Below are 64606 nucleotides of genomic sequence, written 5' to 3' on the forward strand. Positions count from 1 at the left end.
GTGTTTCGAAACAATACCATATACATAGATAATAAGTAAAAGGAATTTTGTGAAAAACTCTAAAATGCCCCTAGAGTTTTATTTATTTCCTCAAATGCCCTTTGAGCAAGAATTATACGTGGAATTATGTAGTCAAATCATCTCCATCCCTTCAAGGAAAACTCTGGGGTGGGCCCGTGGGGTATTTTTCCAGGGTGAAGAAAATCTCAGGGGCATTTTCCAGCAATCGAAAAACGATTCACGGCTATTTCAGTATAATAAAGATAGAAAAATGCAGCGGCATTTCCGGCGTTTTTCCCAAACAGTCTTCTGAAAGAGATATGTTTTGCCCATGTTCCAATCAGAAGGCATCGTTGAAGAGTAGGAAGAAAAGGAAGAAAATGTGGGTCGGGTAATCTATACCTTGATATGAAGAGATTCTCGTGGCATGGAGAAATGCTGCAAAGAAGAAGACCCATATCCCTTTTGAATCTTTCGGATTCAGAGGCTATTAAGCTTGATTTAGAGGTGTATCGAAACCTTCTACATGACTGTATCAATAGAAAATCTATTGAAGATGGTAAAATGGTACATACCCACATCATAAAACATGTGGTTCCATTGGATGTCATGGTTGAAAGCACACTTGTCAACATGTATATTAAATGTGGTAGCTTTGAAGATGCATGCCGAGTGTTTGAATGTATGGATTCAAGAGATTCCGTGTCTTGGAACATGATGATTGGTGGATATTCAAATCACAAACGTCCGAACGATGCAATCAATATGTTTTGGGCAATGGTGAAAGATGGATTTAAGCCCACAAAGATCACATATGTTCATGTTTTAAAGTCCTGCACTGACTCTGGTTTACTAGAGCAAGGTAAGAAGTTTCATGAACTCATTAAGAAAGAGGGGATTTCTGATGTCTTCGTGGGAAGTGCCCTTATGGGTATGTATGCGAAATGTGGTTGCATAGATGATGCACGGTTGGTTTTTGAGGAAATGAAGGAACACGATGTGGTTTCGTGGAATGTTATAATTGGTGTATATGCTGAAAGTGGGAACAGTTTGGAGGCTCTGAATCTTTTCAATAGAATGCAGGAAAATGTGCCTCCTAATGGGATTACTTTTGCAAACACACTGAAGGCATGTGTGAATTCAGTAGATGTCGATCGTGGCCGAGAAATTTATTCCCTTATGGTCAAGTGTGGAATAGAGATGGATATCATCTTTGGAAGTTGTCTTTTAGATATGTATGCCAAATGTGGGAACATTGCTGATGCATGTCATGTTTTTGATTGTCTGGAAAAAAAAGATGTTGTAACATATAATGTCATGATTTCTGGTTATGCGCAATTTGGGCTTGGGAATGAGGCTTTTAAGCTTCTGCGTCAGATGTGCGATGATCGAATGAAACCAGATAGGGTCACGTTTTTAAGCTTATTGAAGGCATGTGTGGGGCTTTCATCCCTCACATTAGGAAAGAGGGTGCATGTGCATATCATACTTTATGGTTATGGCACCGACATTAAGATCGGAAACACTGTGATTGATATGTATGCCAAATGTGGGAGTATGGTGCATGCACAACAACTTTTTGATCAATTGCCCACAAAAGATGCCATCACATGGACGGCGATGGTAGCAGGTTATGTACAACATAGGCAGTTTAATGAAGCTTTCAACCTCTTTTGGGCAATGCAAAATGAGTTTATAGAGCCAACTGAAGCAACATATGTGAGCATTCTTAAGGGGTGTGGTGAAATAGGTTCCTTGGAGCAAGGGCATCAAATCCATGCGCTTATACTAAGGAGTGGTTTCCAGACAACCATTCCAATTGAGAGCACACTTATAGACATGTATTGCAAGTGTGGGAGTGTGAAACGAGCCCGTGAAGTTTTTGATCAAATGCGAAAGCATGACGTTATCTCTTGGACAGCCATGATAATTGGTTATGCTCAGCATGGGTATGGAAAAGAGGCTCTGATAATAACAAAAGAGATGCTTGCAAAGGGTGTGATTCCTGACCACATCACGTTTATGGGCATTCTATCTGCATGCAATCACATGGGATTAGTGGAGGATGCTCTCTCTTACTTCCATTCAATGAGTGAAGACTATGGTATAATGCCAGGACCTGAACACTATGGATGCTTAATTGATTTGCTCGGGCGGGCGGGTCATTTGGATAAGGTAGATAATCTTATGAAGAAAATGCCACGTCAACCGAATGCTATGGTTTGGACATCTTCATTGGGTGCTTGTGGAATCCATGGAAATATGAAGTTGGCAACACATTCCTCACAGTGTCTTCATAGTGTAGAACCAGGAAATACTGCAGCTTTTGTTCTGCTTTCTAACATGTATGCAAAATCTAGTGATATAGAAAATGTTCCAAATGATGGAAGAACAACAAGAATAAGAAGTACAGAGATTGGAAGCATGGAAAATGAGGCAGTGTATAATTATATTGAGGTGAATAACAAGGTAAATGTTTTCAGTTTTGAGTATTCTGAACATCCAGATATGCATGTGGCCAATGACGAACTAGAAAGATTATCGGAAAATTTGATGACATAGGGTTAGGTCAAAGGTTAACTCAATAAATCAGCAAAGAAGACCAGGGTTTCTTGTTTTCATGCAACAATAACGATAAGCTCACCATTGCATTTGCATTATTCAAAACTTTCTGTATATTACCTATTTGTATATTCAGCAACCGATCTACTTGATGTATAGCCACAATGTGACAAATTATAAGCAAAATTTGTGGGCATCAAATAACTTTGAACAAGGGTTTTTTCCTTGTGAATGTAAATTGCACTGAAGTCTAGAAAATACGTCATAAAAAAAAAAATCGATAATAAGCAGCACTCGAAATCAAGAGGAATTTCTGCTAAAATTGATGGAAGGAAATAATGCGTCTATGGGAGTACAACATGTTTAGTCCATAAAATAACAACCCAGTTGGGTTGTTCAGATTCCCTCATTGCTCAATGTGAACTTGATACTGAACAATCCTAAATGTTGAGAGATTTAGAGTTCTCTTATTTCTTTGACAATGTCCTTGACGATTGAATCTTCAATTTTCCTCTTAAACACCTGCCTTCATGTGATTCTCTCTTTGATGGGAGGACCCTTTCTATCTATTAGAGTGCTGCGATGAGCTCATGGCTCATGGCTCATTATCCCATTGTCCCATTGTTTGTTGAAGTGACTACACACTTTTTACTATAGAAGAGTACCTACCAGGTTTGTGGTGAGGCTATTTGGTTCCAAATCATCCACTAGAAGAGCTCCTGAGTCTCTTCTCTCTTTGGAGTCCACCACCTTGAGAAATAGGAGGACCTTGTCTAATTCGAGAAATATCCGGTTGAGAGCTAAGAGACATCCACACCTTCACTACTATTTCTTTATCATCCTTGTGGAGTCACTGGGGGGCAACACTCTCATCAATACTTCATCACCATATAAATGAATGAATGTGTCACATTGCTTGAAGCAAACTAAGAAAGTCCTAGAGAATAACATGTGAATGCATTGGTGTTTATTGTAGGTGTCGACTGTTTGATATGGTGCATTGATGTGGCAGGGGAAGAAAGGACAAGAAGAAGTCTCAAATTAGCCTCGGAATCTAGGCAAGATCAACCAAGTGAAGAAGGGAAGAGGTAAGAAAGAACAAAGGTAGCTCAAATGGTAAGAGCTAACCATTCCTAAGAATAAGGTCTATTGTTTGATACCGCCTCTAAAAATGATCGGAGTTTAGGAAAAGATGAAGTTGCAATGTGTGAAGATGAAAAGAGGGTGAGCAATAAGGTGAACATATTATGTGTACTTTTGGTTGAATCAAGAGTTTAATGCAAAAAGAAAAGACAGAGTGCATATGAAAAGAGAAAAATAAGACCCACTTCCAATTGATAAGATAAGCCATGGTAAGAGCCATAAATGGGAGGGAGATAGTTCATTGTGGGGTCATTGGCTTTTTTTCGAGGCTACACCTAAACTTCAATTTTGAGAGGAATACCAACATGGAGTGAATCATGAGAGTGCACATGGGAGGCCTACAATGATCAAGGTGTTGCGCTTATCAGTTGTAGACTCGCCACATTGACTCAAAGAGTTCCCCTTTTATTCCTTTTATTGTTTTTTTCCCTTTCCATGAATCCTCTCAAGCATTCTTCTAATTCAATTGAACTACTCTTCAAAAATATTTGGCCTTCTTTCAACATGTGTGCTCATTTTATGCAACCTCAACTAGATTTCTACTAAAATTTAAGAATAATTTACTCAATAGTCCACGAGTGTCTTAGGGAAATGATCTTGGGGTGATAGTTTCGAGTCATTCACACATATGACCCCACATGTGTGAGTTTTGGATTGTTAATGCAAGGCAAGCAAATCAACAAACATCCACTTGTGCTTAAAGGGGATTTGGTTCAAGGGTTTAAACCTCGTGGAGCAAGGTTGACTTTGAACAAATAAGATTTCGTTTGTGTGAAGCGACATACACCCATTGAAGCTTATTTCCAAAAAAACCTACCTTCATTTCGTGCATAGCTTCATGTTTTTTGTTCTTGACAACAAAACAAAGCTAGCAAGGGCTGAAGTTTGATAGCAACAAAGCAAGGTAGTATTAAAGCTTGTTCCATATTAAGCAAGCAAGTGATGAAGCTTGTTTCATGGGAAGCAAGGGTAGCAACTATGCATGCTTTGTAGGAAGTGAGGGCGAGCAATCATGTGTGCTTTAAACAATGAAAATGTGTTAGTTCTATGGGAACTTGAAGTGTGGAAAGTGAGCATACATTAGGATGGATACAAACACATGTGCATGGATATAATGATGGAGCACGAATGGATGTATATTTGCAAACACTTTCAACTATAATACCTCTCGACATCAACACCTAGAATTGAAAGCTAAAGTTAACTTAGAAAATGATATATATGTGAGTAAGAAGATTGTAGCTCTGTTTTTCTTCACAATAATTATAAAATGGAAACAACGAGACTTCATATTTTGTTATTTTCTATTTCTATATAGCTTCCTCAAAATGCATAGTCGTTGCTTATACTTTCCTTGCCTTTCCAAAAAGGTGCACTCATGTAACTCCTTATTTTATTTGCTGATTTAGAAATGCAATACGTTGTTCAATATATTATTCATAATCATCGTTCATTTAAAAATTGGATGTGTCTTGCATGCAAGACGATCTCAATAATGCTGAAGCGCAAGGGTGACAACATTTATGTAACAAGATATTGTGTTGATTCATATCCCTCCACTGGCATTACATTCTTCTCATCCATCATGTTCCAATTGCATCGGTTTCCACTTAGATATGTTTCTTTTCATCTTAAATGCAACTTCCCCTCTATCCACACATTCATTTTGCTTGATCGTCACCTTTGATTACAGTTGTTGCAAATAGTAATTAGTTGTTAGTTGATTTCTATGAATATGGGAGTGTGTTAAATATGATATTTGTTGCAAAACAATTATGGACGAATATTTGTTGCTTGTTCCTTGAGTTTAAGGTGAGTAAAAGAGGGCATCCAATGTTCTACCAAATCGCCTATGTGAAGCTAATGACATCACTACACAAAACAATTTCTCTTCGTGAAATACTAATCATTAACTCTTCATTAGCATAAAACAACGAATCTTGTTTACTACAACCCATAGTTCCAAATCAACCACGAGATCCAAGAAGAGGCCAATTAGCTTGTATTTGGATCGAAGTTTTTGATGCATTGGAGGATTGACAAATTGTTTAACCTTCACATATGTTGAGCTTTGAAATTTTATTAGTTGATTTAGCTTGTTTGGACCACTCAGTTATTGATATGCTAGTAAACGTTTTAGTTAATGGTTAGGATTTCACATGTTTCGTGTTCTCTCAAGTTTGCAATCATGTGATTTGGTGGATAAAATTTCCACGAAGTATAATTAAACAAAATTCTCTCAAACTTCAATTAATCCTTTTCACTCCGTGACGTATGTTTTTTTGGGAATCCAATATAAACTTAAGCTAAAAGTGTTGCTTAATCAGTGCATACCCTATAGTCCATAGGGTGATATTGCATTGGGGAATATTTAACAATGGGTGAAAGGAAGCTCCAGCCTCCAATGATATCCTCTAAAGTGCTTTCATGAGTATGCTATTATGGCCATACTTGGAGAAAAATCCTTCAAGTAAATTCATGTCGATAATTATGATAAGAGGTTCACACCATCTATCCATAATGGTTGGATGTGGACCCATTGGAGGTTAATGATGTTGAAAGCTAACAACATCAAGGCCAAAACGGTAGTAGGTTACGTTCGAAATAGAGGAGGGTGGAATTTTAATGAAAAAGGCACAATTCAACACTTTTCTCCATTTTGGCGTGGACTCTATGCATTACTATGCCTCAAATGTTTGCTTTTATATTCTACGTGATCATTTTCTCAACTTGATGTTATAGGTACAACATACTAAAGTCAATTGAAAGTCTTCTATATCATATTGATAGACCTATAACCTACGTTTCAACCTCCATGTTCATTCCAATACGGGTTTTAGGATTCTCACTGTCTAATTTCTATGCTTTATGATGCAATAATCAAAGTGTGACCTTAGGAAACATGTAATCTCCATGCTGGGAACATTGACATGCACAATACAAAGGCTCCCAACTTTGAAGAGTGTTGATTCTTGAGGAGAATTTAAGATGTCACATCTTCCTTTCTCAAATACCACACGGCATATATGCTATTTCCTAGAGACCTAATGACAAGACACAAAGAGTTATCGATTCCTTGTAACCTAAACCTTGATATTGTTGATTTTGCCATCTTTAATCCCTATCTCTAAACCTCATGAATTGTTAACTTTTACTCATTGATCAAATAGTCGAGGAAAATGTGGAAGAGAGAAAGTGTTGATCTCATTTGATGCAACAATTTCTATGATATAGATCATTTAATTAAATTAGAACAAATAATGACCATTCTTCACAAGTTTATAAACATTTTTTATGGCATAGTAGAATCCTAAAGACGAATGCAAGAGACTCTAGAGGATACAATATGAATGAGACATCGAAACACCATCATCATAATTTGCTAACTAAATATTTTGGTCATATATTGTTAACTTGTTTAGGACTGGAAAAGTATGCCAATGAGAGGTGATGAGAGAGATGATATGACATATATCTTAGGAATAATTGTTTAATGTGGTCTTTGAAAAGGTGGTGGATAAGTTTTGGATGAATTTTTTTTGGAAGTACATGTAATAAAATATAACTTTCAAATTGACAGGTAATCTTATATTTTACACATTGAGGTGAAAAACCGGAAATTGGTCGTTGATGTACAACCCCCTTGCTTTGGAATGTACATAATATTTATCCAATTCCGGAATTATTATTTCAGGCTAAGAGAATCAATGAATAGTGTACTTAATTTTGATTATGGAACATTGTCTCGTGGGGCTTCAAAACTTGTTCAAGATTAACCAACACTTTACATTCACAACCTTCAATATTGGACATTGAATATCAACATATACAACATAAGATAAAGAGTTATAATAAATGTTGAAATCTTATCTCACGTGTTTTGAATTCCTAATCAAGACTAATCAACAAAGAATAAAATATTATTCACTGGCTTGACTTTCGATCTCGTAGATGCATATTAAATGCATGTATTTCACGTGGTCTTTCCAATCGGGCAAGGAAAATGTCCTTGTTGACATTTACTTGAAACCATTGTTATTAATATGCGCCCATTGAATGGCAATGGCTACTCATTTTCATAATGTCCATTCATTGAAAAGAAACTACTATTATGCATTTGTATCGGTTTCACAAATTACTATTCGGAAAATGTATAATCATTTGCATGGAACCTTGATGACTTTTGTGCACACATTTTTGTCTTTTGCCTTCTTCACATCAGTGTGGGTTGGCTTTGTGTTCATTTACATTTATATTGTGTAAAGTGAAATTTGTAAATGTAGAATCAAGATATTCAAGAGAGCAAACAATGGCTCATTTGATTGGGTGCCTCACTCTTATTTCAACATAAATGCACCTATTGTAGGAATCACTAGGGAAGATTGCATGCTCCCCTATATGTGTTTTTGGAATCATCATTTTTAAGACGATGTATTTAGATTGATGCTTCATTGGATTAGTAAGTAAATTAAATGTGAGAATTGTGGACTCCCAGGATGAATGGTAAGTATCTTTCATTTGAAGTATTACTCTTGATCCCATATGCTTCTTCCATCATACCATCTTGGGTTCAAATATTAAACAGTGGCACATTTTAGAGTATTTGTTTGACGAGATTATCCTAAATCAAAATTTCCTCTTCAATCAATGTTTGTATGTCATACACTATTCTACTTGATATAGGGTAAACCAAAAATTTGTCCTCCATGCTCTTCAAAAACTTAATCCACGGGTGCCACAAATGCCTTTGAGCATATGCAATCTTTCAATATGGTAGGCTTTCAATCTAAACCAACTGGTAGGCTCGATTCAAACACATGCATGTAGAAAGGAGCACACATACTAGAACATGTAACAAGAGAAGAATATATAATGTTTATTGCAATGCCAACAAAAGTATTATAAGCAAAATAACTAGGTAGAAATATCAGCTCAATTGGTTTCAAATATACACAATTGGTTAGTTGCATTGTTGGGCACCAGGAATGTTTTATTTTACACACATACGCATTCATATTTATATAATCGATTGATGCCCATGTGAAAGTTCGCCTTTTATTGCAAAACCATTAGGCCAAAATCCACAAAAGTTGCTCAATACCGTACTTTCATTTCTTTTTTTCTGTATATGCTTCACCGTGATCCTTTTGTTTCGAAATCATTTCATGTATATAGAATCTCCGTGCTGTAGGTTTTAACCACACAATTGGTCAGATGAGTATTGGTGGTTGGGTTAATTAACCCACCAACAAGGCGTGTTATAAATGTATGTATATGCACATTCATGTTTTATTGTCAATACCCCTACGAAATAAAGCAAAAAGGCTTACATTATGTATTACTTTGTGGAATTCCGTTTTTTTTCCAACCTATGTGGCTCACATTGAAAGGTGCAAAAAAGAGTTGGCCATGGCTAATTGCAAACAAGCGAGAGCAGAAAAGAAAAACATAGGCGACAGGGCTACATGGTTCACAGAGACACCCCCCCCCCCTTTTTTTTTAGCATCACGAGTTAGTTGGCCATAGGGGGGGGGGGACAAAGGAGGTTCGAGATCTCCACCAAAAGGTCATAGTACAATTGGAAAAATGGGTGGTGGGCAAGCGAGAAAGAGAGAGAGAGAGAGAGAGAGGGCCAAAGAGACGGACGATTCGAGCACGACGGCATGCGTGCATAGAAGGGAAAATCCGATGAACTATGTGTATCATATGGTATATGGTATGGTATGGTATGGTGTGGTGTGGTGTGTATAAAACGAGGAAAAAGAAGCACATGAGATACATATGCATTTAAGTTTTTAACGTGTGCTCACGCGAGTAGCAACACACACACACAAATACATTTAATGCAAGAAGCCCATCCACAGAAAGAAAGAAAGAAAGAAAGAGAGAGAAAAGAGAGAGCAGAGAGGGGGGGGTGCACGTGTATATTGTGTGCGCTCCAACCCTCTCTCTGTTTGTGTCCGTATCCGTATCCGTATCCGTATTCGTATCCGTGTCTATGTATATATAAAATAAAAACAAAAACAAATTTTAACTTAATATCCATATACGTATATATATATATATACACACACACACATATACATATATGTACGTATACGTATACGTATCTGTGTGTGTATGTATTTAAATGCTGGAAATGCTGCTTCGCTATGGCCATAACGTGGTGCTGCTTCCCTTCCCTTCACTTCTCTGTCTCTCTCCTCACGCCTTCTCTCTGTTGCTATTGTTAGACGACGGCGATGGCGATGGCTATCGCCTGCCGCTTCTACTCCTGCCTCTGACGAAGAAGAAGAAGAAGAAGAAGAAGAAGAAGAAGAAGGAGATCGATTACCGTAAGAAAGAGACAGAGGAAGAGACAGAGGAAGAGCCGACCGCCTGTCTGCAGATTTCTTCTACCTTCCTGCCATGACCATGCAGCATCAGATGGCTAACTCTGATCATCATCACCATCACCACCACCACCACCATCCCAACCCTTATCCCCACTTGCCTCCTCTCTTCCCCCCTCCCCTCAAGTCCATCTTAGCTCCTTCCAATCCCCTACCCCTCTGTGGCTCCCGTAGCCGTTCCTCCTCCGAGGCTGACCTTCAACAGCTCCATGAGACCTCGCATCTTCAGCTCAAGAATAATGGCTTTCTTCACAGCAATGGCGCTCACCATGAGAACGGTGGCAGGGAACTTGTCCCTCTCCCTAGTAAGTCTTCTGAAACACTTCTCATCATTCTTCTGCGGAGACATCGTGTGTTATAATGTACGAAAAGTTGCAGGAATCAAATATGGCGTAATCCACAGCCTTTTAGTTAGTAGCATTTCCGCCTTCTTTCTTCCGTTCTTCCAGATTTCAGAATGAACCAATGATTTTGCTTCGCATTCCCCCTCAAGTATCTCGTATATATGACCTAGTCTGATCCTTGTTCCGGGCAGAAGCTGTGTGTAATATCTTAGTATTGTGGAACATTCCACACCTATTGGCTGTATGTAACCTAGTACCCTTGAACCTTTCCCCACGTTTGGAGATATATCCTAGTCTGATCTTTCTTCTCTTCAGAAGAAGTTTTGTTGCAATGGGCGGAGTAATCAATTCCACTTCTGTTGTAGCCTTTGTAATGTTGTCTAATCTTTAGTTTGCACCAAGAGGTTGTGTTGAAATGTGGCATATTCCACATCTGCTGTTGCATTTCTTTCAGCTTTGACCTTTCTATGCATACATTGTTTATTTAACTGTTTAATGTGTTGGGCAAATGGGAGGGGTGTATTCTACTATTTTTGTAGCATTTCCTTTGGTCATATCAATTATGAGCATGAAAAGAGCGTGCAATTTGAGAGGATTATCCTGCAAAAGTGGAGAGTGCCACATGTTTTAGCAGAGATTTTGCTTGATGTCTTAAAAGAGTGGAGTTTGTAAGTGCAAAATTGGTGCATTCCGTAAATTTGTTTCCTTTCCCTGAGTTCTTAAACATGAGATTGACTAGATATTATAATGTCATCCTACCAACGTGGAGCATTCGAAATCTACCATATACAATTGACATCAAGGTCGAATATTTCTTTCTTTTCCTTGGTTATATGACCATGAAAGCCTGCGTACACTTAAAATTCCCCTTTTGCTCAGTTATGATCCCGAAGAGTTGTGTTTCTATGTACTATTGTACAGCAGCGGTCTGTTTGATCATTCACAGAAATCTTTGTGATATGCGATTCATGAATTATGAATACATAGTTTTTTAAATATGAAGGTACAAAGTTTTTAGCAATTATTATGATTTTTACTGTTCTCTTATTTTTTTATTACACAGGGCCTTTATCAATGACGGATTTGTCACTTCAGCCTACACATGGGTCTCAATTGAGAGTTGCTTACCAGGTAGTTAATATATAAGGTCATATTTGCCTTATACACAACTTTTTGTGTCTAAAAGCATGTTTGTGAACAGTGTTCTTCCTGTATGTAGGGTGCACCTGGTGCCTACAGTGAAGTGGCTGCAGAGAGAGCCTACCCAAATTGTGAAGCTGTTCCCTGTGAACAGTTTGAAGGGGCATTTAAGGTGATGACAACAATACTCCTGTAAGAATTAAGAACTGAAGGTTTTATAAGTGCACAGGAAGAATGCGTTCGGAATTCAAAGAGCACAAATTTAACTGCTTGAATGAATGAAAGGATATCATGATTCCAAGATTCCAAGTAAGAATTAAAGGTTACTGAGTAAAAGGGTTGTGAGTCCTGAAACAATGATTGTCGTGGGCATTTTGGGATCCCAGGTGTGAGCAGTCCTCAGGAACATGACTACTTGATCCCCTTACAGCCCATATTAACTCAAGATGAATCCACAGATATTTAGTCACACTCTAGGGTGTGGATCACGGAGTAAAGATAGATACAAGAAAGTGGATTCTGCGTGAATGAACGAGGAAGACCTGATTCGTGATTCAGCAAATCTGATGAGGAGCATTCTTGGATGAATGAGGAGGAGATCTGTTTAATGCCTCGTAAGAACCGTTGACAATCATTCTTGAATGATTAATCCCATGATTTATATCCTGTAGCATGAAATCCGTTAAGGCACCTACTCTATAGTATCCGTACTTTTTATGAAAGTATATTGCATCTCTTTGCAGCCTCATAGGATGTTCTGTTCTCTTCAAGAATGTTAATATAATCTTTCTATCATACCCCTTTTTGCGTGACAGGACTACACAAACGTATGTTGATACGTTGGAATTTGTATCAGTTATGGAACTTTCTACGTATCTTGACTCTGTATGTATTATACATACATGCATTATCTGATTTTCTAAACCCAAATCTCATTGTCCTCAATTTGGTGCATGTGGCCATAGTTGTGGGTAAGAATGGCCCCTGAAATTGAAATGAATTATCAATGGGATAATGAAACTTGATGGTGATACATTCACACTATAGTGACTGCCCTTCGAAGAATAAAATATATGCTTTTGATGGGAAGTGAACCTCAACCATTATATGTTTCCCAGGCTAAACTTGTGATGGGATGTGAACCTAAACCATGTATATGTGCATTATAAAGTTCTAGCCTCTTGCATCTGGTGACACTGGTCAGATCCCAATTAGGATTTATGAATGTGTACTGTCTCTGTACTAATTAATCTTTCACTAATGATAATTCCTTGTTTGCAGGCTGTTGAGCATTGGGTTGTTGACAGAGCAGTGCTGCCCATAGAAAACTCTCTTGGTGGAAGTATACATAGAAACTATGATTTATTACTCAGGCATAGGCTTCATATTGTTGGTGAAGTTCAGCTCTCCGTGCATCATTGTCTTCTTGGGTTGCCTGGTGTAAAAAAAGAGGAGTTACAGAGGGTTTTAAGCCATCCTCAGGTTTGCAAATAGTATTTAACAACTTCAGGCAAATTTGAAAATTTTATCTAGGTTGACGTTATAACATTGTTTCTGATATTTTTCTGTGCATAGGCACTTGCTCAATGTGAGAATAATTTATCAAAACTAGATGTAATTAGAGAAGCTGTGGATGACACAGCAGGTGCTGCCCAGGTGCTTCTTGTTCTATTAACCTTGCATAGATTTTATCAGTTCTTTTTTACAACTGGTTAATCAATTGATTGAGATATAATTTTGGACTTTTCCAGGTTAATCAAATGATGTGCTGTTCTTGCATTTTCCTATAATTGTTTCACACCTGATTTAACTATTTTCTCATATTTGCAGTTTATATCAGAAAATGATTTGAGGGATACAGGAGCAATAGCAAGTGCTAAGGCAGCGGAAATATATGGCCTGGAGGTCCTCGTAGATGGGATTCAGGTTCTTATTCCCTGAAGGGTTTACAAAGACTTGCACTGAAATTTACTAAATTGCATAGACAAATAATAACACCCATTCTGTTAATATGTATCCATACCATTTGTTTTACACTTCTGGAATTTGCTGATCTTAAATAGGACGATTCGGACAATGTTACACGCTTTCTCTTGCTGGCAAGGGAACCAATAATTCCACGTGCAGATAGGCCTTTCAAGGTAAGGGATTAAGTTGAAGTTGTTGATCAATAGTTTTAAATGCTCTACCCTAGGTATGTTATGATAGATGTGAATTTGTACTCACTGCTCTTAAACTTGTGGATTTACAAAGACAAGCATCACGTTTACACTGGAGGAGGGTCCTGGTGTATTGTTTAAGGCATTGGCAGTTTTTGCTTTACGAGAGATCAACTTGACAAAGGTAAGTGTGACTGGGATGCTGCTGATGACATTATTGACAATTTATGTTATTCTCTATCAAGTATAACAAGATATTTATTCCTCCTTCACTTAATGAAGCATAATGACATAGTTACCAAGCTTCTTGTCTCTTTCCATAAACTTTTGCCTGTAAGGATCTCATTTAATTGGTCAATAAAAACTTACCAGATTGAAAGCAGACCTCTGCGGAAATGCCCTTTGCGTGTGATGGATGACAGTAATGGCATAACTAAGTCAGTGTAAGTTTAGAACTTCGTATGTATTTTATTTTGGATGAGAATCAATAAGATATTTCTTATCTTTTGATGATGTATCTTTTTAAGGTACTTCGACTACCTATTTTTTGTGGACTTTGAAGCTTCAATGGCAGAACAACGGGCTCAAAACGCACTTCGTCATTTACAGGTTCTTTTGTATTTCATATGCTATTCTTGTTTACTACATTGATGGGTGGGTATTAACTATAAAGCAGATCTTCTACCAAGGAACCTCAGAGAAATATCTTAAAGAGAATGGTGCTGCATATGTATTATGTGTACTGCCAAGCATTATGATAGGAAAGTACAAAAATGGTGTTAAAGTGTACTGTTACATACCCCAAAACTCAAGTTATAAAAGAGACTAATGTTTAAAATAGAAAGCTACACTTTTTTACTCAACTGAGAAAACTCTGGAAAATTTGCATATCATAAGCTTTTACGATCATAAGATCAATCCTCCTATCTTGATCCATTTTTCTCTTTCACTAAACTTTCCGAAAAAAGTTGCATAAGGCTTCTGAAACACAAAAGGTAGTGAGACAATGTCCAAATAGTTTTTAAGATGCTAAACAGGGAGAGAGACGATGTTCTAGTAGATTTGGAAAATGTGTTAAAAACCTTAGCAGGATATGGCCCTTTCTTCACTCGCATCATGTACTGATTTGTCATCAGGAATTTGCTACTTTCTTGAGGGTATTGGGGTGTTACCCTATGGATGTAACTCCCATCAACAAGCAATCTCGATCCTCTTAAATGAATCAAGGTACCAATATTGACAATGTTTCCACCTTCACCAGATTATGCATGGTGTTATTATTATATTCAATGTTCAATGACTTGAGCTGTAAATTATTGTTAAAGGCTCTTATGGATAAATGTACCTATAATAATGTAACACTCTTAATTCATCAGAAGCACTGCTTGTGCAAATTACATTATTCAATTTTCTATCAAAATTTTATTATAGTTTTAAGCTTAAAAGGTTTGTCTGCCTTGGAATTCATTGGCAGAAGGTAAAGTCTAGGGAAATGAAAATGTTGTTACTGTTTACAAACCATCAGAATGTTATCGTCTCAATAGCTTTTGGCAAATGTGTTTCTCTTCCAAGCCAGTCACTACTTTTTTGGTTGTATTAGTATAAGATTTATTCCTTTGTATGAAAATGTTTATGGCTAATGAATTCTTGCTGGTTATGTAAACATTTCAGCATTTTAGATGTAAGGAAGAGGGAGAGCCACATTTAACTGTAGTTTTGAAACATATCTTTTAATGATTTCGTATGCTCTGCATTGAAATATTTGAGGTGGTACTGTAATGGATAGGGATTGAACTTTGCACACCCTACATCGGTCAAGCTACGATAGATTCACTTTTAATATCATCCATCATACTTAATATGATTTTCAACTTAATACTAAAGGCTTTGTAAAAAATATTTGAAATACTCAAATTACACATCAGAACATTTGGTGTCTACATCATGATTCCCAAAGTGTGAAGTTGATTAGGTCGGCTCTCTTAAAATGGGTTTTTTACATGTGTTTGTCCAAGGCTCATCTCATCGGAGTTTCTCATATCTTTAAACCTATTGTGTGTCAAAATTGCTTTCCTACATTAATTAGTCAACAAAGAAATGGCATCCAAGTATATTGGTGGAACAGAAATTTCAAATCGATGCAAATCTTCATGATATATGCTTGCTTCTTATATTTTAATCAATCACTTATTAAGTGTGAGACCAACACAAGCAAGGTAATTTTTAGAAGTGATGGTGTGATGGCCTTTAATTTTTTTGTTTTTCATATAGCAACTTTATAATTAGTTTGACCCTATGATGAATGAGAAACATAACTTTAAACCCCATTGTGTTTCTCATGCATTGTTGTTGGAGAGCAATTTTATAATATGTACCTAGCTTCCTCTTCTTGTGAACTAATACATGTCAAGGTAGTAATTTCATCGAACTTGATGTTGCTAGTCATATTATTACATGTTATCACATTAGTTGAAGGGAATTAAAACTTATGTTAATTGATGATATTTCTAGAGTTTGGCTCTTACCAACACACGGGTTAGAGTAGATTAACTCTAAGAAGAAATTTCATTCTCAATATCCATTTATACCAATATTATAATGTCAACGACTATGACCTATCGAGACTGCTTGTATTCTAAAATGATTCATGAATTGTATTCAAATTCTTGTGTAATGTATTTTCAAATTAACACTAATCGATATTGATTCAATTGAAGGTTGGTGAAGTGTAGGAAGATGATTTAGCTGCTATTGAAGTAGTGTAAATTGATCTAAAACTTAGTTGTGTGTGGAGACAACAATTGCATTTGAAATTCTATGTCATGGATAATAGGAAGAAATGAAAAGTAGAAATATAATTTGGTTAAAATGTACATGATTATTGACAAACCAAAACAAGGGTATTAGAAGGGGCAAAACAACTCTGTTCATCAAAATCAGAATCACAAGAGCAACGTAATATCATTTTACTAATTACTAAGAATATGACACCCTTTTGGTTATAATTTTACTGAAATTAATACAAGATGTACATACATACACACATACCTATAGACACATATGTACACTTACATACATACACATATACACATATAACACATACACACAATTTGACTTTACCTCATTTCAAATTACATGTCTACCTCTACGAATTCTAAATTTGGTTTTCTTTGCGCATACACTCAAAACGGATAATTTTGGGTCTGACTTTAGTTACCAAGGATGTATAGACCATGAGTTCTTGAACATTTTCTATGCAAATGTCTTTGGAATCCAAGTTGGGAGATAACAAGTTATGGTCAAAGTTATGAAAGCCACGAGTTGTTCACATTCGAACTTGTGAAATAATGAGCGATTGATTCGAGGCTTGCGGGGGGGTAGTTGGGTGATTTTGCAAAGGATGGATGATATGGAGGAAGGAGGGGCATTTTGGGTAGAGAAATTGGATACTATGTAATCAATCAGTCCATCAATCAATCAATCAATCTCGTGTAGCAGGGCAGGGCAGGGCAGGGTTATATGTAAATCCATCAAAACTGAATCCTTTTTTTTTGTAGTGATCGATGAGATATGGTTATGGAGGATTTGTTAACTCATGAAGTATGTAGTGTGTGGATGTTTTTTCCTTCCTTCCATGCGGCCTTTTCTTCTATTTCAGTGAGAGGAAAACCCATACATACATATTTCAAAAAACAGGGGAAAGGAAGGACAGACAGACGATTGACTGGTTGATTGTATAACCTCAAAAACTTAGAGAGGAGGAGGAATTCAAGAAAACCCAAAGTGCCTGCGAGTCTTTCATTCCATTCGCACCAACAGACAGACAGACAGACTAAAAGATCACTCCACTCTCAATGGGTTCTGCATCACAGCCCCCCAAAACGTAACATTGGCTTCTGCTTTCACCAAAAATTCGATCTGATTTTCACACATATCTATCTTTCTATATATTATTGGCTCTTCTCCCCCCCCCCCCCCCTTTCCTCTTATCTATTTCCGTGTATTTTCCTCTTTTTTCCTTCAATTCTTCTTCTTCTGAGTGTTTTACTTATTGTTCTATATTTTGTGTCTGGTTTATCTTTTCCTGTGCAGATCAGGTGGTAAAGTCTCCTTCAAGGTCACCCTTACCTCAGATCCAAAGCTTCCCTTCAAAGTGTAAGTGGTCTCTTTCTCTCTCTCTCTCTCTCTCATAATTCTTTACATAGATTAGCAAGTATCATAAATTTCCCATGTTCTATCTTTCCGTTAGCTATATTTAATTTCTTTCGTTGTGTTCTGTTTTGTCTCTCTCTATTTGAGCTTTTGTATTTTGTTGTATTTTGTTTATTACTTGTAAAATCAGCTGCAGATGGATCTATCTGGTTCTTTACAAATTCGTAGGAACAGTTGTCATTCTTGCATATTTTATTATGAGCTACTACACATTGCCCTTCTTTGATTTCTTTCTGTTTAAGTTTTTTGTGGGGTTTTGTTGATTGTTTGGGATTGTGAATCATCGATGTGAAGTTTTGATCAACATGTGTGTTGATGTTGAACTCAACAATACGAATGGCTGTCTAAACATATGGTTAACATAAATCTTTATTGATTTCTTTCTGCTAGTTCATTTGATTAGTTTTCTTTGAAGGTTGTTTTGGCCATCTAAATGTGGTAAGGGCCAAGCACATGTGAATTGATGTTATTGAGTGATGGCTTAGGCTACAAAAGCATCAAGATGCTGATTGAACACCATAGGGACGCATGAGAGAATCTGTTATACTGTCACATACTGGGTCTAAATGTTGAAACTAATAGACATATATAGACCTGAAATCATACCAATGTTTCTTAGACCATATACTGTCATTGTAGATACTATGAAGTTATGGCTATCATGATGTTCATGTGAACTCCGCATGGCTTCTGGAAACCTTCTGATAAACCATGGTTACTTGGAAATAAAGAATAAGAAAAAACAACTTACTATCAAACTCAGAACCTTATGGTAATGAGTTCAATAGCTTCTCTCCTAAAATTGCTTCACAGTACCACAAGTAATCTTTCTATTTTCAAGCATGATATCCTCGATTGTGTCTCCTACATCACATCCATCATGTTATTCTGAATGTTTGAGTTGATCCGGGGTTTGTATCTCTATATAGGTGATCAACGTTTCACCATTGTGTATGAGATTATGATCTTGGGAACATTGAATTTGACAGATGGCTGTTCTACAGTGATTTGTGCATGGTGTTGTAACATATAATGGATTGTACAAGGGACTTTACCGTTAACGTCTGAAAGTGTAGTCTTACTGAAAAAAGAGTCCTTTGTGTCATACTATGTAGATATTCATAAAATGGCCATAGATATTCAGAAGATTATAGATACATTATAGATACTCCTTTGTATCATACTTTATAGATACATTATACTATCAAAGTAGTGTATGCATATCTAACGAAGTGCCCACTCCCTGGGAAAAAAACATTGCACAAAGGAGACCCTGAAAGATAATGTTTTGTCCTTATATGCAGCCATTCCAAAATGACAGTCTTTTGTTGAGAGAGAGACATGACCAAGATGGCTGTAGCTCAGTTAGTAAGTTTGTCATGGGAGTGACTACATTGCATAATATCACCTAGTAAAGTAGCGCAGATAATAAAATTTAGTAATAACTTGCTTTACAACTGTAAAGAAAAAAGAGAGGAATATGTAATTTGCAGTTTTAGTGTCCCTGAGGAAGCTCCTTTTACCGCTGTGTTGAAGTTTGCTGCTGAGGAGTTTAAAGTGCCATCACAAACAAGTGCGATCATTACAAATGGTGCAGTAGATAAACTAGTATAATTGTTTTCAATTATTATTAGTTTGTGTGGAAAAACAAATTTTAATAAGTTGAAAAAATCCCTTTGTGGTCTCATCAGATGGTGTTGGAATCAATCCTCAGCAAAGTGCAGGTTTGCAAAACATCATTAAAAATATGTTTTGACGGCATTTTATTTTTAACACTGGCTATGGATCCTTCTAATTAGTATAATGTTTATATATTTGTGTTTTTACAGGGAATGTCTTTCTTAAACATGGTTCAGAGTTACGGTTAATTCCTCGGGACAGGGTAGGATGTGCACCGCGAAGGAGATAAATGTTATCTTTTTGACAATAAAAATGATGTTGCTGAACTATGTAGAAAAAAACATTATACGCAATATAAATATTTGCTCTCAAATTTGAGATCGTGGAATTGTGAAGAAAATATATTATATGGAATAATTGCTATCTAGGCCGCCCAAGGGGTGTGCAAGCTGTATGAGAAAGATTTAACTTAATAATTGCTTAGTAGATTATTATCGCATTGTGTCTCCATACACTTCAAATTAATTAGACTTGAACACATAATCACAAAAGTATGCAGCGCAGTTCCTTTCGGAAGACCACCGGGTCCTAAAGACGATATGGTGGGTGCACATTAGGCTATCCTTAATGTATCATGCATTGGCAAGAGGCTGAAGCAAGTCATACGCTGGTGGCTCTCACCCCTAACATACAACAAAGGTGTAGATTGATATTTTAAAAACCCGTGATAGGATACTTTTCATATATTATCTCCCAATACGAAAGGAGGGTATTTTGTAAATTTACCATAGTTTTATGTTGAAGGTAGTTTTGAAATTTCCTCTTGCTCTATTTGGATTTATATATGCATAGTGCATTAATGAGTTTCACCTTGTTTATGACCTCTAATGGTATGGAGATTCAACAGGTAGTCGCTGATGACTCTATGACGATGTTGATCTTTTTAGTGTTTTATGCTAGTTAATAATGGGGATCTTGTTTAGTACTCTAATAGGAGAACCTGATGTTCAGCTGCAATTGATCTTGTTTAGTACACAATATGTAGGAGATTCTATCCTTAATAGAAACCAATTAACATGAATTTTGAATGCAGTGAAGAGTTAATGAGAAATTAGGTATTGTATGGGCGTAATAATGAGAATTCCTAAGTTTAGATTTTTGTCTAGATTAAAATCCAATTAGAAATAAACTTTATAGTTGCTCATCCCAGAACTTCTAAATGGAGTAAATAGTACATTCATAAACTCGAGCCACTTAATTTGATTTGGAAGGAACTTGATTAGAATGCCATAGATATATTTTCTGCAAATCAAGGGGAAATGAATTGAAGAATGATGAAGAAAAAACCTTAGAATGGAGCTTGCTTTTATTTGGTAGATGGTAATCAGCAAGCGTTTAGAATGTTCTTCAGTTTTGCTGTGAGCCGAACTATTGCTGAATATATGTGAAAATGTGAAGACAGGTTTCATAATTTAATTGTTAGGGTTCATAATTAAAATTTTGTAATATATATTACATTATTAAATCTTTCAGAAACGTTTGCGAACTATTATGCTGCAACAAATCACATGTTAAATTAATAAAGCTTCAAACAGATTATGAATTTCTACACCTAAATAGAATTCAATTGAACTAGGTAAGTTATTAAGCATGATTTCATGATTGATGATGAATCTATTTTTTCTTTTTTGTTTGAGAGAAGATTTTGGTAGTGGTGTTTATTTTTGCATTCAAATTGTTTTATCTGATGGGATTGGATTTCATTGAAGGCGTAAATTTTAAATGGATTGTGCATGGGTTGTGATAATCGTGTTTTGTTAAACTTATGATGTCTATCAGGCTTTATAACTTTGTTTTAGTCAGCTGACAAGCCAATGGCATCATTGAAGAAAATTCTTCTGTTTGAAACAAATTGCAATGAGTGGAATATGGATTCAAAATTATAAATAGAATGTAAACAAGGAAGCTATTCAAAAGATGTCTTTATTAAAAGTATTTGAAAAAAGGAGCAGCATAGATACTCTTAAAAGCTTACACCATTTGTATGTCCATCTATTTACACTAGGTTATTGCTCACACCATTGCTTACAACGTAGGAAAACATCATATAGCATCATAAACCGCACTCAATGAAAAAAACTAGTGAACATGAAAAAGAAGAAAGTAAATATTAGAAGGCTTCTTTCACAAGCCATGTTTAATAAACTTAGATCAAGCTCTCAGGATGTTGCCCTTTTTTAAGATGGAACCAAAAGTTTTAGAAGGAATAAGATACAAACTCCAAACTCTTCTTTTTTAATCCAGGATTATTTTCACACCAATCTTTCTTGACATTACAAGATTAGTCTCCTTGTTATTATCACACTAAATTTACTACAAATCATAAGAGAGATTTCTTTGTTCTATTGAAAAACAAAATGTGTCATTTTTTTACATGTATGTAAAGTTTTCAATTTATTTATTGGGGCATATATTTGATCTTATGCCCACAATAGTGTTAATTACTTCTGAATGAGAATTGCCTATGAGGTATAATAACTAACCTACATTTCTGCAATACACATGAAAGAAATTCAGTCATGGCAAGGCCTTTGTTACATCATTGCCTTGGCCAATTTTATCTAACCAATTCACCACATCACAAATAGTGGGTCTTTTAGCTGGGTCTTGGTTCAAGCATGGACAAGCCACATCCAAAACTTGGAGCATTTCCTCATCGTGGCCTTTACTTTGAAGGACACTATCGAAGATCTCATCACATTTACCGACACTCCTACAATGTATCACCCAAGCGACAAGGTCACCCCCACCTTTACACAACACATCGACAGGCCGCCGCCTGGTAAGTAGTTCAAGCAAAACTACACCAAAACTATACACATCACCTCTTGGGGTTGCATTGATAGCATGGCAATACTCTGGTGGTATGTAACCAAGCGTACCCACTACCTCGGTCGTTACATGTGTTTCGGTCGACATCATTAGCCTTGCTAGCCCAAAGTCGGCCAAATGTGCTTGGAATCTCTCGTCCAGAAGAATGTTGCTCGACTTGATGTCACGATGGACGATGTGAGGATTGCACACTTGATGAAGATATGCTAACCCATGGGCTGCACCTTGTGCTATGTTGAGCCTTGTAGGCCAATCTAGGCTATCTACTCTCTCATGCAGCCAATAGTCTAGGCTCCCATTCTCCATATATGAATACAAGAGCATCTTCTCATTGCCAGCTTGGAGATATCCTTGTAAAGGCACTAAATTCTTGTGTTGTGCCTTGGATAGGGCCTCTAATTCAGCTCTAAATTCCCTCTCCATTTGTCCACAGTCACCCCCTGTTAGCTTCTTGACAGCAAGTCGTGATCCATCACTCAAATCTGCTCTATATACTAATCCAAAACCTCCACAACCCACTATGTTTGCCGAATCGAAGTTGTTCGTAGCTTTAAATAGGTCGAAAACAGTGAGCTTCCCATTGCGGTAAAACAACTCGACTGGAGTGTCGAGCACCTGGGTTAGAGACTGGGGACCAGTGTAACCATCTATGTCTTTGAACAAACCAAAGCTTCCTCCATACATACAAATCCTATGACCCGAGATTTTCCATGAGAACCCAACTGCAACGACAACAACCATGAGGCCAAATACCATAAAAACAGGGGCCAAGATAGCAACCCTTATTGCTGTGGCTGTCGGTCGCCACCTGCTAGGATTGACTTTCCCAACATTACCATCATCATCGTGACATGGGGAAGATAGTAATGGTGGTCCACATAGACCACCGTTTCCTTCAAAGCTTTTGCTGGAGAAGGTTGAGAATTGGTTACCCTGAGGTATGACACCCACCAGTTGATTGTGTGACACATTGAAATAAGCAAGAAAAGTAAGGTGTGTGAGTGAGGATGGTATGCTACCATTGAAGGAATTGTATGATAAATCTAGGCTTTCAAGGTCAGTCATGTTTGCAATACTATCCGGAATGTTGCCTGAAAAGTTGTTGAAGCTTAGGTCCATTTCCAAAAGGACAACAAAAGCACCCACTTGTGATGGTATAAGTCCTTCAAAGTGGTTGTGAGAGAGATATATGGAGGGGGGGAAAGCTGAAATTTGAGTATATTGTAACTCGGGTGAGTCCACTTTTTGCTTGATAGCAAGATTGCTAACCACTGACTGAAGCCCTTTCAAATTCTCATCAGGACCCATCAGTGCTGGCAAAGTGAAAAGCTCTGGCGGTATGCTTCCAGATAAGGAGTTATTGGACAGGTCCAAGTAGAAGAGATGTGGGAATTGTCCAATCCATTGTGGAACAAATCCCGTGAGGTGATTCCACGAGAGGTCAAGGACTTGTAGCTTTGTGCAATTCTTCAACCAATTGGGGATGGATCCATGGAGATGAAGATTTCCTAATGCAAGTACTTGCAAGTTTTCTAGGCCTGATATTGTGTCAGGAAGCATCTCTCCGAACATGTTATTCTTCGATAAGATCACACTCACTAGAGCTTTGCTTCCTTCGAGCGATTGGATGCTTCCATTTAACTTGTTACTTGAGAGCAAGAGAGTGGTTAATTGTTCCAACTGATTCAACGACGAAGGGATCACACCACTGAGCTTGTTTTTTGCCAAGTTTAAACTCTTCAAGGCCTTGCATTGTGACAGTGAAGATGGGATAGGGCCACTGAAAGAATTGGTATTGAGGTCGAGGTTTTCAAGGAGCGAGAATTGAGCAAAGTCTATTGTATCAATCGAGCCATGAAATTGGTTCGAATTCGCAGTGAAGACCTTGAGGTTTGAACACGAAGAGAGATTAGTTGGAAGTGGACCAGTGAGGTTGTTTGCACTCAACATAAGAATGGAGATATGCATCAAGTTTCCAATGGCCTCATCAATCTCTCCTGAGAAGTTGTTCTTTGCAAGGCAAAGCTTTGTTAAACCCTTCAATTTGTAGATACCATGAGGTATGGGGCCCTCAAGATGATTCTCCCCGAGGTCCAGGACTTGCAAGTTAGTGCAATTTTCAAGCCCCTCTTGAATGGTCCCTGACAAATTGTTAGAAGATAGGTCCACCACTTGCAGAGGAGGATAGTAGGGAGGGGCATGCTTGCAAATTTGTAAAAGAGGGCTCAAACCACCAGTTAGAGAGTTGTTTCTTGCCCAAAGGGAGGTGAGGGAGGTGAGGTTTTTAAGAGGCAGTAAGGTTCCATGGAATCCATTGCTAGTGACATTGATGTGCTGTAAAGAATTTTGAGATGATTTGGCCAAGAAAGAGAGATCACCTGAGAAGTTGTTGGAGCTTAGGTCAATCGCACGAAGCTGCGGGAGAGAAGCCATATCCTCTGGTATGGATCCTGAGAGAGAATTGATAGACACATTGAGTACTTGAAGTGAAGAAATGTTGGCCAGACCATGAGATAAAGTTCCACTGAGCCCCCTCCCCGGCAGAGAAATGGCGACGACCCTCGACCACTTCTCATCGCAAACTATACCTTCCCACTCACAACAACTCTGCTGACTGTGGGGATTCGTGGCATGGGCTGTCCATATAGCAGGGCGAACATGGCTAGTGAAAGCTAGGAGACCTGATACTTCATCATCACTGCAACTAGCATAGGATCCTACAGGTAGAAGAAGAAGAAGAAGATAAAGAGTTACCATGTAGAACAAGAACAAGGTAGTTATACTGGTAACTTCACACATCATGGATCCTTCTTTCTTGCAGAGGGAACAAAAATTGGTCAGAGTTTTCTCTTCCTTTGCTGGACCATTTAAGCTTCATTTTGAGCTACTCATACTCTGTTTTTCCTTTTTCTGTTTCATTTTTGCACTGATTGTTGTCTTGCCTTGTTTTGGCTCTGTTTATCACCATACCATCTCTGAGAGCTCTCCTACTCTGCATTGTTTTCTGCTTAACAAACAAACTCATCACCAAAGCCTCTCAGTCTCTCTCAGTCTCTGTCTCTGTTTGTGTGTGTGACTCATGTATGAATTTTAATTTTCCTGTTTTATGCTTTGGAGTTAATTGCCTGTATATACCTTCATCTTCTTCTTTTTCTTTCTCCTTTCTTGCTTCTTCATCTTTTTTCTTTCTTGCAGAAGTGGCAGAGAATCCCTTCCTCTCTCTCTATCTCTCTCTCTCTCTCTCTCTCTGTATCATGTATGTATGTATGTGTTTGTAGGCAGAACTCAGAAAGAAAGAGGAGACCACTGGAAAAGATGGATTTGATATATTAAATAAATATGTTTTTGTAAATAGTAATTAAATATTTAAATTTTGTCAGTTGGTATGTTTGAGAAATTACACAACTATTTATTGCTGATTTGTTCAAATTCTTTATATACAAAGAGAAATCAAAATAAGTTTTGTATAATTGTTTCTTTTTCTTTCCCTTTCTCTTTCTCTTTCTCTTTCTCTTTCTCTTTCTCTTTCTCTTTCTCTTTCTCTTTTTCTTTTTCTTTTTCTTTTTTTTTATTTTTTTAAATTTTATTATTATTATTTTTTTATTTTATTTTATTTTATTTTATTTTAAATGTTTTTTAATGTTTTTATTTTTTTATTGTTTTTATTGTTTTTATTTTTATTTTTTTATTTTTTTATTTTTTTATTTTTTCTGTTTTATTTTTTCTTTTTCCTTTTTCTTTTTCTTTTTCGTTTTCTTTTTCGTTTTCTTTTTCTTTCTTTTTCTTTCTTTTTTTATTTTTTCTCCTTTTTCTTTTTCTTTTTCTTTTTTATTTTTTCTGTTTTATTTTTTATTTTTCCTGTTTTGTTTTCCTTTTTCGTTTTCTTTTTCTTTTTTCTCCTTTTTTTCTTTTTTTATTTTTTATTTTTTCTGTTTTATTTTTTATTTTTCCTGTTTTGTTTTCCTTTTTCTTTTTCTTTTTTCTCCTTTTCTCCTTTTTGCTTTGTTTATTATTATAACCAAGCCTTCTTGCTTTGGGAAATGGGATTGAGGCACATGCAGTCTGATTGAGAAAACTAAGCATCTTCATCTTCACACACTCATATATATATATAGATAGATAGATAAATTGATTGATAGATATATGTATTATGAAATGAATGAGTTAGCTTGATCATGAGTAATCACTTATATAGGTACTCCTCGAAAACTTTGAAATCGCTAAGGTTTACCTCCCGATTACAGTAATTTCTGGACTTCGTCAATGCCTAGGGACTTCCTTGAGTGAGCTAGGGAATTCTTGAGCCTCCCCTCCCCTAAATTTTCTTGCCTCGGAAACAGGAATTTTTGTTTCAAGTCACGACTCACATTACTTGATTCTCTTTTCGGAACAATCTCTGCTTACGTAGGAATTACCCTTTAACTGTAAAAGGACAAAGAAAACATTTCTTGTCGGCCTCGGTTTGGAGAGAGAGCTCGAAATGCCACGTCATCAGGTTGACAACGGTAGCGTCCTCGGGATGATACTATGTGCCACAAGTGACATAGACATTGAAAAAGTTTCCGAAAAAAAGTAGGTCTCTCGATGTGATTGGCATTGACTTAATGTCTACGTTGCTTTTAAGACTTCCTTCACATGCTGAAAAGGTTCAATAGTCAACAGTCCACATAAACAAACACACTGTCTACTGTTCACTTTCAGAGCGTACCAAGTTTCCATTTCCCCCATCCTCTTAGTTTGGGTTTTGTTACCCCTTTAAACCTTTCTTCGAACCCCACATATTGGTCAAATCATATTTTAGTGCACCCCGTCGGGTAACATGTTAACAACTTGTATTACATATCACATGCTCACATGCCACCCACTTCTTCTTGACTATTGATGTAATGTGTCAACATTCAAAATAATGTTCTCGTATGGAATCCCATGAAAAAAAATGAACAAAGTGAATGAGAATAGGTCCTCTTGGATCCATTGCACCAAGTGGCATCTTAGCCCTGATTCCCTATACCTTTTTTGTGTCCCTAATCTTGGTCATATACATGTGTAGAAATGGTGTTTTCTTCCATGGACATTTCTTGAGTCAACCTTAACTTTGTTTTTTCCACATAATTATCATTTCCCAATGCTCAAATCATGGTTATCATCATGACCATCATTCATCGAGCAAAACGAGTTGATAGCTTATAGACTAATGAAGCAATGTCTCTTGGAAAAAGTTTAACAAGGTAAATTTAATGTGTTCTACTTGCATCCATTGTCATCATTCTATAAACTCAATTAGCAATAGGATACTCTTGTTTGCAAACAAAACATATGATTTAGCCTTTTAAATCCATAAGAGAAATGGGAGTAATTAGCAAGAGCGGTTTTCAATATTCATGCAATATGTAGTGTAAAGGGACAATAATCTAAGTAGTTAGGATATATAATACCATGACAAAACAATTTAGAGAGATAAGAGGCAACGGTTATGAAAAAATATTTAATTCTTGACTAAAAGCAAAAAACATTTGGCATAGAATACCCCAACATCTCATTTGCACAATTGTTACACTTTTATATCCCCAAATTAGCTCGACTCAGGGAAATGTTACCTTCGAGCAATGAGCAATTTCATGGAGTTTATTTTTGTATCTCTTGTTAATCTTACATGGTTAGAAATAAGTCATTACATACTAAACCACAATGTGGAAGGATTGCTTATATACGTCATGATCATGGACTTTAGACACCTCTAAACAATATAGTACTTACATGTTCACAGATTTAGTTTTGATGACACCTCCTAAAATTTGAATATATAAGCATGGCATTGTGAAAAAGCTTGTGATTCTAACTGGACAATTGTTGGTTGATGTTTAATGCAATGGGCATGACTAAAAATCTTCTTATTTTCAAATTGAGATCATGTAATACTTGGATCCTCACAATTTAAGGGCATGAAATTTGGAAAAAATGCTTTACATAATCCATTTGCACAATCCGTGAATCTAGGGGGTTGAAAATAAACGATTTGGCTTTACGAATTGCTTTCCACAATTGGGTTCAAAACAACACGATTCCTTAAATGCAACCAATAATAGCAGTGGGGCACGGCCCTAAAATAATGGCTTTAGAAATCACTTTCCACAATCCAAGGGTTAAAAACAATATGGGCATTCACGATAATTATAAAATGCACTAGTCACAAACTTGTCGTGGTCATAGAAAAGTTTCTTTACGAATCACTTTCGTGTGATAACGATACTAATGCCTTGAGCCGAATCAATAAATTTTCTGTTATAATATTGAATTGCGCATACCATAGAAAATTTCCCATATCTCTTGGATTTGTCCTAGTAACATCAAAATAAGAGTCAAGATGGATGGGTAGACCTTTGTGTGTTTCATACACATGGCATATGCATACATGCGAGAATTAGGGAAGGCAACAATCAAGTTATATCAAATGACACTGACTTCTGTAATACAATTTCATATTTACTCTTAATACAAGAGTACAATTCATCATGCATTACTTATTAGGCCAATCAAATAGCTTATATTACTAAACTTCCATGTTTGAACTTAATTATATTGTGCTTGACCTCAGAGAACATAACGAGTTTCGAGGGGGGGACAACGTACATTGCTTGTAATTATAAATATGACTCTAACTTCATAGCATTGAGAAAAATAACCAATGTCGAGTGGGGATAGTACATTGCTTGTAATCATGAGATTGACTGTTTGAAGAAGCACTAAAGTGTTTGTAAAAGAGAGAAAATGTTGTGTTCTAGAAATAAACATGCATATACATAAAACGAACAATACCCAATCAAAGTGAAAGAGGGATTATCTAAAGACATTAGTTGGGCACACTTAGAAGACTTGAACATGGTGTGAAAGGATCATGGTGCATGTAATAAAGTTGTCATTGGCAAGAGACGTCATTAAACTAAAGGTAGTACAAGACATGGGAAATGGAGCACAAGGTTTCAACAAAATAGTCTCTTTCATTATCGCCAAAGTTCAACGAAACATCATAAAGTCAATAAGGAACAAAAATATATTCTTGTTCTATCATAAAGATCCCATGGTAATGGTATGCTTTTCTACTTTACTGAATAATCAAGAAACTTTTGGTTACATATATGATAGTTTAAAATGATATTTTTGAGATGAGAAACCACGGTTTTATTGATCAAACAAAAGGGTTGATAGGAACTAGTGACTTGAAATTCTTACTATCAACATAGTTAGGATTGATTTACTCATACCTACTGTAGTTGCTACTTTCTATCTCATCGATCCACAACTAACTCGACTAATATTTTGTGATTTCGAATTAAGGTGCATCTTGTATTAATGGTACATAGTACATACATGGGGATCAATTTTACACACTTCAAAATTTGTACATATACACGAATTCCATCTCAATTTCTCCCTTTCCATATTGCATAGAATAAAAACCAGTGTTAATTTTGAAATTTTTCGTGTGTTTTGTAGGTAACAAAAATGTTGTAAATCTGCATTTTTCAACTTATCTAAGATATAGTAAATCGGTGCACACATAGTTGACTCATGAAATATTATGGGCATTAAATTGTCTAATGAGTTTATGTAGATGATTTAAAAATCATGAATAAAGAAGCAAAGCTTAGAGGAGACACAATTGCAATAGCCTTAAAACATCATCAAATGAATTTTTTTGCTTAAGTTTCATCATGACCATTTTCCCAACACTTATGGGTCCAACTAGTTACCACAATCATAACCGTGTCCCAAACATTCTGAACTTTATGTCGTGATAATCAATCGATATTACAGTTTGGTGGTACTCAATGCACATATAACATGTTTTCCAGTTTGGTAGAACCTTGGTCGTGCTTGTTTGTTAATCACCACTTCAGGTGTAAATTGTAATAATACTTTTTTTATTGCTCCTAACATAATCGGTACTTTTTCTCATCAATCTCTTCTCGGAGTTTTTACTTAACGTTATCACTATCTTTTTTTATGAAAGCTCCAGCCTCCCACCATGAACTCTATAGGACAACCCCCTTAGAATTTCCAGCACATGATATATACATTGTAACTTGGTGTTGCGTCTTCCAAAGAAAACTATGTTCTTGAATGTCTCGTGATCATGTATTGACCTTTAAGACCATGTTATTGATTAAAAAACATTTAACCTTTTGGAACCCCTTCACATTTCACAATTTGATACCTATATGAGAATTATATATGACTTTTGGTCATGGTTCGGCATTCCAATGTACACTTAAACCACCTAAATTTGTTACAATTATGCTAGGTTAACATTCTGAGCTAATCTTGCCACAATTATATTTGAAATATTTTTGTGACTATTGTGTATGGTAGCAAAATAGAGTTAGGAGAAGCATCATTCTAGCTATTTGTCAAGGCTGATTTGGATTATTATTCAAAGATCATATTCTGACCTTTGGCAAACACATAAGCAACTAAATGTTATATAGAACACAATGGGAATTTTAAGGAGTGATTGACCAAGCACATTACCTCATTTTAAACACGACTATACTTGAAGAAATATACAATAGTATGTTCAATGAAAAGTTAGAAATGTAGACCATATTTGTATTGTGAAATATAACCATGGCATCTCAAAGTGTTGTAGTGGCTCACACAAAATCAACCTTGACATTTTTCCTATATAGAAATATGCTATTTATAAACTTATCTTCCAATCCATTAATGGAGGTGACATGGAGTGATGGCCTTTTAGATTTCGGAACCAAAATAATGATGGTCAAAGTTGGATTCTCAACCAATATATGAAGGGAAATGGATGTTCATTAATAATGCAAGGTGTTTACGGTTATTCATTTATAAAGCATTCTCTAGGCACCTACGAGTGCCATAGGTTTAGTGTTAGGTTGTGGACATAATTAAAAGTGATGCTATATGGTATCCATTGAGTCTTCACAAATCACTAGGGTTCCTATAATTGTATTTTTTTTTAGTAGAAATTTGTGGTGATAGAGAACAAGGTAAAAGACAATTGTAGCTAGAAGTGAAGCTTGCCGATATTAGATTGAACCGAGAAATGGACTTCATCGACCGTGAACCTTTTGGCCAAGGGAGACATCTTATTGTTTCAAAATTACACCACTTTCAATTTCAATTTTTGAGAAATATCTAGGATTCTAAAGGATGTAGTGTTGATAATCTTGGATCCCACATATGTTTGATTGAGGATATGATCAAAATTAATTGCAGAATTCTAATATTATGGATGAGATTTGTACAATCTAAAAGGATTAGTTCGGCATTTAATATTCTGATCTCAAAATTCAGCACCTTATTTGCTAGCATTTGTTGCTATTTCCTGTTTTTGTACTACTTTGGAGAATGTGATTGTGAAGTCATTTTGTGGAGCAAAATGTTAGTTGTGTGTGATCACAAACTAAAAGCACGAATAAATTTAAGAATGAACACAATCAAATACATCACACTAAGAAAGTATTCATCACATGATCTTTATTTCAAACCCATGTCTTACCACTATATCATTACATTAACGTATTTAAAAAACTTTACCCATAATTTTCAATGAGATCTAAAGTCTCGGATATGGTGTATTTATGTAGTACTTTCACATTATCCTTTAGCTTGACAAACTTTTAAGTCTCTAGTATAACATGCTTACACAATGCTTTCACATTATTCTTTAGCTTGGTGAGCATAGTTCTTTGGTCTAATGTATTATGAAATGGTTTTAGATTTTGCTTTTGCTCATTTCACATGGATTTGTAGAGAGATATAACTTATCCAGTCTTAACTTGGAGAGGCATCACATGCCTTCAATATGTGTGTGTGCAATCGCATGCAAAGTGCAAGATTTTATGAGTAGGTTACAAAGAAAGTGGCGTCAAATGGAAATTTACAGAAAATGTTATCCATGGAAGATTTAAATGAAAGGTGATCTATTACATATTAAAAAGCCTCACACTTACATGACATAAATATCAACATCAACTCTACGTTTTTTTATTATATTAGATTTTCAGATATGTAATGAGAACAATAGATTATAGAAGCATTGGTTCAAATAACAAATGCAATAAATCGAGATTCAATAGATTATGAATAATGAATGCCTATAATTAATATATTTATTAGCTCTAGTATCCATATGAGGTTCCACCAAATGCATACATACATGCATGTTTGTCAAGTACTTAATGCATATTTGTAAACTATTTTTTCTCCACAAGATTATGATAAAGAAAGTCAATAAAATTCACAAGTGGATATCATTAAAGGCAGAATCAACCTTTATCTATTCATATAATGCACTCTACCACCTTGTCATCTCATACTTACTAAGATACCCTCATGATCCATGTACAAAAGATTAGTCATAATGAGTGAAGGCACAATGCACCAACACACATTAACAATATGTGCACCAAAGGACATATAAAGTATTACCTTGTCGCCAAAGCCTAAAGGTTAGGCCACCCTTTTCATTCTATGAAGCCGTAGTAAAAGCAACAAAAACCGAAGCTAGGTGGTGATTATGTCTTTGGAATATGGTATTAATGCTACACAAAAAAGTCTACCGCAAGCGACAACTAATTAGTAGTTCTCAAAAAATTTCAAAGAAAGTCATCAATTTATCTATTCACAAGAGATATCCTTTTTTCCTACTTGAATTCTTTACCAAAATTACCGCATGTATGTACAAACTCTTCCTACATCCATAACACTATTTCCAAGCTTGATGAAAAAGGTACATAAGATAGGGATCCAATCCAAGCAAGCATCCTTATATGATATTTTACTATTCCATTGACATTATATACATTGATTTCTATTTTTAAAGGGGTCATGTCCCTTTTATGTTTTCCAATTATGAGAAAATCAGTCACCTTTTTTACCTTGGAAATTGACATGGTTCCCTCATCATTTTATTGTGGATCAATTGATGGTGTTGAAATTTGTCTATCTTTGGTGCAACAGGTTTTGGCCATCAACTACATCAACAAGGACCTCACATGTATAATGTTGAAAGATTGACTAATTAGAAAAGTGACATTATGATGCATTTTCGTGGAGTGCATTTAACCACGCAAATGCATATAATAAGTGTGCCAAGCAATATCCCAAAAGGTGGTATCAAGGAAATAAATTCCCACACAATGCATACATTTAGCAATGGGCACGGTTCAGTTCAGTTTCAAGGCAAAGAAACCGAACCGTTTATATTTAAAAAAAACCAAATCAAACCGTTTAGGGAAAAGTTGAAACCAAACCGAACCATTTAATAAATTTTTTTAACCAAATCGAACCATTTAATAAAAAATTTAAACCTAACCATTTAAATCAAACTAATTAAACATCTAAATAAACAAAAATACATTTAAATAAGCATTTAAGTTAAATTTATTAAATCAATAAAATAAACTTTAATTGAACCATTAAATTAAATAAATATTTAAGTTAAATTAATTAAATCAATAAAAAACTATGAATTAAACCATTAAATTAATAAACTATTAAGAAAAAAAAAGTAAACCAAAAACCTATAAACCTTTAAACCAAACCTATAAACCCGAGTTTTAGAACTGAACCAAACCGAAACCAAACTGTTTATTGAAAATCCAAACCAAACCAAACCATTAATTTTTTTGGGAACCTATAAACCGTCAAACCATGGCTTAACGGTTTGGTTTGGTTCGAGCCGAAACCATGCCATGCCCATTGCTACATACATTTTACAAGATTGTAGGTTTTACTACATGTTTTATGTTCTTTAACCCATTATATACTAATTTATGAGCCACCTATATATATTGTGGAAGGTATTTGCAAAGATCTCAAAAGACTTCCCATCTCCATGTCTTTCAAGCGTAATTAAATTCTTATTGAATTGCCATGCATCAAGGCTACTAATTGAGAAATGTGCTCAATGTGTACCCAATCCTATAACACAATAAATACTCTACTAAATTTATATGATCTAAATTGATATTCCTTCATCACATATTTTGATGGTAACCAATGATTTTTTTTACTACACCATAGTTTCCATTACCAATCCAATAAGCGTATACAAAGCATATAATGATACAATCTGGTGGAGGGAAAGATAAGAGAGAAAAGGTATACCCCCCACTATGTCATAATTGAAACCAAACTCCACCTATGGAGGAAACAACCATGGGGGGGAGGGGGTACATATTGTCAAACCAATGTTATCATTAGTACTAAATGATAAACATTAGGTTCTAATGGTTTGACTATAACCTAAGATACTAAGATTAAGCATTGAGTGTATAATATTATGTTTTCCAATGTAGATGTGTATATTGTCCTTGTGAACCTAATGTTTAGAAGGTATTGAATGAGACCTCTTTGCTTTCATAAACATTGTGTTGTCAAATAATCAATATTCCTTAAGAGGATAGATGTGTCGACTGTTTATTCACTTTGATTGATATCTAAAAACAACAATATATGTATCATGTAACAAATTCAGAGTAAGTTCGACAATAGATTGTAATTCATTATTGACACTATATTGAAAAGAACTCATTAGTTACATTTTGTAAGAATGTTTATAAAAAACGATGGGGTTGATGTAAACCATACATTGCATCCAATTCAAAAACTTTGCACATATAGAATGTACTATCTGAGGGCTCCTCCTTCATATATGGGATGTTAAAAGATCACATTACATAAACAAGTATTTCAATAATCTCGTAGCTCTACCCTCCCCCCCCCACACTCAATATAATATACATAGTCCTTGAAGAGAACATTAAAACAATGTCTACATGACAAGGATTCTTATTATTTTACATCTTGCTTAGTTCCATTTGAGTCATAGAATACAATTCTATTTTTGGTCATGAATAACAAGTTTATATTATAAAATTGAATTATGCATATTGTTAGGACTGGAAAGCACCATACTTTTAGTGGACCAAGTCATTAATGGCTAGGGAATATCACTTGCATTTGCATCTTTACACTTGCAAATATCACTAACTATGTCTCCTTAGACCTTTTGGTTTCTTTCCATAATTTAAACTAGGGATTCTTGATATCAAGACAATATTCTCTTCAATTATTTTACAAATTGAGGCCAAGCAAAAACAAATTAGTGTTTTTATTAGCGCACCATAGCATATTGATGCAATAGATAAATAAGTCACAAGGGGTTTCTGATCATGATTGAAATGTTTGGGTATATAAGGGATTGACCTAGATTTCTCGTCCTTTATTTACCAATTGTTTTCACATATTGATTTATTTTGAGTAAGACCCATCCTTGTGAGTACCTTGCTTGTAGCAAAGGGTTCACGGATTGTGTACATTTCTCAACCTTGACACCTTACTACATACATTGATTGGGCTCTGTTTGCATTAGCCTCCAATAGGTGAATGCGAAAACCATATGTTATTATGCTTCCTTCATTCCATCCACATTATATTTCATATATCAACAATTCAATCGGTAACTTTTTTGTGTCATGGTTCACCACCTCTGGATGATTGAGGAGAATTGGGTTAGTTGAGGTACAGATACTCTTACATTATGGAAACAAGGTTGCCTACTGCACATATAGTAGGCAGGATAACTGTGTGTTAAAGATTTTTAACCTCTTCATGAAATAGAATATTCTTGTAATCACAACGATTCATCTGATAAAACTCTGGCAATGCTCACATTGGTTCTCTAAGTTTTGCTAATCGATGACTTCCTGAGTTTAGTTTCTCTAGTGTTGTTTTACATCGTTAATGCTAATTTAGTGTCTAATGACTGTACTGTACAAGAAGACAGTTGAAGACTCATTCAACTATACAAATACGTCGTTGAAGAGTCATTAAAATTTACAATCACATCGTCGGAGAGTCATTACTGTACAAATCCTGGAGTTTGGAACTGGTCACAATCAAATTCAAATATATCATGATCATGATAGTCTTTATGTGTAGCATAGATATTTGATAAGAGAATATATGATTCGCTATTTGGAGTATCCATGCTGAAAACAAGTTTCGCAATACGCTCACCTCGTACCACATCATCATGCATCTTACAAGCATTAAGCAAGGTTGTATAAATAACATAGTCAGGTTCAAATGGCATCTCATCTATCATGCTCTCCGCATCGTCGAGGTACCCCACTCTTCCGAGCATATCAACCATACAACAATAGTGACCTAAATGAGGCAGGATGTTATAGTTCTTTGACATCAACATGTAGAGATAGTAACCTTCTTGTGGTCGGCCAGCATGGCTACATGCTGAGAGCAAGCAAAGAAACGTAACATCATCCGGTTTCACACCATCCTCTTCCATTTTCTTCAACACTTGAAGAACTAGATCACCATAGCCATGCCGGCAATGTGAAGCTACAAAGGCATTCCAAGAGATAACGTCGCGGTTCAATACACGTTCAAAAGCAATACAAGTGTCTTGCATAGACCCACATTTGCTGTACATATTCACAAGGGCATTGCATACAACTGTATTGGACGCAAATATAGTTTCCAAAACCACGGTATGGATAGCCTTACCTTCAGTAAGATCACTACAAGCTCCAAGCAATCCACTAAATGTAATTTGATCAGGTTCCATGCCTTGACATTTGAGGCAATTGAAGAGCTCGAGTGCCCTAGTACCCTCCCCTTGATGTGTATATGTTGTGATCATAGCATTCCAGAGGACTAAATCATCTTCCTCTTCTTTCTTATCGAAAACTCGCCGGGCAAGCTCACATGCCCCACATTTTCCATACATATTGATAAGCGCCGTTTTCACCATTACATTCGGCCTGAATAATCCTGAATCTATGGCCATGATGTGTATTATTTTGACAATGGACAAACTGTCCAGACAATCACACAAACCAGATAAAGCAATAACCGTGACCTCATTAGGGAAAATCCCTTGATATTGCATTGTATTATATAGGTATAGAACTTCCTCTTTGTAATTACAGTCTACAAAAGCCATCATCATGGTTGTCCAACAGACAACATCCTTATGATCCATTCCATAGAAAACTGAGAGACCATCATTTAAATTGCCACACTTCCTATACATATCGATGAGAGCCGTGCCTAATATGTCATCAAGTTTACATCCATTCTCTATAATGGTTGCATGGATAACCCTACCTTCTTGTAGATATAGAGGAGATTCACATGCCCCTAAGACGGTACTAAATGAGATTTCATCCGGTTTCACATCTCGGGTCAGCATTTCCCAAAACAGCTTGCATGCCTCATGGATATTGCCATGTTGGATATATGATAGCATCATGGATGTCCATGAGATCACATCACATACATGCATTCTATTGAACACATCCCTGGCATTCTCAACATCCCCACACTTCACATACATTTTATGCAAAGCACTACAAATCAAGGATTCTGATTCGAAACCAAGTTCAACAACATGGGAATGAATTGTTTCTCCTTCAGTAAGGGCCATCATAAGCGAACATGATGTGATAGAACTAAGAAAAGTGGATCGATTTGGTGATATACCTACACATTTCATGTTGTAAAAGATGTGAAGTGCTTCTTCACCAAAGCCGTGGTGGATGTAAGAAGACATAATAGAGTTCCAAGATACCAAATTTCGAATGGGGCCCATGGATTCGAACACCGAGCGTGCATCTTTGAGACACCCACACCTTCTATAGGATCCAATGAGAAGATTCCAGATGTATGGATCCCCATGAAGGAATTCCCGAAGGTGTGGATCTCTCCGACGAAGATTCGGGTTGTCTTCATGAAGATTCTGCTTCCTGATAAGAAGATCGTGGATTCTGTTGGTCTCTGAGAGAGTGTTAGTGGGTCTCTGTAGCAGGGACGCAATGGTCTGCTCGTCGAGATCTTCATGGAAATGAAGTGGGTCTTTTGGGAGCTTTAATGGAGAGCTCGAGGAGCTTCTGGAAAGGATTAGGTGGTTGAAGAAGAAGGAGCGTTCCCTGCTGCAGAGGAGGAGGTGCGACATACTACACGCAGGAGGTGAGTGCACGTGTGAAAATAGCTCCTCCCCCCACAGGGCCCAATTTTTCTTTATTTCCCGAAATGCCCTTCGGCTTTAGGTATTTCCCAAAATGCCCTCCCTTAACCAAGCATATACCCTCTAGGGCAAGTCTCATGATGTGTTATTTTGGCCACTTCATGCACATGTGAAATAGCTGCCCCCACATGGCCCAAATTTTCTTTATTTCCCAAAATGCCCTTCGGCTTTAGGTATTTCCCCAAAATGCCCTCCCTTAGCCAAGCATATACCCTCTAGAGCAAGTCTCATGATGTGTTATTTTGGCCACTTCATCCTTGCTTCCGTCCCATCCCATCCCATTTCATGCATCTTAGATGTGGTGGATTTCATCCCTTTTCCGCAGCCTTTGGGGTCGTCCAAAGGAGCATAAAACATAGAAGAAAATGATAAGCATTTCAGTGGACGACCAAGTCATGAGTACCTCCTCCGTTTCACACTACAACGAAATAATTTATAACACTTTCAAGTCGTAGGGACAATTCGGTTGTTGGACGTCAACAAATACCATAATGGTCAAAAGTGGCACCACCTCATGAATTGGTGTTGTGGATAGAGGAGATAAGTGCCAACAAGCATGAAAACACAATGGGCAAAGAAGAAGGAGAAAAGCATGTAGAATCTAGCACAATTTCCTTTACTTCTTTCTGGAAACCATTTATCTCTCTATATGTATCTCATAAGAAATAAAGCAAACCCACTCTACTATTGTGTTGCCAAGACAAAGAAATCAAATCTCGATCACTTTGACACAACTAGCAAATCTCCGTCCAACCCAAAATCCTTTATTTGTGGGTGGTTCCCTACTCTTTTAATAGAGAGACTGCATATTGATTCTAGACCTCCTCGAGCACATGCATGGAGTCTCATGGGTGCATAACAACATTATCCTAGTTTTTTCATTCGATCAAATTCAAAGGTTTTATTGTTACATTGAATTTATCCAAGGAACCTTGAAATAAGAAATCTTAACCATGCCTTTATGTCAATGCCACTATATTTTCCACATTTGACATTGGGGACAATATTGATACCGTAGTTAGATATGAGACATCAATATGATAGACTAGGATTTGAGTCATTCAAGTAGCTTCAAAGAAACTAAATTGAAGACTTGTACAAGTCTTAGGTTTGAAGGCCCCGTTTGGAATGGAAACTTTTTAAGGATGCATAGAAAGGCCATCCAAGGCCTTTTACAACAACATTTGCAAAGCTTTGTGTTGAACACCACGAGGAGTAGCAAGGGTATAGAGATAGGAGAAGATGGCATGTCAACACATGCCTAAAATGTCTTGTTCACACCCTCCATCTCATCATCTTTGTCCCACCTTGCCTCCAAAACAATGAACATAGCAAAATATCGATATTTAAAGAAAGAAATGGCAATAGTAGCAAAAAGAAGCAACCACAAGAGAAGCATTTAATATTTGGATTGGTCAAGATGGAAGCATTCAATTAGTTGTTGGGATTCTTGAATATGTTTCTCATATTAGCATCATCACGAAATGGACTCTCAAGTAAGTTTGTTATTATTAGTTGCATCATCATTTACTAACATTGTGATATGGTAAATTATTGAAAATTCGACTTGCATAATTTGGTTTAGGACATACAAATGTTCATTCATATTGGAAAAGTTTCTTCACATAATCATGTAATCTCTCCTCCATATCCTTGTAATTCTTTTTCACCTTTCCAACCCCATTAACATAGACCTCATTAGGTATAAATTGTAGATTGACAGTATAAAATTCATCATTGTAGTGAAAATGTTGGCTTGTACGACATGAAAAGTGCGATTACCAAAAATACTTCTATCTATCTCTCAAGAAGGTGGGTGTGAGAGCGAAAAGAGCAACCTTAGGTTGGTTTCATATTTAGATGTTAGTAGAATGAAAACCTACACTCTAGGGTGGAAGGAAAATGGTTGGTTGGTGCCACAGTTTTTGTTGGTGTAGTCAATTTTCGAAAAGAGAAATTTACTATCTATAATCACATAATCATTGTTGATAATAATATATAGTATTTCTTGGTAATGCACTTACACAATTACATAAAAATCATAAAATGGGAAAACCTAAGTTCAACCCTCGGCATGGGCTCTACACATTCAATAGATAATCGTTGATCTCCTATGGTCGTTAACAATAATGCACCTATTTATTTATCTCTACAATGGTCTACACAATGGCCATGGAAAACCTTCACAATCTTTACCTTGAGTGCTTTTAAGCTCTTTAGTGTCTAATCGACACTTGTATATTTTTCTTTATTCTATGTGGGTTTTCACCTCGCTTTGAGGTTCCCCACTAGTAAAAAAAGTGTTACTAAAATAATAAAAAACCTTTTTCCATGATACACAACTTCTGCTAGATCATTTGCATTGATTAACCTCCATCTTGTTAAGCACTTCTAGTCTTTTCCTAGATCAAGTGCATTTGACGCACCTCCTTCCCATCCTCTAGAGCATGTCTAATCATATGATTCAATTATCTCCTAGTCTATTTCATTTTTACCATCATCAATGGGTTGTGAAGGTTGGTTGGAGCTTGTACCTTTACCTCGTCTTCTATGTCATCATTGATTTGTAAAGTTAGTTGAGGTAGCATATTTACCTCCCCCCTATGTCCATTTGTATCTTGGTCTTTGGAGAATCAAATGTTACTATTGAATTAGGTGTTCTCTCTATTAGTGAATACAACCATGATCCATATCACACATGGATATTTATAATGACAATTTGTCAAAAATAATGAATGCACACAACGAAATAAATATTCATTAATGTGCCTCTCTATCTTGTCAATAACGACAAGAGTAGGAGAATCATGAAAACTATCCGTTCTTTTTTCTTTTTTCTAGATTGGAAAGCTACATCATCCATTGATGGGATTTTAAAATGGCTATGTGATTGAATTAATTGATGCAAGTTTGCAACCAAGACTTTGCATTTTTAATGATTAATCATTTGGTGGGAACATCTCTTCATTGCCCTCTCATCATGGTTGCAAAACATTATTACTAGACGGCTTAATGGAACTAGGTTTGAAGCAAATCAAGTTGTCATCCAATGAGAAAATGATAGATTTTACCTAAAAAAGAAAAGAAAAGAAAATGATGGATTAATCAATAGACAATTCATCCTAGGTTTGGTGCCATTTCTACTACTATTTCTAGTGATGCTTTGTGTCTCGTTCTATTGCAAGTTCTTTAGAGCTACTTCTAATACCATTCTTGGTGATATTTGTCATCTTACTTCCAATGCCAAAAGAAGAAGAATTCATACAACCATTGGCCCCAACTTGGTCTTAAAATATAACAATCCAATTAGAAAGTCATGCTAAAAAAAAAAGAGGTGTAAATGGGGGAGACTTTGTCCACTCATGTAATAATCTTAGCTATTGACCAGTAATAAGTGAAGATGGTGTATATGGTTACATAAGTGAAGGCCCAACAGTAGCCATAAGGTCCTCCATGACACCACAACTATGAAGGAAAACAACATCACCATGATTATACATTACACCATGTACGTTAGAGATAGATGTACATTTCCGGCATATGATGGAGCTCATATTATACCAATAGCGTGACTAAGAAACAATGAGGCACTACACAATAGGCCATGAGCCCTAATCCTTGCTTCAATGGAATGCTCAACCTAATGAAGGAAATTGGCAATGGGGTTGACATGAACATGAGAGTATGTGCTCATGTTGATGGTGCTTTGTTTGTTGTTGATGTTTCTCACGATCTTGTGATCTATATTCATGGATGTGGGAAGTGTTAATTTATTGATGTTTGACATGTCTTCATATCATTTTTCCCTCATAGGGCTTTTATTCAATGTTCTAGCTACCATGCGGACCTCAAATACTTCTTCTCAACCCTATTCGATATTGACATGTGTGACAATCTATCGACATGAACTTTTAAATCTAATTCATTGATTTAACTTGTGTAAGTTTAGAATTTATTCTTGTAAAACTTTAGTAGATTAAGAAAATCATTTACAAAAAATTCTTGATCAGTGTTGTCAACCTCAATTCATAAGTTTCATCACAATAATGGTACTGGTCAATTGAGGTCGCTAATTGTATGAAGTTCTAGCAACATATTCAAACTACATCTGTAGAACAACTTCAACAACATTCAATTGCAACCTTGTTAAAGGATAACACATGCTAATTTAAGCCTTGACAATATTGGCTTGTAATTGTAGCAAAAAAAACATAATATTATCAATCAATCCATTTATGTATTCCTCTTTATTGCAAAGGATAAGAGATATTGGTTTGAAAACGTTTGGTTCATTCAAATGCAAGGTTTACATAATATGGCAATGCATGTGCATATTCCTTACATGCTCATTTCACACTTCATGGACCACTAAAAATGATTCACAATTTGTCATATTTGCTTGCTTGATCCTAACACCCGAGATGGTTGGTGATTGTTTCCATATCCAGTTTCTTCTTGAAGGTCTTTGAATGACATTATAGGAAGACTATAAACAACAAAAATTATATATGTTGAATCACTTTATGTGTGAGTTATTGAACCACAAAAACTGTAATGGATAAGAATGAGCCGCTACCATTTTTGTTCTTCCATCTCTTTTTGGAAATTGGCACACATGACAAAAACTGAATCATAACAAAATATTTCAGCCACATCTACCCAAGCTCGTTAAAAATTTTCATTAATGTTTTGAGAGATTAAAAAAATGCACCATAACTCAACCATTCATTGGATTGTTCTTGAGTAAGCTTACTCAAGCCATGGTTATTGTTTTTCAATCCCTCGTAGTAGACATCTAATTCACATTGACATTCTCATCCTTCGGATGTTGACGATGAACATACATATTCTTATTCTACTTGTTTTTAGACATGCTTTGTGGACTATGTTTTACGAGCAATATGACTCCAATGCTCGAATGTTTTAGACATTCTTAAGTATAGTATAGGATGTACAAAGACAATGCTTGCATAGTGATATTTGGTGCATAGTGTCTAGTTTAAAGTAGGCACTCTCTATACCTTTTCTTGTGCCCTAACCACAAACATGTATTCAGTGTATACTATATGTTTATCCGTGAAGAAGCACTGAAATTTGTATTTGTATTAGTTGTGTGTATTGGGCTAAGTGAAATGAAAGAAGATAAAGAGTCCAACATTTGTGATGGCAACACACAAACTTGACGTAACATGCATAGACCAAAGAATGTCATGAGTGAGGATGTTTGAACAAGAAAACATGCCAATCAAAATTGACACCCGATAACAAAGGAACATGACAAAAATTGAATGGATGATTTGGTGCAAAGTGTTACATTCTTCTTTTTGGAGGTTTTCAAATGATAAAGTTGTTGTCTTACGAGGAACCATGATATCCACTTATTTATACTTATCCAAATATCATTTAAAGGGAGTTCTTCAAACGGAGAACCAAAGTAGGGACGGGCCTCCATGAGACACGTGAGGGTGGGAAATTGCGATATTATTAGGAAAGCCCCAAGATAGAAGTAAAGAGTGGGAGCTTAGCACGAAAAGTATGAGCCTAGAGATAGGGGGGGGAACCCACTATCCCCAAAGGGAACTAGTGAATGTCGCCATGATTGTTTGTAGAGACATCGTCGAGCATTAGCTGCAATGGATGAGACTCTAGCCAAGAGTAAAAATGATCATAAGTGTTGAAGTATATACAGTACAAGGAGGATGTTGGAGAGACAATGTGTGTCAAACATGGTAAGAGTAAAAAATAAAAATTGATGGTGGAAGAATCTATGAATGGGGATATATATATATATATGTATATGAAGAGGAACCTGGTCATGTTTGTGGGTGGCATACATGAGGAAGATAAAAAATGTTAGAACCTAGAAATGTGTAAATATAGATATAAAAACCATGGTGATAACTTATGAGAGAGAGAGAGAGAGAGAGAGAGACTATAAAAAGGTGGTGAAGAAGAGATCCATGGTGGCATTCTCAGAGCTTATTTTTGGTGTTGGGCAAATCAATCTCCAACGAACCCAAAACACACACACACAGAGGTTTGCATCATTTATGTACTTGTTTATATATATATCCAAGGATGGATTAATTTTAATTGGTTTTGAAACTGTCTAATGGTCACTTGATTTCATCCGTTTTTATTATTATTTGAGTTGAATGAAGTCTCTGAAAAGAATGAATTACTTACTTACCGGTTTGTCATTGTTGCAGCAGATGATTTATTAAGGTGAGTTAAGAGGATACATATATAATTTATTATTAAGTATTGATAAAGAGCGATGATGGAGGGGGGGGCGTCACTGTGGGTGTTTGGGTATGCGTCTCTCCTATGGAAAGTTGGGTTCGAGTATGATGAGAGCATCCACGGCTTCATCAAGGGCTTCAAGAGAGCCTTCCACCTCGGTTAGTCCATTCCATGTAAAAACAAAAAAAAAAACCCAAATTAGATTCATGTGCATGTGTGTATGTGTGTATGTGTATGCATCATGTGTGTATGTGCATGTGTGTATGTGTATGCATCATGTGTGTATGTGCATGTGTATGCATCATGTGTGTATGTGTATGTGTATGCATCATGTGTGTATGTATGTATGTGTATGCATCATGTGTGTATGTATGTATGTGTATGCATCATGTGTGTATGTGTGTATCATGTGCATCATGTGTGTATGTGTATGTGTATGCATCATGTGTGTATGTATGTATGTGTATGCATCATGTGTGTGTGTGTGTGTGTGTATGTGTATGTGTATGTGTATGTGTATGTGTGTATCATGTGTGTGTGTGACTCGTTTATGGATGAGTGCTATCGGAGTAGTCGGTCTCGCTTTCAGTTTACGTGCGTACGATTTTGTATTGCAAGAAATTCGTGCAGTAGAAGATCCCGAGTTTGAGACTTTTTACACAAAAAACATCCTATTGAAGGTAAACCGTATTGATATTCCGTGTGGGGTCATTTCCTCGCCCGTCCATATTCAGAATTTTCCCCTGCAATATCGACCCTTTCTAGGTTATATGCATCGTGTGTGTGTGTGTGTGTGTGTGTGTGTGTGTGTGTGTGTGTGTGTGTGTGTGTGTGCATTTGGATGTGTCTGCATCATGTGCGTGTGTGCATATGGGTATGCGTATGATGTGTGTCACACAACGTATGCATATGGGTATGTGTATGTTTATGCATCATGTGCGCGTATGCGAATGATGTGTATGTATATGTATGTGTATGCACATGATACAAATGTGGAGAAGTAATTGGTCAATTGGCCATGGAACATGGTGGATTGCTGTTTAAATTCTGTTCACATTTTGTGCTTTTAATTTCATTCCATTTTCAAGGTGTGAATTACAAACAAACAAACAGTTGTCTGCTCCCTACAAATCAATTTGTTTTCATTTATTCAATTCTTTTATTTAGTGTTGTGCTATTATCGTAGTTTTAAGTCATTTCGATCAATTCCATTTGTTCCCAAACCAACTTTTTATTTGATTCATTTGTTAATACTTGAAATTATTCGCTACATGTGAGATAGAGAGAAGAAAATTGCAACAAATTCCTCTAGTAGCAAGTGGATATTCAATTGTCACTGCAAACATTTTGCTAAAATATTTTGCAACTAGTAGACATTGAATTTATAAATATTGTTATGGTTACACTTGGTATTGTGTTGGAGAAGTAATGGTCAACTAATGATGCAAATTCATGACCATGTTGTTATCCTATGGCTCTCACTCATATTAGAATGTACACGTAATTAACATCACACATTCACCCATTATTCCTTCAAAGAATATGACATTGGCATATCATGGATGGAAAGACATGTTTAAAGGATTTCATCACCCATCATGTATGCGCGACCAAAGATGGTACATACTATCAAATGCACATTTGTTTTCAATGTGGTTAAAAGAATATCTCGGCCACCTCACATGTAAGAACTAAAAATGACTTTTGCCTCAACTTAAAATTATTGCGTTCTTACGTTGAAAAGCATTTGAAAGTCAAAGGAAATGGGAAGAGAGGTGCATCACTACTCCCTAATATGGTTCTAGTATTGTTTGGCAGCGTGTTTTGAACATAGGGGAACACCTGAATCTCCTGCAAGAGTTCCAACATTGGAACCTGATGAAGCATCTATATGTGTAAGAAAAATTCCTACATTGTAATCATGAAGATAATTTCTAGATATATTGGCTTACTTGAATTGTTTAAGGCAAGTTAGAAAAATCAAACAATTTGTCTTTTAATGTTTCACAGTGGGGAGTGGCATATTGTGTTAGAGATTCAATATCTGCCCAAAAAGCACTTAAGGTATGGTTCCCGTGTATTTTTGAATAAGATATCAAAATAATGCTTTAAATTGCTCGCATATTAGTGAGCACCAAATTTCAGCCAGGAGTTAAAAGATGAAATATGAAAGAATAGAATGAGAATTATCTTTTTATGTAAGAAAATATTTGATTTATTAGTACCAATTTGATCCTAGATCTCATCTTCTCATCTATCTTTGAAACATTCTACGTAGTGACTTATGAATTAGAGAATGTAGTATCAACCACACTATGTAAGACTTGAGCCATGACCTTACATTTGGAATTCACAATGCTGTAGTACTACACCATCCTATTTATGTCCTCAAAACTCTCGTGCAATAAGAAAATAGTCTATCAAGTCAAATTGGTGAGACTGTGTAAGGGCAACGTTTTGACATTGTGCTATGTCATTTAATGTTGTGTTGCCACGATATAATGGTTTATAAATTAAGAGAACTATTTACTCAAACTTACTTCATTTTCATATTTTTTTATTTTTTATCAGTATCTTATGGATAGGGAGACCGAATATGACGATTGGCGCTATTTAGAATTTTTCACGGTAACAATAAAATGTCATATTCATAACGAAACATATAGAAAACATCGTTCTCTTCAAAGAGATTTACGTAATGCTATCATATTGATGTTATTTATATAACATTTTGTTGTTGTTACAAGTTTATTTGTAAGAATTTAACACTCTTTTCCAGAAATATCAATGCTTCCATTGGCACACATCCACACTTATATAACACATCACTAGGACTAATAGTTTGGATCTAGCTTGGGGAGCATAAGGCTCCAAACTTTGGTTTGGTAGAGTACAATTACCATTTTCACAATAAAACATAACATAAATTTCCACGAAAATGCTATTCCTTCAAATGAGTTCAAGATTCACTTAGTAGGTAGGAAGGATTTGGCAAGTCATCTACTTTCTTTCTTCTCATAAGCTAATGTAATCTTCAATGTCTTTGACATGTTTGTGTCATTGCATGTGTGTGTTTGATGGCACACCATGCAAACATTGAGTGTGTTATTGTACCAAACGTTTGGATTTGTCTTATTGTTCTTTGTCTTTTAACAGGAAAACTCAATTGACACACCAAAAATTTCCAATGTCTTAGTGTAAGTAAATGTTTGTATGTTCCATTTCTCCATATTACCCCAAAGCCTAAGTAAAATAAAGTTAGCACATAAATTATTTACGTATATGGTTTTGTGGGATCTTTCTTAATTATGTGTGCATTACTAATCTGAAAACGTTAATAATTGTAATTACAAGGTTCATGTCCACAACAACGAGCAAGTACTATTTGGGTCATGCTCCTAGAGATATAATTGCCCAGTAAGTTTATTTGTTGCATACACACGTTTCTTGAAACTAAGTTTGTACTCTAGTTAAAACAAAGGGTTACCCATAAAGTTAAGATGGAGCAATTGTCATTTAAAACTAGTGACCTCTACAATTCTATTGCACGCAAACACTTATTAAAAACTTCTATTGAACCAAACTATAGCTTTACGTAATAGTACCATCATGATAAAAATGAGCAAAAACATTATATAGATTGATCCATATAGTCCTATAATTTCTCTCATTTGGATAAGCTAGAAGATTACATAACGGAAATATTTCAAATTAATGCAAATTATTCAAATATTTTTTTCCATAAAAATTATGCTCCATTGGTATTAAAATTAAAAAGGCCAGAGGCACTATAAAAATAGACTATAATATTTTCCATGTCTACAAATTATATCATCAAATAAAGGACCAAATATAAGTGGTGGCCTTTGGCAAGATAAAGATAATTATAAACTATGAAAACAAATCTCTTGCCAATAACACCTTTGTTATACCACATACAAAGGGGATATACTCGGGGACCCTATCGTCAATCTCCCCATAACCACACAAATTCCCCATAAATTATATTCAAATATTATAATAATGCCTATGTCATGACCATAAAACTTGAACTTCCCTAATCATCACATTGTTCCCTTCATGCAATATCCCCTAATGAAAACAAATATACAAAGACTAGTGATGAAGGGTTGTCTTGTGGGCTCAATAAAAATCCTCTTGAGGATTCCATGGGAGACCAAATTATAATTTACAAGATAGGTTGAGCGTATGGTGATGATAGAGCTTCTTCTTTTTTTCCAAAAACAATGATGATAAGAGCTTGCATTCTCTAAATTTTATGATGTGATGATATAAACTAGTAAGCCACTAGTGAATCAAATTAGATAGAATTATTATCTTCCTAGAGAGAGAGAGAGATAAAGAGATGAGTTTGATTTACGGATGTATCATGTGACATGTAGTTTAGGAAAAGTTGATACATGGTGTAACAAAGATGTGTAAAAAGGAGATTTCCAACCCAAGATCTTGTGTTGATAGCTTGACTCTCCTCAATTAGGCATGATCAACTAAGTATTATGTATGGGAATGAGCCACAATTTAATAAAAAAAATGGAAAGATAGACTCCACGGTCATCTTGATGAAGTGTTTTGAATAGCTTTGTTTGATTGTGAACACTAAGAGAAAATCATTTGATAAATTTGAAGTTTTATTTTAATAAGAATTTCTTAATTTTGAACACACTAGACAGGTTGCGTTTGCAAGTGGTCCATGCGGACCAAATTGTGATTATCTTTTTCGCCTAGTTGATGCCTTGAAGGATATTGGTAGGATTAAAATATAGTTTATAGATATACCTTTACATGAAAATTCATAACCAATTAATTGTGTTATGTCGAGAAAAAATCAAGAATTCCTAACTAGTTTTTTGTATTTTTGTTGCAGGTCATGAGGATGATGAGATCGTGGAGTTAGCCAAAAGTGTAAAGAAGATACAATGTGATTTTAGAATTAAATGTATTGATGATGACGATGGTCATAGTGAAGAAGAAGAAGAAGAAAATGGAAACATTGTTTCTTTCAATACCACTTTGAAAAATGGAAATATAACCTTACCTTTATTCGAAGAAGTGGTAACCAATGGCCTTCACAACCTTTCAACGCACAATTATCAATTACAACCTCTTAGCCCTAGACTCCTGGAAGCCCAAACACTTTGAGAAACATCCAATGTTCTCTTCCCTTCCATTGAGTACCCATCAACAATAGGAATAAAGGGTACTCACCCAAAGATAAGTAGATTATAAAATTTCCTCAATGGTTGGAATATTTCCACATGGAAAAAAATAAATGAAAAATATGATAGTTTTAATAGGTTCTATATTTTGGGTTTATGAGTTACAAAGACAAAAACAAAATGGTATACAAAGAAATAGGCTAAAGCCTAAGCCCTAAACTTATTGTGATACACAAGGCGTCAAACTATGTACTTCAAATGTGCTTTATGAGGCACCAATTATTAATAACTAGATGATTTTTCTTTTCATGAGAACATGTTTACTTAATTCACACAATTTGTTCAAGAGTATGTACAACTTGGATTTTCTCATGTCTATGAGTTTGTTGAGGGTAACACACATAGATGACAGAGAACAACCAATTCCAATGTGGATAGAACATTCAAAGGTGTGTTTTGTTGTAATCTATAGAACTTGATTTCAACAAATTGTCCCCATTTTTAACTATACTTGATTCTTACGATAGCTAGGAAGCCGTAGGGTTTGGCTTCACTTAAAGTAAACCATTGCCAATTACTAAAAAAAGTTCCCCCCCCACCCCCTCTTGATTTCATTTTCTCTCTCTTCTTGATTCCATTGCCCAAACCAAAAACCCATCATTGATGGAACACTAGCACATGGTAGTGAGTGGATTGTTGCAAGTACCATGGCACCACTAGTTGCACCGACATTAGAAAAAAGAAAAGAAAATGAATGCCGTAAATAAATTCAAATTTGGGAACTTTAGAGATTTTCTACTAGGTTCATTGACCCAGACAAATTGAAAAATCATGTTGTTTGACAATAATTTTGGGCCTATTCAAATAGTTACTTCCAATGGACCAGTAGTGCTCCTCAATGATTTTGAAAAGTAATTCTTTGTTGTTTTCTTCCATCTCTAGATAGTTTCCCTACTTAATGATTCTAGACATGATTTTAAAGTATCTCATAAATGCCTAAGAGATGCTTGTGGGAAATCTTAACTCTTAAGTTTACCATAACCACTCCAAATAGAGTATTATATTTGTGCCATGCGCAAAGACCAAGTTTTCCAACATGTTATGGTAAATTTGGTTGGCATGTGTTGGGTAATTTTTATGCATCCATTCGTGAGCATGCATGGAGATCATAGTTAACATACAAACAAGAATATTGAAGCCAAGGAAAAGGTGCATTCCGCACATTTCGAGATACATTATTGACAAAATTTCTCCCATTAGATAAAAAATTTGCTTAGAGAACTAGGAAAGGCACATTCCAATATGATTGACCCATTGGTAGCTCAATAAAATTTTCAAAGATGTTAGCGCTACAAATTAGGTAGTATAAGGCAATATGCATATTGCATCAACATGGTTATTCACTTTCTCCTTTTAAAAACATAAGTTGAGTGCATCCTTTTTACATCTTGGTGCAATGCTACCTCATGTGCTTTCTAAAAGGAGAGGCTTTGGTCCCATAACTATATCATGACTATTCTCAATTAGGGTAAATCTACAAAAGACCTGTAAAAGTATGCTCAATAACCTCTTCAAGCATACAACTAGATATTAAGAAGGTTTACATTGATGCCCCCATTAAAGATGTACATTTAGTGTCACAAAGGTTAGAAGTGCCTGCCATCGTGAACAACCTCCAATAAAACTTACTACAAACAATCTAAAGCAACTCTAGCAGGAATGGACACTCCATGTTGTATTGTTGCCTGATATTGGAGTTTCCCTTTATTATCTAGCTTATAGCTTATTTTAATGTTATTTTGCATTCTGTTATTTAATATTGTAAATTCGTTATGCTCATCATTCACATTTAGCTTTAAGTTTTACTGGCCTTTTGCCATTTTCACTCTATATGACATGGAAAGTTATGAATTTGGTTTTGTTGACCTACTCAGACTTGTTTTCATCCAGTTTGGTAGAAAACAAATAAGTCAATCTCTCAAAACTCTTTAATCCCAGTAAAAATAAATTTAGCTTTATAAAGATTAATTTCAATATGTTTTCAAGCATGAATTCAATAGATCAGTTATCAGTTCTGAAGTCTCAACAAATTCGATAAATGTTTCTTGCTTCAAGAATCAGTTAAGATTTCTTCTATTACAAAGTGCTTACAAATGCATACAATTTTCATTCCATCAGAAGGCAACAAGATGTAGATGGTTGTTCATCTTCCACATTCATCAAGGTTTAGTTATTGTAACTTTATAGTTAATTTTAAATTACATGCTAAAACAAGACAAACTGATTACTCAGCTGCATTTGCCCTTTCACACTCATCTATCCAATCACTGTACCTGTTGACCAAAAATGAAAAACCTCAGAAAGTTTGATGAAGAAATTAAGTCCTTTCTCATTCAAGGATTCCATATGAAAACTTTTTTATCAGACAGACATTACTACTTGGTGTGGACATTGAAGAAGTTGGCAGTATCAATAAGGAATGAAGTGAATGTTTAATTTAAAGACTTTGTTTTGGGATTGCATCTCTTAAAGGGGCTGTATATTTTGATGGAAAAAGGCATGAAATTGATGTATTATGGAAATAAAGTAAATTACTAAAATACTTTTACATATTATATGTGTCATAGTACAGCTTCTGTAACCTCGTTGTATTACTTTCTTGTTGTCAATTATCGCACTAATAAAAAAACGTGCAAGGATTTGGAAAATCAGAGACAGTGTAATATCTTCAATTTGCATGGCCTTAAGAAATTTTAATGATTTCAAGGGTAAGATTAGTAGGAAACCAGTTATCCTAGGACTTGCCCATACCCATAAGGGTTTGTTATGCATGGTGATCTGGAAACCTAAGGAATCACGCTATATAAAGAGGACTAGCTACCCCCTTCATTACAGCATATCTCACAGATGCTGCGAAGACTATTGGTGAGGTAGTGGTTCCATTATTCCAGGATGGATACAGAGTTTAGGGTTTAGGTGGATGCATATGAATGAACAATGTTTGAAGTTAGAATATAAATTGATTTTGTATGCATGTATACAATATGGAATTCTACAATATGAGAGAGGGGGGGGGGGGGGGAGAGAGAGAGAGAGAGAGAGAGACTTACACATCAATTGGTTCACTTAAAGCTGCAAGCATAGAAAATTTTGATTTAGTCCCAATCCTTAGAAAGAACAATATAATGTAGTTATAGTCAAAATAGAAGATGCTCACTATCAATCTGAGTTGTGTAATGCTCTTGGCATATCCTGCAGCTCACCTCCCCAATTGCATTTTTCCTGTCCCTATTGAATCAGCCAAAAAGTAGGTTCAAGCATACATACCTTTAAAGGCTTTCCAAAATAAGCTTACATATATAAAGGAGATACAATGTGCAAGGTAACAAAAATATATGCAGTAGTATTGCTTTCCAGGCAAAGTGTAGTAGGAAGCTGTGCTGTCAAGAAGCAGCAACTGTCTCTCTGATTGTGGTCAAGAAAGAGAGTGGTGACAAGTTAATGTAAGAGATGAGTTAACTATTTGGGTTAGCAACCTAATGTATTAACTTCAGCATTCAGTAGACCCTTTTAAAACTTGTCCCCCTCCACTGCCAATGCAGAAACAACCATAGCTACTTTCAAAGAACTCTTTGACATCCATGTTGACAAGTGAGGAATTTCTTCAGACATGTCATTTTTGCCAGCTTATATCTCAAGAGATAGCCATTCACATATTGATAAGAAATGTATAGATTCCCAAGGGGCCGGTTCATCATCTGTATTCAATCCTCCCCAGATTGACCGAATCACATCAGTGAATGGAAGGTCGAATCTCCATTAGATCTCACCTGAATTTCCTGAAGAACCATGCTCAAGAAGCATGATACCAACTATTAACCACTTTTATCATCCCATTTGAACCACTGTCCATACTACTACTAATTGCTATTGTCCCATTCAGACGAGTGGAATCTACATACAGGGTACAGCAAGTAGACATAACTGTAGAATTTAATGGCAGTGAACTAGATATTACTAGCTTCAGCAATCGTGCTGCGGTAAAGAAATATGCTCAAGACATGTCTGATTGAGTGATATATTTTGGAATCTGATCATGGTACTCTGAAATCAGATGGTGTTTTTAGAAGCAGTCCTAGGGAAACCACCAAGTTGTATCGATATATACTCACTTAGTAGCACACGAGCATATAGCTCCACTGAATCATCTCTATGTTGTAGTTATACTTGTAATTTGCATCTTCCATTGTATCTCTGTACATCATGCTATTCGCTGTAGCTAATATTGTGTCAACGTTATAGAGGTTCAACAGTAGTTTGATGAAAAGAGTTTGCACGTGGAGCTTGATCAAGCAGCACAAATGGCATCAATAAGTCATCATGGATATGACAGTGGGCAAGCTTGAAAGAACGAACTACTTTGTGAAAGTTCACGATGATCATCATTTTGGATTCCTACTAGCTATTAGAGACCATGCAAAATAACAATGTGGAGGTAGTGGGACTCCAGATCCAAAGAAATTGATGGAGTGGTTACCCTCCACCGCATAAAAAGTGCAAGCTTTGACAAGGCAGCACATGGATATCATGTATGCAACTATTACACCCAAAATGAATTTTGATATAGATTTTTGATGAATCAAACATCAAATACAGCATATGCCTGGAGATTTCCAGCAGTATCAATATGAGATGCGAAATGCGGCCATATTCCAAAACCTAGAGAATTATTTAGTGTAGTGCAGATAGTGGAAGGGAAGATGTTGAAAGTACTTTACGAAGCAACTTTGAACAAGATGGCTAGTGTTGGGCTGGCAAAGTCTAGCAAAGAGTTGACATGGGGATGCATCGCACATTACCCTCGAGTTTAATGGCATGGTCACATTTTTTACCACTCAACAAACTTTTCTGTGAGACGTTTTCTACATTACCAGGTCATGTGACTCAGAACTACAAAGTCAAAAGTGAAGAGTTTAATGCTTCTGGCTCAGGGTCACCCAAGGGGGCTTTGCACATCCATTCAGTGTCAGGACTGCAGATCTCAATGATGAGTGCTTAAGCTTTGATATACCAGGAGACACATTGATCCTGCATAACAAAGAAAACATACACATGACAAGTGGAAGAAACTAGTTGTGGAACTTGAGGAATGTTGAATGTGTGTCCGTCGCAGTGGAAACAACCAGAAATATTCAGCTGACAGAAGTGAATAAATTTATGTGAAGACTTGAGTGGGTGGAACTCAATGTCTATAGTTCATGTCCAAGTTGCTGAATGCTGGCTATGAGGAAGTCTTCTGCAAGTCAAGAGCAGAATCCACAAACATTGGACAGGTAGTTGGGTTCATAAAGAGAAACTAAATGCAAAAGAAAACATGTTGCTTGAAAGAACCTCAGTCTCCAGCGATATAACCACAGTCCAATTGAGGAGATTATGTTATGAGGAACATCATATTCTTCGTTACATTACAAAAGAAAGCAAGATTGAATTTATGTACTATAATGTGAATCAGAAAAATAATATCTTACAATCAAACCCATAGAAACACAATCCAAAAACGCTTGTCAAGAGAGACAAATGAGCAATATTTCACAAATCTTGTTCATAATGTAAAAGTGAAGACTCCAAACAGCCAAAGCAAGAAATAATACTTCTAGAAAGCATCTTGACCTATCAAATTTTGAGACAATAAACTAAACCTTAAGCTAACACAGGATAAACTAATACGTGAAAGAAATGCCACTTGCTAAAATGCCAAACAATAATTTGTTTTCTTTGAATGGAAGACATATAAGATTGATAAGGTACAGCAGAAGTGTTAACAAAACCATAGAAGATGAAAAAGAAACAGAAGCAACGCAATTCAAAGAACAGAAGAAAATAAAAATTTAAAAGATGTGGTATATGTACGACAAAGGAAGATTGACAATATAAACAGAAAGAAATGGTAAGAAATATCTCATATATAAATGACGAGGAAGATTTTTTTTATGGAAATAAATGTTAGGAGAGATCTTACAGATTGGAATAAACAATATAGCTAGAATATTAGCAGACTGAGCATTAAAAAAAAAACCTAGCATTGGTAAGAGAAATAGCTTAAGTATTGAAAGAAATGGTGTAACGAAAACATAGGACGACTGAAAAGAGAGAAACGATAAGAAATAAAGACCTTGCTATCTAAATCGCGTGATAATTGAGCAGGGAAGGAATGGTAACAAAGGAAGATCGGCAACATAGTCTCGAAGGAAGGAAAACAGAAAAGAAGACGATCGATCTCAAGAATTCAGGGAAAAAAAAAAAAAAAAAAAACTTATATCCAGACCAAATGAATAGGAGGAAACGGTAGTAAGAAAGAATCGTTAGAGAAATGAAGGAAGAAAGGAGTGGGGGGGGGGGGGGGGGGGGGGGGGGGAGAGAGAGAGAGAGAGAGCTTACATTCGGCATTCAACGCTGCTCTCATGGTTGCAGAAGGGGCAGCTGAAGACAGTGGAGAGCTTCTCCATCTTCTTCTTGGGAGCAGGTTTGGCAGAAGACTTGCGTTTCCCCATGGCTGGATCTGTCGGAGAAGGAAGGAACGAAACGATCAGAGACTGTGGAGCAGAAAAAGAAGAAGAAAGAAGAAGAAGAATCTCGTAGACGCGACTTCGGGGAGGCGAAGAAGAAGAAGAAGAAGACAGAAAAGAAAAGTGGGCACCAAATATAAATAATGAGAGAGGGGAGGAGGTTTTCGTTATTTCCCAAATATGCCCTTTGCGTTTTCCTGCGTTTTGCGTTTCATGGGGTTTCTGGTATTTTTCACAAACGCCCTCCCCCTAACCCCGCATCGTTTATGGGGTGTGTAGTGTAAGCGTAGTATGGTGTACATATGTAATGCATGTACCTATGTATACATACATGTGTGTATGTATGTATGTATGTATGTATTGCATGCGTGTATCATTTCCATGTATATATGTATGTATGTAATTGACGTGTCTAAATGCTACCAAATATTAAAGAGGGCAAACGAGGGAATCACGGGACACAGACAATGTAGACCAGCGCGTAAGCGAGGGCGTGTGTGATCTGCACCATCCGATGTGGATAAATAATAAAAACGCGCGCTCAAAAGTTCACTGGAATGGGAGCCCGAGAAGCTCGAGTTAGTGTAGGCAAGAGCCCGAGGAGCCCTTCTCATTACTTTTGTCGACTATTTAAACCTGCAAATGCATCTAATCCACAAAACCTATCACAAAGAGGTATGTATTTTAATGGTTTTTACTTTTTTGGGGGGGGGTTAGGGTTTAGAAACTATGAAACATTTTTTGTTTTATGATTTAGGGTTAAAATATGTATTATTATGGATTGCATGCATTCGATGTTGTGTGAATATGGTTGGTTCAGAGATGGAATCAATATTGTCCAAAATGCAAACGACCGAGGAAGCTATTCAATGTCTCAAGCAAGTGTTAGAAGGCAACTATTTTGGAATGTATAGAAACGTTGGAAGATCTAATTGAGAAAGTGTAAAATCAACCAATGAAGAAGATGGCAAACCAATAAGTCACAACCAACAAATCGGTGCCAAAAGAGGAGTGACAATAGACATCTCACAAGAACTTATTGGCAGCTCCCTGAACACTTCCAAATCCCACACTAGAAAACTACAAAGAGGTGCAAAAGTCGGGCTAGGAGGCGCTTGCCAACGGTGACCATGAGAAGGTTTGATGTTTGCGTTGCGATGACTTAATGTTGATTTCAAGGGACTTGAATGTTACATGTTGAAAAAATTGTGGTTGCATTTTGCCATCATCCCCACATGACCCATAATCTTATTGCTCGTATTGTATTCAGCTTTCATTTTAGGTTTTCTGGCTTTAGATTTTGGACATTGTCAACATTTGAAGTTTTAAACTTTTGTGTAAGTGTTATTTGAAATGTTAAGTTGATTTGGAATTAGATTTAGATTTAGACTTAGAATTTTTATCGTCCATAAAGAGGCTAATTTTGACCAATGGGACCAAAGCATACATGTGTTCTTGATATGTGTCTCCTTCCCAATAAGGGGTATTCATACATTGAAGCAAAAGTCTCTATGTGTGAATAAAGCATACACGTATAAGCTCAACCTTCTAGATGGTGTCTTAGTATGGCCCTTAAGTTATCACTCCCTCTTAGTATGTTAGCATATATTGACCGAATTGCACTATATGTCTTTAATCATACTAAGTGACATTCATCCTCTACCATGCCTTCATTGCATACTTTACGTCTTCAAATTCGTTACATTTTGATACCATGATGCAACTTCAATACCTAACTTGTGAGATCGAGTACGAAGTAGTGTAAGGGCTCTACGAGCATTACTACTCATATTGGTAATGAGATAAGGTTAGATATGATTAATAGGCATTCTTGCTTTATATTGAGACCAAAATTCAGGATTGACATTTGCAATGTAGTATTATAGCTTTTTCCTCTTAACATTGTCCCACTTCATCCTTAATGATTCCACCAACCTTTCCTCAATCATTACATAATGCATACCATCGCCCAAAAGCTCTAAGAGATCATCCACACCCCATCTTCTAAACCATTTCCTTATGTCAACAACCCAACCGAATGAGAGAATCTTACTTTTATGATTCTTTTGTAGCTTACATCCAACATTCCAAGCAAGATGCGGTAATCAACGATTCAACATATTCTTGACTTTTGTAATGTATTTATATACTATTTGGAGTGCCAATATTTCTATGGGTCGAACACCTATTTCCAAGAGCATAACTTGGTAAGAGGTAATGCATTTAACTCCTAATTGCCTCCTTAAAAACATCTTCTGAATTTTCTCAATCTCATTCCATGCATTAAGAGAGATGGTGTCACCCCATACTTCTACTCCATAAAGCAATACTTGAGTTACCATAACATTGAGCAACACTAGTTTTACTTCCCATCCACAAGTATCACTTTGGTTGCATTGGTTCTCCAAAAGGTAATACAATTTCCAAAAGGCTTAGAGCCTTGAATCAAAGCATGCACTCCATTTATTTGTGGCGAGTACATCAATACCAAGATATTTAAAGCTTCGAACAAATTGTATATGTTCACCTCTATATGTGAACATAGGGTAATGATGAGGTTGGATGGTTTGCACTACCATCATTCTTGTTTTCTCCACATTCACTGGTAGTCCACTACTATGTCAAAATTCTTCTAATACCCCAAATAAATGTTGCATACCATCAACAACATATGAGAAGAGTACCACATCATTTGCATATAGAAGCAATAAGATAACATTCGGGGGCATTCTATCCTTCTTCTCTTGCAACCTTAATTCACCACTTCTAATTTATCAATACATAAGCCAAAGAGTGTGACATTGTCCATTTTAAAAACTCACTTGAGACGTAGGTTGCATGTGTTGCTTTCCACTCACCATATTCTTTATTCCCTTATTGACATCATCAATATCGATACATGTAGTGCATGGTGTTTCAATTTTCTCAACCATAAGAGCCACACCATAATGCATATATAGCCTTTGTACATAGTTTAATATCTCTTCATTTGTAAAGTGACCTATCACATCTTTTGTCAGGAATAGTACTAAAGCAAAGATGGAATTAGTACTAATAAGAGCAATACTATTAGTACTAAGAGGACGAGACTGCGTAAGATTCCCGAGAGAGGAAGTGAGAAGAGGAGAGAGAGAGAGATAGCGAGGATGAGAGAGAGAGAAAGATGATGACAGCAACTAATATATTATATGAAAAGATAAGTACAAAGCGGCTGAGAGGCTTAAGACTGGCGTTGAACCAATTTGGTTCAACATAATGCCTAGTGCCTTCTTTTATAGTGTTGTCAGGAGTAATCCTGAAACTTCTAGAATGTTCTAGAGAAATCTGGAATATACATTACTTTCTTATAATAAAAGATAAATGAAAATAATATCCTATGAATTACAATAGATGGTGTGATGGTTAAGAGCTCGAGCCATATACCATAAGGTCATGGGTTCGAGTCTTGCCATATCATGACACTATCTCCCCCTTAAAGACGACGAGTAGAACGAGTCGGCGCTGATTGCGGACCGAGTTTGTCTGGATACTTTCGGTGGAAATCAGTAAGATCCTGAGCATTGGCAACATGCTCGACGGGTTCCCAAGTGCGTTCACTCAGACTATAACCAACCCAATCGACCAAATAATAAAGTTTGCTGCGAATAAGTTTGGAATCGAGGATGGCAGCAACTTCATACTCCGGGCCGGCGTCCAACTCCAGCGGGGGCGGCGGTGGTGTAACACGATCGGGAATGGTGTTTGCTTTATAAGGTTCAAGAAGAGAACAATGGAAAACCGGATGTATCTGAAGTTGCGGAGGGAGATCAAGGCGGAATGTGACATCATTAACTTTACCCGTAATAAGGAAAGGACCGAGTCGTCGATAATCTAACTTGTCGCACGGTCGAGTAGTCTTGATGTGACGACGTAAGAGCCATACTCGATCTCCGATGGCAAAAGAGGAGGGAAGCCGATGACGATCCGCGTAAGTCTTCTGTGTCTGTTGAGCATGACGAAGATGAGTCGAGAGATCTGTCTGGATCTTGCGTGGTCTCTCCAAATGATCCCCGGCACGAGGATTGGTAGGTAGCTCCGGGGTGTCGATCACCGACCAATGAGGATGAGAACTGGTATAAGCGTAGAATGGGGAGACTCGAGTCGAGGAGTGAACAACATTATTATACGCAAACTCCGCAAAGTGGAGAATCTCGGCCCAATCGTCCTGTTGATAACTCAGGAAACACCGGAGATATTGCTCTAGCATTTGGTTTGTTCTTTCTGCCTGCCCATCGGTCTGAGGATGGTAGCCGGAGGAGAGGTTGCAAGAGACCTTGAGCATCTTGAAGAGATGCTGCCAAAATTTGGAGACAAATTGCGGTCCTCGATCACTGATGATACTGTATGGGAGGCCATGATGCCGAAATACCTCACGCATGACTAGGGCGGCGGTTTCCTCGGTAGTGATGGCCTTAGTACACGGAACAAAATGTGCCATCTTCGTATATCGATCGACGACGGTTAAGATAACATCGAACCCCTGCGAGACCGGCAGATCTGTGATAAAATCAAGACAAATAGACTGCCACGGCTTACTTGGAATCGGTAAGGGTTCCAACAAGCCATATGGATGGTGTCGTGGCATCTTTGCTCGGCAGCAAGCATCACAGGTCCGAAAGTAGTCATCGACAAAACGGCGCATGTGGGGCCACCAAAAAGATCGTTGCACTAGCTCCAACGTCTTAGTACTACCGAAATGTCCTGCCGTATGGGTGTCGTGACAATGCTGGACGATTTGAAGGTGACAGGAGCAATCGGGGACATATACGCGCTTTTTAAAGAATAACAAACCATCATGATATTCGAATTGTCGGTAGTCAATACCTGGTTGTTGAGACTGAGAACAGGATGCCCGAGAAGTATCAATGTGCACCAGGATGTTTTGAGCAAAACTATCCGTCTTCAAGTTTGCACGTATGTCATCGATAATCCGTGAATCCATCGGGGTGTGAAAAATCCGCGTCGTGTGCAATCGTGTTGGTCCCAAGATTACTTGCTTTTGATTATCAAATGTTGGATCACCAGGACGAGGTGCAAGATATGAACGTCGTGATAGTGCATCTGCTTTTCCTTGCTGCTTCCCCGGTCAATATGTGATTTTGAAGTCGAAACGCGTGAGGAATTGCGCCCACCGAGCTTGCCGTTGATTTAGTATACGAGCATTCTGGAAATAAGCAAGATTTTTATGATCACTAAAGACAACGACCTGATGTGGAGAGCCCTCTAAGAAATGCCGCCATTGCACAAATGAATCCACGATGGCTAATAACTCCTTGTCATGTATTTCGTAGTTGATTTCCGCAACATCGAATTTGCGCGAATGGAAAGCCACCGGATCCAACTCTTCTTTATCTCCTTGTTGAGAAAGGATGCTACCGAGGGCGAAATCTGAAGCATCGGCCTCCATGATGAATGGTTTGCTAGTATCCACATGAGCTAGAATCGGTGCTGATGTAAAGGCTTTCTTAAGATGCCGAAAAGCCATATCTACTTCAATGGACTAAAGAAATGCTTGGCCCTTCTTCGTAAGTTGTGTGAGGGGTAAGATAATCTTCGAGTAATCTTCTATAAACTTACGGTAGAAGTTAGCAAAACCTAGAAAACATTGTACATCTTGTACCGACCGTGGAATTTGCCACTCTAGTACAGTTTGGACTTTAGCTGGATCCATGACGATGCCCTTTGAGGAGATGACGTAGCCTAGAAATTCCACTTGCTTGCAGTCAAAGCTACATTTTTCTAGCTTGGCATAAAGACCATTCTCGCGGAGTCGCTTTAGTACTAATAGTACATGAGAATCGTGCTCTTCCTGGGTCTTCGAATAAATCAATAGATCATCAAGATAGATGATCAAACAAATATCCAAGAGGTCTTTGAATATATCATTTGCCATGTGTTGGAAGACTGCGGGTGCATTGGTTAGGCCGAACGGCATAACAGTATACTCGAAATGCCCATATCGCGTGCAAAAGGCGGTCTTCCATTCATCTCCCGGTCGGATCCGCACGAGGTTATACGCTCCTCGTAGATCGATTTTGGTAAAAAACTTGGCACCATTAACTCGCTCTAAAAGACTTGATATAAGAGGAAGTGCATACCTATTCCGGATGGTGACCTTATTCAATCCGCGGTAATCAACGACGAGACGAAGTGAGCCATCTTTCTTCTTGACAAAGAAGATGGGTGCACCGGCCGGAGATTTTGAATGACGGATGAACCCGCTTGCCAAGTTCTCCTCTATGTAGGCTCGAAGGACTTCTAACTCGGTGGGTGACAAGTTGTAAATTGGTCCCCATGGTGGCTCGGTTCCTGGTTGTAAATCGATGGGACAGTCATAGGGACGGTGATGAGGAAGGGTACCGGATTTTACCTTGTCAAATACATCGACATAAGGATGATATTTTGCCAGAAGTTGTACTGAGGAGTCCTTCTTAATAGTGCTGGAAGGATGTACTGATATTGCAAATAGGAACATTGCCTCCTTGTGTCCTTCTTCGCATAATTGATGGAGTGAAATGGTCGAAACTCGGTGAGTAGATTCTTGGGGTGGTCGATATCGGACTTCTCTTGTTCTCCAATCTATGGCTGGATTATGTAATTCAAACCAAGGTAATCCTAGGACAATGGGATGCTCTGGACTACTAATTATATTAAATGATATTACACACACAACACTACCTAGGACAACTTGAATGGGTTCTGATTCTTCTACAATATTCCCGGAAGCAATGGGACGACCATCAATGACTACTACAGATGCGGGACAAGGAAGTTTTCTTATGGATATCTGAGAAGCTTGGGCAAAATTTCGATCCATGAAACAGGAATTAGCTCCGGAATCTAAGAGTGCTAGGACGGGTACTGGGGGAGTACTTTTAGTACTAACAATGACTTGGGCTAGGAACACATTGCTAACTTGCTTGGAAGGAATGGAACCACTAATGGGCTGTACAGATCTAGGGATGTTGTCCAACCAAACGGCTCCTATTTTGGCTGGACTCAATCGTTTAACTCTTCATCTAATTGACTAAGGATTTCAAATTTGTTTGAGATACTTGGGCTATTAGTACTATGAATACTATCTGACACTCTATTAGTACTATTAATACTATCAGACACTCCGAAGGGAAGAATTGACTCGGGTTTAGTACAGGCGACGATTTGATTTACCTGTCTTCTTGGCCTATGGGGACAATTGATGACAATATGCCCTGGTCCACCGCAATAAAGGCATAATCGATTGGCACGTCGTCGTTGCTTTTCTTCTTTCGATAATGGGCCGCGTCGACGCATGGTGTCGATCTCCATCGGTGTCGGAATATGGCTTGAGGTACATCGCGTGCAAACGGTTTAGCCGTGACTGAGGCGTATGTGGGTTCCGGCCGAGAGCGTGGTATTTGTAACTGACGCTCCGAACGCCGTTCGAAAAGGCAGTTGTCGCATCGGACCGCTCGACTGATTGCCTCCGTAAGAGACTTTGGTTCTTCGGGGAAGGTTAAAAGCAGATCTTTGACATCATTGCGCAAGCCGTAGCGAAACTGCTCCATGAGGGCTTGATCATCCCAGGGAATATCTGAGGCGAGTAGACGGAAATCCGCCGCGTAGGCAGAGGCTGGACGATCGCCTTGACGCAATCTTCGGATCTTGTTGATCGTCGTCCTGATGTTGTCGGTATCTCCAAAGCAGGCTTTAAACTCACCAATAAAATCTTCAAAGTTATTAAGCAAGGGTGATTGTTTTTCTAGAAGCGGAGCGAACCATGCCAAGGTTGAGCCGCTAAGTAACGTGCCTATTAGGCCGACTCGAGATGCATCAATGGGATATCGGGAAGGATGCATCTGGATGACTAAGTGTACCTGATTAAGGAATCCTCGGAATTGCAATCGCGTTCCATCAAATTTCACAGGAAGTCCAATCTTGGGCTCTTTATGAAATCCTTGGGGACTTGATCCTTGTTGTTGCAACGCTGCTTTGAGTTGTTGTACCCGTAATGCTAACTCCCCATGTTGTTGTTGCGTTTGTTTTTTTTC

At 36.7% G+C, this 64606-nt stretch overlaps 7 protein-coding genes across 8 annotated transcripts; 4 read left to right on the forward strand and 3 right to left on the reverse strand.

Moving 5' to 3' along the window:
* Positions 1 to 190: 190 nt before the first annotated feature.
* On the forward strand, positions 191 to 2828 carry LOC147863858 (pentatricopeptide repeat-containing protein At3g09040, mitochondrial-like). The gene has a single exon (XM_087319511.1). The coding sequence runs from the start codon at positions 409 to 411 to the stop codon at positions 2560 to 2562; it is 2154 nt and encodes a 717-aa protein (XP_087175637.1). The 5' UTR covers positions 191 to 408; the 3' UTR covers positions 2563 to 2828.
* Positions 2829 to 10098: 7270 nt separating this feature from the next.
* On the forward strand, positions 10099 to 15185 carry LOC147863859 (arogenate dehydratase 2-like). Its single transcript, XM_087319524.1, has 11 exons — positions 10099 to 10402; positions 11505 to 11572; positions 11661 to 11753; positions 12863 to 13063; positions 13157 to 13237; positions 13412 to 13507; positions 13645 to 13722; positions 13835 to 13924; positions 14113 to 14183; positions 14268 to 14349; positions 14877 to 15185. Exons 1-11 carry the CDS (start codon positions 10114 to 10116, stop codon positions 14955 to 14957), a joined length of 1230 nt encoding a protein of 409 aa, XP_087175650.1. The 5' UTR covers positions 10099 to 10113; the 3' UTR covers positions 14958 to 15185.
* Positions 15186 to 17525: 2340 nt separating this feature from the next.
* On the forward strand, positions 17526 to 20068 carry CCP2 (ubiquitin-fold modifier). The gene is made up of 5 exons (XM_087319091.1): positions 17526 to 17623; positions 17833 to 17895; positions 19446 to 19543; positions 19644 to 19676; positions 19782 to 20068. Exons 1-5 carry the CDS (start codon positions 17595 to 17597, stop codon positions 19859 to 19861), a joined length of 303 nt encoding a protein of 100 aa, XP_087175217.1. The 5' UTR covers positions 17526 to 17594; the 3' UTR covers positions 19862 to 20068.
* A 1887-nt stretch (positions 20069 to 21955) lies between these two features.
* Positions 21956 to 25712, reverse strand: LOC147863861 (uncharacterized). Its single transcript, XM_087319525.1, has one exon. The coding sequence runs from the start codon at positions 25264 to 25266 to the stop codon at positions 22150 to 22152; it is 3117 nt and encodes a 1038-aa protein (XP_087175651.1). The 5' UTR covers positions 25267 to 25712; the 3' UTR covers positions 21956 to 22149.
* A 9814-nt stretch (positions 25713 to 35526) lies between these two features.
* LOC147863862 (pentatricopeptide repeat-containing protein At4g13650-like) lies at positions 35527 to 38243 on the reverse strand. The gene has a single exon (XM_087320486.1). The coding sequence runs from the start codon at positions 38114 to 38116 to the stop codon at positions 36365 to 36367; it is 1752 nt and encodes a 583-aa protein (XP_087176612.1). The 5' UTR covers positions 38117 to 38243; the 3' UTR covers positions 35527 to 36364.
* Positions 38244 to 44829: 6586 nt separating this feature from the next.
* Positions 44830 to 50052, forward strand: LOC147863863 (gamma-glutamylcyclotransferase 2-1-like). Of its 2 annotated transcripts, XM_087319107.1 has the most exons (8): positions 44830 to 44952; positions 46613 to 46689; positions 46805 to 46858; positions 47366 to 47422; positions 47951 to 47991; positions 48149 to 48211; positions 49482 to 49561; positions 49680 to 50052. In XM_087319107.1, the coding sequence occupies exons 1-8, from the start codon at positions 44832 to 44834 to the stop codon at positions 49952 to 49954; spliced, it is 768 nt and encodes a 255-aa protein (XP_087175233.1). In that variant the 5' UTR covers positions 44830 to 44831; the 3' UTR covers positions 49955 to 50052. The 2 variants fall into 2 exon arrangements, with proteins under 2 accessions (XP_087175233.1, XP_087175235.1); XM_087319109.1 differs by lacking the exon at positions 47366 to 47422.
* Positions 50053 to 52002: 1950 nt separating this feature from the next.
* LOC147863864 (transcription elongation factor 1 homolog) lies at positions 52003 to 56594 on the reverse strand. Its single transcript, XM_087320427.1, has 4 exons — positions 56410 to 56594; positions 53189 to 53259; positions 53082 to 53103; positions 52003 to 52304 (listed from the first exon to the last, which is right to left on the reverse strand). The coding sequence occupies exons 1-4, from the start codon at positions 56520 to 56522 to the stop codon at positions 52256 to 52258; spliced, it is 255 nt and encodes an 84-aa protein (XP_087176553.1). The 5' UTR covers positions 56523 to 56594; the 3' UTR covers positions 52003 to 52255.
* Positions 56595 to 64606: the final 8012 nt, after the last annotated feature.

Source organism: Azolla caroliniana, unplaced genomic scaffold (assembly GCF_043228905.1).
Source record: "Azolla caroliniana isolate FFs.n. ecotype wild unplaced genomic scaffold, voAzoCaro1.0.p SCAF_5, whole genome shotgun sequence".
NCBI lineage: Eukaryota > Viridiplantae > Streptophyta > Polypodiopsida > Salviniales > Salviniaceae > Azolla > Azolla caroliniana.

Bases quoted from the DNA above. Each gene is read 5' to 3' on its own strand.
- LOC147863858 (XM_087319511.1), top strand. From the start codon at position 409: ATGAAGAGATTCTCGTGGCATGGAGAAATGCTGCAAAGAAGAAGACCC.
- LOC147863859 (XM_087319524.1), top strand. From the start codon at position 10,114: ATGACCATGCAGCATCAGATGGCTAACTCTGATCATCATCACCATCAC. The intron at 10,403-11,504 runs GTAAGTCTTCTG...TTTATTACACAG, and splicing joins GGAACTTGTCCCTCTCCCTA to GGCCTTTATCAATGACGGAT. The intron at 11,573-11,660 runs GTAGTTAATATA...TCCTGTATGTAG, and splicing joins AATTGAGAGTTGCTTACCAG to GGTGCACCTGGTGCCTACAG.
- CCP2 (XM_087319091.1), top strand. From the start codon at position 17,595: ATGGGTTCTGCATCACAGCCCCCCAAAAC. The intron at 17,896-19,445 runs GTAAGTGGTCTC...TGTAATTTGCAG, and splicing joins CCAAAGCTTCCCTTCAAAGT to TTTTAGTGTCCCTGAGGAAG. The intron at 19,544-19,643 runs GTGCAGTAGATA...TGGTCTCATCAG, and splicing joins AAGTGCGATCATTACAAATG to ATGGTGTTGGAATCAATCCT.
- LOC147863861 (XM_087319525.1), bottom strand. From the start codon at position 25,266: ATGATGTGTGAAGTTACCAGTATAACTACCTTGTTCTTGTTCTACATG.
- LOC147863862 (XM_087320486.1), bottom strand. From the start codon at position 38,116: ATGGGCCCCATTCGAAATTTGGTATCTTGGAACTCTATTATGTCTTCT.
- LOC147863863 (XM_087319107.1), top strand. From the start codon at position 44,832: ATGGAGGGGGGGGCGTCACTGTGGGTGTTTGGGTATGCGTCTCTCCTA. The intron at 46,859-47,365 runs GTATGGTTCCCG...ATTTTTTATCAG, and splicing joins CTGCCCAAAAAGCACTTAAG to TATCTTATGGATAGGGAGAC. The intron at 47,992-48,148 runs GTAAGTAAATGT...TGTAATTACAAG, and splicing joins AAAATTTCCAATGTCTTAGT to GTTCATGTCCACAACAACGA.
- LOC147863864 (XM_087320427.1), bottom strand. From the start codon at position 56,522: ATGGGGAAACGCAAGTCTTCTGCCAAACCTGCTCCCAAGAAGAAGATG. The intron at 53,260-56,409 runs GTAAGCTCTCTC...CTGATTCAATAG, and splicing joins AGCAGCGTTGAATGCCGAAT to GGACAGGAAAAATGCAATTG. The intron at 52,305-53,081 runs GTAAGTCTCTCT...TTTGGTCAACAG, and splicing joins TTAAGTGAACCAATTGATGT to GTACAGTGATTGGATAGATG.